The sequence below is a fragment of the Pollicipes pollicipes genome, unplaced genomic scaffold (assembly GCF_011947565.3).
Source record: "Pollicipes pollicipes isolate AB1234 unplaced genomic scaffold, Ppol_2.1 Scaffold_4295;HRSCAF=5057_pilon_pilon_pilon, whole genome shotgun sequence".
Classification (NCBI taxonomy): Eukaryota; Metazoa; Arthropoda; class Thecostraca; order Pollicipedomorpha; family Pollicipedidae; genus Pollicipes; species Pollicipes pollicipes.
Genome location: NW_023596461.1, coordinates 9,865,617 through 9,935,346, shown reverse-complemented (window position 1 = coordinate 9,935,346; position 69,730 = coordinate 9,865,617). Strand labels below are relative to the sequence as shown.

The 69,730-nt window shown below is 61.0% G+C and overlaps 1 protein-coding gene across 1 annotated transcript; it reads left to right on the top strand.

Moving 5' to 3' along the window:
- Positions 1–28,377: 28,377 nt before the first annotated feature.
- LOC119096684 (histone deacetylase 4) lies at positions 28,378–65,275 on the top strand. Its single transcript, XM_037219577.1, has 23 exons — positions 28,378–28,410; positions 32,260–32,361; positions 35,163–35,312; positions 36,210–36,271; positions 37,683–37,804; positions 39,160–39,291; positions 42,274–42,374; positions 42,866–42,984; positions 48,817–48,868; positions 48,925–49,024; positions 49,723–49,859; positions 50,631–50,813; positions 51,455–51,568; positions 52,961–53,036; positions 58,006–58,139; positions 58,729–58,948; positions 59,452–59,634; positions 60,821–61,104; positions 61,712–61,834; positions 62,185–62,325; positions 63,027–63,197; positions 63,622–63,824; positions 64,181–65,275. The coding sequence occupies exons 2-23, from the start codon at positions 32,350–32,352 to the stop codon at positions 64,251–64,253; spliced, it is 2,892 nt and encodes a 963-aa protein (XP_037075472.1). The 5' UTR covers positions 28,378–28,410; positions 32,260–32,349; the 3' UTR covers positions 64,254–65,275.
- The last annotated feature ends 4,455 nt before the right edge of the window (positions 65,276–69,730 follow it).

Below are 69,730 nucleotides of genomic sequence, written 5' to 3'. Positions count from 1 at the left end.
CCTATGTAAATGCCTATGCCTATGGTGTAAATTGCATGCGCATTCAGTGCCTTGCGAATGCATTTAAATGCAAGTGCAGAATGGAGTGCCCAGTGCCCGTTGCGTAATGAATTTCCTGTGTGGCAGTAATCTCACGCCGAGTTAGGCCATTTAATTACCGAGTTATTTGCCAGCAGTGATCAAATTTTGAGAGGTACACATGATCACGAGCTTGGTATGTAGCGCTGAGGATTGAAAACTCACAAACACGTTTCAATTTTACGCGCGCTCTATAGGTGCTCTCTTATGCTGGGTTAGTTCGGAACCGGATGGTGGGGAGTGGACGATTGGAGCACCGGGCGTTACAATCATCGGAGCCATCTGGCCCACACATTGCACACAATTCAAGCTGCTTCTCTGTCACTGTGTCATGGTATGCTGTCTAGGGTATTGGTCGGCACGTCCCGCTAGTTGCGCTGGCCCTCAATAACAACCTTGACGTCGGTTGACTTCCCGTGGCATTGAAAGTGAACAGGGAAGGGCTCATTTCGCTCCAAAATATACGGGTGGCGTTCAGTTTTCCAAGTCGCTTTGTTTCGCGGTGCGTCTTCACTTTAAATGGCCGTTCAAGTGGCCGAGCGGCAAGCAATGAAAACTTGGGGTTCCAAGTCTTTTAAATACCAGACTAGACCAAGTCTAGTATTAAGACTCCAGTAGCCAAGTATTTTACTTCGTCTAGTAAAATACGGTTTCCAGTCCGTGCCATCGGACGTCCACTCATGGGGTCCGTCTGGACGCCTTTTGTTTTTGACGGGTGTGGTGACGTGGTTAGACTCTAGCGTTTGGACACCGAACAGCTGAAATGTTCAATTGTGTTACTAGTTTTGGCGGCTGGTACGATTCTGACCACAATCATATTTTGCAATTAAAGTTCTGACCAATTCGTCACGAGTTGAAGAAGTTCCATGAAGTCGGGATTAAATTCTCAGGGCCACGTCACGCGCCCAGTGCCGTGGCGCACCACAATTAGTTCAAAATAGAACCGCTTCTTTAAGTTAGCTGGAGGACCGGTCCGGGCTCAGTCCTTTGTTCTGGACTGACTGTATGCTTATCTTAATGCCTTTAAGCATATGTAAGCTTGTGTATAAGGCGTATTGTGCCGCTCATCCGATGAGTCCATCGCTAACGGAATTCCAATGGCGAGGTGAAAATGATATGTTTCCGCCTTATACAACGAGGAGAGAACGAAGGCCCGTTAATGTTCACCAGCTTCGTCTGTTTCGCTGCATTCCATAGCTTGGACGCTGGTACGATCCTGCTGCTGACCGCACCCCCGTGCGATCCCGCCACTGATCGCACCCCATGCAATCCCGCTGCTGACCGCACCCCCGTGCAATCTCGCTGCTGATCGCATCCCGTACGATCCCGCCACTGATCGCACCCCGTACGATCCCGCTGCTGATCGCACGCCGTGCGATCCCGCTGCTGATCGCACGCCGTACGATCCCGCTGCTGATCGCACGCCGTGCGATCCTACTGCTGATCGCACGCCGTGCGATCCCGCTGCTGATCGCAGGCCGCACGCCGTACGATCCTACTGCTGATCGCACGCCGTACGATCCCCCGCTGCTGATCGCACGCCGTACGATCCCGTTGCTGACGCCGTACGATCCCGCTGCTGATCGCAGGCCGCACGCCGTACGATCCTACTGCTGATCGCACGCCGTACGATCCCGCTGCTGATCGCACGCCGTACGATCCCGTTGCTGACGCCGTACGATCCCGCTGCTGATCGCACCGCGTACGATCCTACTGCTGATCGCACGCCGTACGATCCCGCTGCTGATCGCACGCCGTACGATCCTACTGCTGATCGCAACGCCATTACGATCCCGCTGCTGATCGCAGGCCGCACGCTGTACGATCCCGCTGCTGATCGCACGCCGTGCGATCCCGCTGCTGATCGCACGCCGTACGATCCCGCTGCTGACCGCAGGCCGCACGCCGTACGATCCTACTGCTGATCGCACCCCGTACGATCCTACTGCTGATCGCACGCCGTACGATCCTGCCGCTGATCGCACGCCGGAGCCATTGAATCCGGATTGAAAAGCCGGTGTGATGTATGGACAGCCTTGATCAAGGCCATTTTTATTTGCGCTATGCAGATGACCTGCGCGATGAGGTCATGTTTGGTCAGATACAATTTTTGCCATCCCATTGATGCTTTTAGACTGTCTGCAGGGTGAAGCCGGTTGATGCCAAAGCGTGACACCGCGTACTAGCAGGAAGTAATCCAAGTTTTCGTGAGGTGTCATGACACGTTCCACTATCAAAGTTCTGCAAACACATACTTGGGCGGCTTAGAGGCCTAACCAGACGGGCCCTGGGCCTTGAATGAGCCTGATATCGTCAGTGACACGACAGGCATTTCGGTTCGCGTCGCAGCGGCTGGGTGGGATGGTTTAACGTTAAGTTCAAGGTTTTACCTGAGGTTATTGATGGTGAATGATCTGTGCGAAGATCACGGGCGTTGATGGCGCGCATCTTGTAGCCGTTCCATCATACGGCCATCGTGCAGCCCAAGATGTGTTTTATCTCTTTATAGAGCGCATGCTATATTGGAATGTGCTGCAACTTGAATGCATGCGTACCACGCCTTTGTTACAAGAAGATCCCAAGCATGGGCAGCTTCAATTGTTTCGCAGAATGACGATTTTCTGCAATGTCGCCTTCGAGAATATTTTTCGTCTTCGGGGACGAAGTCATAGCGAGCGACTTAACACTGACATGGAGGATTGAAGGGTCGGAAAGAGCTGCACCTACCCGTGCTATTGTATCGAAGCTAAGCCGTAAGGAAACTCAAGGTTTTCTTTCAAACGTGACCCCCGAGTTGGCGTTGTTTGGAACCTGACGATTCGCAGCATTTCTTGTAAAAGGGTCGCGGCTACCAGCTGCCTGTTGCCGGCCAACACCTGTTGCCTAACATGCCAGTGTTTACATAAGTGCTCGTGCTAAGGGCGGCTACAGGACGGTTTACTGTGCTACGGCCGGATCAGAGTGGGTTTGACGCACGCTGCAGCGTTGTTGTGGTGGGCGTTGGTACGTGTGGCGCGTGGGGATTCTGCTCTGCCTCCAATGCTTGCTTTTCTTCCCCCAATTTTTAGCACAAACCGGCTTGCTATCTACAACTGATTCGTTCGTATGTATCGTCGGCCGTGGGTGCCGTCCGTCAGACGGACGTGTCGTGCCGCACTGAACCAGGGCGGCTGCAGTCGGCCGCGCTCTGACGCGTAACGTGGCGGCGCTCTCGGCGGCGCCCTCGGCGGGGCCCTCGGCGGCGCCCCTGGGGCGTCACCGGCCGTGCCGTGAGCTGTCGGTGGACGCGCGCCGTGTACGGCCGGGCCACACGCGCCGACGTGGCGTGCTTCGCCAGCCTCGCCCCCCGTGTCTCGGGCTTCACCGCTGACCTTGCGTGCGGCCATGTGTGCGTGTGTGAGTTGCGGCTGTCTGTCCGCCGCACGGTGGCGAGAGGGGGAGTAACCTGGGAGCAGTACGCCAGGCCGTGACCCGTTCCTTACGCCTGTCCGGCAGCGGAGGCGGTGACCGGAGGTGGCCGCGGCCCGGCGCCCGCCGGCCAGCCATGGACTCCATGGACGGACAGGCCGAGCCGCCGGCCGCTGACGTCGGCATCGGACCAGCGCCCTCAGGTACGGCCCCACGACTGCACGCCCGAGCCCCGGCCCCAGCCCCGGCCCCGGCCTCGGCCCCGGCCCCGGCCCCGGCCCCGGCCCCGGCCCCTGCCCCTGCCCCGGCCCCGGCCCCGGCCCCGGGCCCCAGGCCCCGGACCCCGGACCCCCAGCCCCCAGCCCCCAGCCCAGTCCCGGCGAACGGGCGCCGCACCCGGCTCGCCGCGCCGCCTGTGAGCCGCTCCTGGCCCACACTGCGACATGGGTGCCGCCATAGACCTGCTCCACTAACTCCGCGGAATGATCCTCGAACAAGCCATCCGCCCCACTATGTCCACTCAAGTGAGACGAGCTCGGACACCAGCGCCGGGCGTCCCCGCAGGCGGCCGCCGGCGTGTTCGTCGGCGTCCGATTGCCGATTTGTCACAGCCAGGCCGCCCTCGAGGCCGGCTCTCATCTGACGGCGCTGGCCCCGGCCCGGACGGCCCGGGAGCTGTCGGCGGCCGCCGGGCCACCAGCTATTTATACCGGCGTGGCAAAAGCATCCAGCTGGCGCATCTATTTTTAGCCGGCGCTACAACGAAGTCCGGCTGCGTCGCTCGCCCGGCCATTGGCCGCCGCCGCGGTATTTGATCGGACAACGAGGGCGCTGATTGGCGGCGGCGGCGGCGTCGGCGGCTGCCTGTTTTTACCCGGGCGGACGGCGGCTGACCTTCGGCGCCGGCGGCAGTGGGCTCGGGTGCGCGGCGGGGGTCGGTGCGGCGCGACGCGACGCTCGGCGGCACGGGCCGGTCTGGACAGGGGCGTGCGCGGCGGCTGACTGCTGGCGCCCGCCAGGACACCGGGCAGGAGTCGGGGAATGCAGGGAGCGCGCGGCGGGCCAGTCAGCGCGTCTCAGAAGCGTCTCGCGGGCGGCGGCGGGCGGGCTGCGGGAGCGACGCGAGCCGCTGCAGTGTTTCGCCGGCCCTGTGCGGCCGGGCGGAACTACTGCCCTGTACGTCGTGCCTGAACGCTGGGGAGCATGGTACCAGTCGCTCGAATTTGCGAGGTGGTTTGCTGCCCGATAGTGGTCGTAAAATGCACGCTATCGCGTTTGCCACGTTCAACACACCGATCAGATCCGAGTGTTGCCCCCCACAAGTCCGGCTCCCTCCCCATCTCATGAAGTCGTGCGGCTGCTCAGGTGCGTGTTGTTGCCCGGTTTCTTGCCAGCAAGCTCACGCCGTTTTGCTGCAGCCCCTCAGTATCAAAGTGTTGCAGTTCCGCGGGATCGGGCTGCTTCTCGGGATGACCGGCCCCTCGTGACCCGCATGACCTCCCGCCAACCGGTGTGCCCGGGACCGGGCGTCGCCGGTTTTCCCCTCCCAGCGGCGGCCCGGGAGAGCACCACGGTCACATGTAACCTTCGGGTGCCAGAGCGGTCTTGAACAGCCATCTTTCATTGAATGCAGTCATCGATCTGGTAATGCGCATCAAGTTCAATTCATGTGATATGGATCAACGTTTCCTGCTGTGGAAATGCTGCCGAGATCTGGGGTTCAGTGTAAGGTGTTTGCTTAGAATAAGTTGCAACTATTTTGAAGCAGTTCGGACGGCAGTGACGGAGATACTTGTCGTTCCACCGAGGGCCACATTAGTGCACACATGCCTCCTCCATGAGTGCCCGTAGTGCGTTGGGAAGGCGACAACTCACCGGCGTCGTTGAATCGGGCACACCATCATCACCACGTCTTGAGGTTGGTCGGGGGGCGCGCAACACTGATGACGCATCATCGGGCTCGGCGAGGGCGGCCACACAGGCGCGTGAGCGTCGGCGCGCGTGCGAGTCGGCCAGGCCGGCCGCGAGGCCCTCGGCGCGCGTGCGAGTCGGCCAGGCCGGCCAGGCCACGTCGCGCGGGGCCCTCGGCGCGCGTGCGAGTCGGCAAGGCCGGCCAGGGCAACGTCGCGGGGGCCCTCGGCGCGCGTGAGAGTCGGCCAGGCCGGCCAGGGCACGTCGCGGAGGCGGGGCTCGGCGAGGTGCGAGTCGGCCAGGCCGGCCAGGGCACGTCGCGCGGGGCCTAGGCGCGCGTGCAGGTCGGCCAGGCCGGCCAGGGCCACGTCGCGCGGGGCCCTCGGCGGCGAGTGCGAGTCGGCCAGGCCGGCCAGGGCCACGTCGCGCGGGGCCTGATTCGAGCGGCCCGGCGCCGGGCTCAGCGCTCTCCACCTGCACTGGCCGGCGGCACCCAGTGCAGGTCTCCGACACGGTCTCGTGTGTGGTGATGGGCTGGATTTCTTAGGTTTTTGGCTCGTGTGGCTTATGTTTATTAAGTGCGGATGGTTTATTTCACGTCATGATTGGCATGGTGCCGCGCGCGGTTTTGTGCTGCGCTCCACCGGGGATTGGGAGGTGAGGCAGGCGGAAGAGCCCGCGCATGGATGCAGGAGTGTTGCTCAGCGTTACGCCTCGAGCGACGCGAGGAGACATCGTTAGAAGGCCTTCGATACGAGCACACGGGATCATGTAAAGCACTCGGATGGTTGGAAGTGTCAGTAGCGCTGGCGTGTTGCTGTGCCAGCACGTTTGAGCAGGGCTGGAGTGGTGTCGGCGTCTGCTGCTTCAGCCCCGGTCGAGCTGTGCTCGTTTATTAGCGGCCCTCGCTGTGTCGTGCAGCACTAACGGCTTTCGTTATGTGCTATCCCAACTGACCCGGCATCGCGGTCGAGCAACCCGTGATTATCTCGTGTCTCGATGTGCGATCGTCTGCGATGGCTGCTGACTCACGTGGCACATCCAGCAGCGCGGCCTCTAGAGGGCCGGCTGTGTCAGCTGGCGTCTCACCGACTGACCTTCCTCGGGGGAGAGCGGGGTGGTGCGAGGGGCGAGCCCGGACAGGACGCCGCGCCTCACCGACTGAGGGACGAGCCCGGACAGGACGCCGCGCCTCGCCGACTGACCTTCCTCGGGGAGAACGGGGTGGCGCGAAGGGCGAGCCCGGACAGGACGCCGCGCCTCACCGACTGACCTCCCACGAGGGAGAGCGGGGTGGCGCGAGGGGCGAGCCCGGACAGGGCGCCGCACCTCACTGACTGAGGGACGAGCCCGGACAGGACGCCGCGCCTCGCCGACTGACCTTCCTCGGGGGGAAGAGACGGGGTTGGCGCGAGGGGCGAGCCCGGACAGGAACGCCGCGCCTCACCGACTGACCTCCCACGAGGGAGAGCGGGGATGGCGCGAGGGGCGAGCCCGGACAGGGCGCCGCGCCTCACCAACTGACCCCCCCCCCCCCCCGAGGGAGAACGGGGTGGCGCGAGGGGCGAGCCCGGACAGGGCGCCGCGCCTCACCAACTGACCCCCCTCGAGGGAGAGCGGGGTGACGCGAGGGGCGAGCCCGGACAGGGCGCCGAGCAGCACCGGGGCGCCGGGGTTTGGGTTGTGCTGCAGATGTCCAGATACGAAAGGACACGGGATGACAAGGAGCAGGTCTGCGGTTCAGGCTGCAGGGATGGCACGAGCGCACGAGCACCTGAGCCACATACGGCAGAACTGGCTCGGATCAGGGGCCGTAACTGCCCAGTGTGCAGTGCCTTCAGTTTCCACGTGGGGACCCGGGTCCCAGCCCCGGTTGCGTTATGACCTCTCAATGTTGCTGTGATCGCTGCAGTCGCTGGCACTCCATAAAAGGCCTGCGCTCGCCGTTCTTTAGGTAAACGAAAAAAGCACGATAGATTATTGGTAATATCGCTATCATTTCACGACTCGTTGGCCGCAATGATCTCGCGCCCGCTCTTGTCTAGCTGATGGCAGGGAAGAAAGGCGGAGGTTGGCTGGCCTCCGTTTCGCCCCCTTGACCCTATGGGCGACCCTGTGCCACTGGGGTGCTGAGCCCCATCAGTCGCAATCGCCGCGGCAGATGTGGCGTGCAGCCGCAGCCGCACCCGGTCCGGCGTCATCTTCAGCGCACGCTGCTGGGCTTACCGAGAGGTCCGCAGTGTTTTTGGATGGCTCCCGCAAGTGAACTCTTTGACAGGTGAACACCTGAACAGCAAATATGCATGACACCACGGGTGCCACCTCAGCTGCTTGCATGCCACCGTGCCACCTCACCGGCGGAGTTGGCCGGGCCGCCCCGCGACCGGTCTGAGCGAGCCTCGGACTCTCGGCCCCCGGTCCGGGGCGCCGCCTCTGGCGTCCAGTGTCGGGCCGCCGGCTCGGCTGCGTCGCCTCAGGGCGGAGGAGCCGCGCCGACACGCTCCCGCCAGGCCGGCTCGGCTTTCTCGTTATGTCGCTAGGAGCCGGCAGCCGTCATCGGTTTGTCATCTGACCGTCACAGGCCGCCGGGCGTGGGCGGACTGCGATGGTGTCCCGTACCCCGTCGCCCACAGCCCGTCCATCGCTGTATTCCTCGGCCCTGATTGGCTGCTGCGGTGCGTCCTGGTGCGGCGTCCTGCTGCTGGCTACGGGACCTTGGCCACCAGGGGGCGCCCGACTGTTGGCTGCGGGACGGGGGCAACCAGGGGGCGCCCGACTGTTGGCTGCGGGACGGGGGCAACCAGGGATGTCCGACTGCTGGCTGCGGGACGGGGGCAACCAGGGGACGTCCGACTGCTGGCTGCGGGACGGGGGCAACCACGGGATAACCGGCTGCTGGCTGCGGGGCTGGGGTAGCTACGAATGTCTCGCTGCTAGTCGAGCCGGATGACCGAACTGATTTGATTGCACGGATCGAGGTTTGATCGAACTGTGTATTCATTTCAGTCGTCATTAGCGATAAAAACAACACACAAAAACACCTCCCATCATCAGCAGGAAAAAAAATTGTTCGACCAGAATGGACACTTTTTTTGGTTCTGGCATGGTCGTCTACGCAGTTGCCACCAAATGCAAATATAGCTTGTTCACCTCGTTACGTAACGTGTCGCGCCATGCCCGAGCGCTATGTCAGGCGCGGCGGGCGTCGTTCCTTGCCAGCGCAGTATAACTTAATTTGTTTCTTTCGTGACAGGCTGCGGATAAGGAGCTTGTCACCCCGGAAATGTATGGGCGGCATGCGTGGCGCGGGGCGCGGGGGTGGGATAGAGGGTGGGTGTTTATGACTGATACATTGTCGCACCACGCGGTGCTTTGCCGGCTGACAGCACTGGCAGCTATCTTAGTCACTCAGCTGAGGGCCGGGAGCCGACAGGTCAGAAGGCTGGCATCTAAAAACAGCAAGTTTTGCCTGCTGAGCGCACGCAGCCTGTAGCAGTTTTCGTATACCCATCCACACAGCCTATAGTAGTCCCCGTGTACCCACGCGACCGGTGGCTGTTGCCGTTTACCCGCGCAGCCTGTGGCAACCCCCGTATACCCGCGCAGCCGGTAGCATTCCCCGTATACCCGCGCAACCTGTAGCAGCTCCCGTTCACCCGCGCAGCCTGTAGTAGCTTCCGTATACCCGCGCAGCCCGTAGCAGCTCCCGTTTACCCGCCGCAGCCTGTGGCAACCCCCATATACCCGCGCAGCCGGTAGCATTCCCCGTATACCCGCGCAACCTGTAGCAGCTCCCGTTCACCCGCGCAGCCTGTAGTAGCTTCCGTATACCCGCGCAGCCTGTAGCAGCTCCCGTTTACCCGCGCAGCCTGTGGCAGCCCTGTATACCCGCGCAGCCTGTAACAGCTCCCGTATACCCTCGCAGCCTGTAACAGCCCCCGTATATCCGCGCAGCCTGTAACAGCCTCCGTATATCCGCGCAGCCTGTAACAGCCCCCGTATACCCTCGCAGCCTGTAACAGCCCCCGTATATCCGCGCAGCCTGTAACAGCCCCCGTATACCCGCGCAGCCTGTGGCAGCCCCCGTGTATGCGTGCAGCCTGTAGCAGCCCTCGTACACTAGTGTCCCAGCGGCTGGAGTGAGGCCTGTCCAACGCCGTTGGGCCATAGCCCAGCGATAGCAGTGGCGCCCATTGGTGCCGATTTTCACTCATAGTTAACGTGTCTTGTAGCCAAAACAGATTCGGCTGAATGTTTATGCTCGGGATGGCCTGACGTGAGTTTGGTCTGATTACAAACTCACATCTCGGCAATGATCGATTGCGTCAGTCGGACTTTTATATCGAGCTGGACTGTTTGTGGTCTGAATCGTGGCATTCCAGATGGCCACCCATCTTGGGAATTTGCTCGGATTTCGCCGCACGTGTCAACATACGAGGCCCGTCCGACCGTCCTCGGGGTCCCGCGCGGCTCTGGCGGGGATCTCGGTCGCCGCCCCCCGCCAGCCTGCCTCAGGGTCCCGCGCGGCTCTGGCGGGGATCTCGGTCGCCACCCCCCGCCAGCCTGCCTCGGGGTCTCACGTGGCTCGGGCGCGGACCCCGGCCGCGTGCAGGGGTGGCCGCGGGCCCTCGCGGCTGAGCCGTACTCTGCGGCGGCGCGGCTATTCCTGGCGCGGCCTCGGCCGGCGCCGCTCTTTGTGGCGCAGCCGCCGGCTCGAGACGGCGCGGCAGATCGACCGGAGCGCCCGGTCGACTATTAATAGCCCATGGAGCTGTAAAACGGGCGCCGCCGCCGGCCCGCGCCCGCGGCGGCCCGCCGCGGGGCGGGGGACACTCCTCTGGCCACCGTGTGGGGGCGGGCTGATTGGGCTCTGTAAGATGGGCAAGTCCACGCAGGCGACTCTCACTCCGTGGGTTTGCTGCTCTCGTTACTGCGTTTGGTCAGATTCAGGTCTGCTGGCTGCCCGTGGCTATTGGTGTAGTCCTATGGCCTCTGTTCCATGGCCTTGGTGAAGTCCAATGGATGCAGCGTGAGGGAGGAATGCGTGTGGCCCTGTGCGATTGGGCCTGAGTTGGCTGGGCCAGGGAAGCGGAGCGGGTGGTGTTCCGGGTCATCAGTACCCTCGCGAGATGAGGTGCGGGTGACGACCGGGGCCGCCCAGGAGCCCGGCGTCGCCAGGCAGCCGGCAGTCCCCCTGTGGCACGGCTCAGCGGTGCTGGCAGGACAGGGCGGGGGCGAACGATGACGGCGCCGCAAAACAATGCACAGCGTGGTCACTGAGGCTGCCGGTGTCGTAGTCCAACAGCTGAAGGCCAGGACCGGACAACGCGACGCGACCTTGACTGGAGGGCGCCATGATGCTGCCGCGCCTACGACCCATCAACAACGGCTGCGGCGTGGTCTCCGGTGACGCGCGGATTGAAATGGACAGACGCCCCACCCCTCCTGCCCATGCGCTCGGAAGGGGTACTGGGGCAGAACAGGCAGCAGCCACGCTGCTGGCCGGAACACCGAGCCCGGGGCATGTGGGGACGACTGGGACGACGCCAGACGCCGTTGGTGGTGGTCTGCTGTATGCAATGGCGCGATCGCCAAGCATCGCAAAGATTCCGCGATACTGCTGGCTGGCCTTGGCTCGCCATCGGCCGTACTTATGTCTAAACTACGCGTCGGCACGTGTTGTTACTTGATGAGCTTCATTCGATCAGAATGGTGCGGAGGCCCAGTGAAAACAAGAGGCATAAGTAAACTAATGCAGTCATCGTTGACGTGCATTTGCAGGACGTCGGGCACGAGCACATTGCCGGGTTTTCTTGCAGGGCCGTCAGTTCAAAGAAACAAACATCTGACATAAGTATCTGTAATTTCCCCGTCTGGCTGCCAAATGTCCGACGATCTAACTAGTCGTATCCAATCGTAAAGTTGCGGAAACGCAGCTGAAATTTTTGCTTGTCTAAGTACAAATAGTGCTATTCTAGACTTCTTGTTAACCTGAGCGCGCAGGATTGAAGGCGTGATGAGGGCTGGCATAGCCCTGAAAAAGTCCGAAGGCTAGTGACGGAAATTGCTCCTTGTGTTGCACTTGTCTGTTCGGGCTCGTTCTTTTTTTCTCATGTTCTTTGGAACGCTTTTTCCGTTTGCTTTTCCTTTTTGCGACGACCGGCCCCTGTCAGGACCGAGAAGTAACAGACTTGCGTGCCCCCCCCCCTCGCTTTCCTTCCCTTCCGCTCGCCTCCAGCCGTCTGAAAAAGAAAAAACAAGGCAGTGCTGGCGTGGAACCGTTACTAGCTAGAACGACTGATAAGCAACCTATGTAATACAGCTACACGCGGCTTGTCGTATTGAGCCATTATACGGGGCGAGCCAGGTCAGGACGTGCAGGTGAAACTGTGGTTTCTATTCGGTTCCAAGGATGAATATACTTTTCCAAGGTGATTGTATTGCTGACCACTGTCGTTTGATAATAAAATATTGGGCGCGTTTCACGGCCTGTCGCATAGCAAGTTCTGCTTCAGTTCGCGTAGTGCCTAAGCTCATGCCAATTTGACGGTATCTACGACCTTGTGTGACCTATTGCACATATAGCAATCAGGTGCGTGTGTTTTGGCTTCGGCATTATCCTGTCCGATGTCTCTCAGATTGCCAGTGGCCATGAATGCCGCATAAGATTGTTGACTTTTCCGGAGTTCAGGAAGGTCAATGATCTGTGTCCCCGACACCGTCCACCGGCACTTTATGCTTCACGTGGATGTGATTGGTGTGTTGGAACGGGTCGGGGTGTGACGTCAGTGCGATTATATGACTGTGCGTCTGGGAAACTAAATGTGCGCGGTGCCATTTCCTGCGGTGGCCGCCTTTCCTGCCAGGGTGAGAGGCGGGCGACGCCATGCAGCTTTAGCCGCGCAGTGCGTCGCAAGGCCGCGATCGCGACGGTGATAAGAGTTGGCGGATACGCATTGCATTGGCAGATACGCGTGGTATGCATCCTCGCGAGCCTTGCCAAACTACAGGCTACCTATCCAGGCTATACATACGTACAGACATACATACATACATGCATACATGCATGAATACATGCATACAAACATACATATATATATATATATATATATATATATATATATATATATATATATATATATATATATATATATATATATACATAAGGTTGGAATTGGTGCCAGCCTGTGTGGAACGAAATCATGTTCAGTCGCTGCAAATTTTCAGTTCCATCTTATTGTTCTTTGCTATATCTGAAGATTGTCCCCTTTCGTAGAACGTCATTTATTTGATAACTGTATGGAGCACTCACCGCTCTTGATAATCGGTCTGCTTCTGGTGAAGCCTCAGGGCCAGCTATGTCTAAAAATAACACTGGAGAGCGTTGCTGCAGCTCCAGCAAAGCACAATGACCAAACTAAATTTGATTGTGTTCAAGCCCACATCGCGCAGTAAACGTTTCGGCACCGCGCTCCGTTTCTTTCTTTGCAGCCCAAGGTTTAATTTCTGGAATGAGCGATGATGGCCCATACGAGGCGTTCAGTTGATGTATTGATGGTAGCCTCCGCGACTGTACGCTGGGAGTTTTGCTCAAAATGGGCATGAAAAGTGACAATAAAGATAAAAGTTACCTGCGAACACTAACGGCCCGGCCTTTGGCTCAACTGAAGTGGAGTGGTCACAATGACTTCCACCATTGGTGGGTATGAATGACGCCAGCAGAAATGAACTTCGTGATTGGCGTTGCGGACGGCGTAAACTATTCAGCGAGACGTGCATTGTTCGAAGGTTGAACTTGTGCCCCACGAGGCCTCGTGATGTGTCGCTGGTGTATACCTGCTTTGTTAACAGCCTTGCAACGAACCGAGCATCCAAACACGCCATGTTTCGCAAAGCCAAAGTGCGCTTCGAAAATGAGCGCCGCTTAACACCAAAGGGACGGATTATAGCCATAGTACGCAGTTTTTAATTCGCCCAACCTCGTATCTGTTTTTTTCTGAAATAGTGTTTCAAGCTCCCTTAGTATGTGTTGGGTAACCATTTTGGTCAGTTAGTGTATTGCAAACATTTCGTAACACGGCTATTATAAAAGCAAGCGAAAGAAAATTATTACTTCCGTAGTGGTGAGCGGGGACTTTAATGACATTTCTTATGTCGGGGGAGCTACTTCAAATAGAAATATTGAGCTTGTCAGTAAGATTTAGAGAAAACAGATATTCCGGATCGCATAGGGCTCGTCTGATTTGAATAAATGTGAAAAGTACGAAAAGGCGAGATGCTCCCTTTAGTACGTTCATATGTGACCACACCTTTTGGCGGGTCGTATTGTTAGCGTCCCGTTCTTGTTTTACCACGGCACTGATGCCTGTCCGGCGTATCGTTGACACGGGTGGGGACGGCGCGGCGGCGTAACAGACGCGCTGGGCCCGTGACGAGTCTAGCTTGGCGTCACGGCCGCCAGCTGTGTGGCGCTCCGGCCCGCCGCCCGCCGTCAGTCCTGCACCGCCAGTGCCCAGATGGTACGGACGTATAAGGCAGCCCTATGGCTAGCCATGAAACGGGCCTGCCGAGAGTTGTTCCTGAGGGAATCGTGCTTACCGTATGCGCCCACTCACTGGCTGCCAAAAAGTGTGATGTTGATAACGATGCATCTGCTACCTGAATGAATGCTCTGTTGCGGACGCATCGTCATCGATATAATGTATAAACAGCTAGACGTGGTCGTTTTTTAGACCTAGGCGGTTCTGTTCTGTCAGGGTTGTCCAGGTGCCTGGCTTGTGGAACTCGGCCGAAAGCTTGCCATTGGCCAATGGAATGGCTGCACCCGTGGCTAATCCGCCCCCCGTCCTGTTTTCAGATACTGCCGCGCACAAGTCACCAATGATGGAAATAAACTCCGCCTTCACGCATCTGCCTTCTAAACGTAGGTGTCGGTTATTGCGCCTGCCTCGGTTGTATGAGTGTGCTATGCATCGATCGGTGTACACTGTCGGCGCCGAGAGCACACTGCTCACCTGGGCTAATAACCCGGTCGAAGTTGTTATCTCCGGCTGTTGGCCCGACTCCCACGCGGCGCCGGTGCACCAGTGACGTCATCACCAGCTGACGCTCGCGGCCGTGTTGCAGCGGATGTGAACAGCGGCTCGCCGGTGCTGGTGCGCTCCACCGAGGCTAACAACGTGGCCAACTCGTGGCACGACGCGTCCCGCCACGACGCCTTTCAGCAGCAGCTCCTGCAGGTGAGAGCGCGGCTAGCGCTGACCCAGCGCGAGCCGGCCGCGGCGCGCTGCCGCTGGGGCTGGCGCTGCCTCTGACCCGCCGTCTCGCACCGGGGGGTCACGGCGAGTATTGAATCCCCCGTCGGCTGTGCCCCGCTGCCGAGCGAGGGACTAACTGGAGGGAAGGGTGGGAACTCGCCTTCTTCTTGCGCTTGCTCTCGGAAGTGGTGATTGCTCTCGAAGCGTCCTTTGGCATTTGGTATGACTATAACTTCTGTTTTGGCCGGATCCCTCTCTATGTTTGGTTGTCGTGGGTGGCGCCACAGGGGGAGGGGTGGGGGGGGGGGGGGAAGAGATGAGGGGACAGTTTGCCCACCTGCTCGTGGGCGGGTTTTGTGAAGCCTGATTTGTTCAAGCTGATGGTTTCGTAGCTACACTTATGTTAACGAAATTCATAGTAAGGAGGCCTCATAGTTAAGCTAGCGGTTACTAAGTGGGCCCAGAAGCCTTTTCTGCGAAGCCTTTTCTGCATTTCTGCCCGTTTTCCGGACCAGGAACCCCCATTACGGATCAGGCGGCCCATCCCCAGGGTCAGGAGAACCAGATTTTGTGTTATGGACGCCCCTGTGCTGGCCCGGTGGGTCCGCTATGAACCAGGATATAGTACATGAATACGCACATGCGCACAATACGCACATATATATATATATATATATATATATATATATATATATATATATATATATATATATAGTTAAGATGACCCTTATTCTTGATTTTTTAGTTTCGTACGTTTATTCACGTGGGTATTGTACACAGAGCTCTTTGATAAGGCAGACGTGTCCCCGGTGCCCCCGGGAATAGTTCACCGCCCAGAAGCAGAGGCGAAGGTTTCTCAGAAATGTTTGGGATGCAAATGACATGTTTTCGGCCCTTGTTTGTGTGCAACTGCATAGACCTAACGTCAATTATCTGAGATGGGGGGCTTGCAGCAATTAAGAGCTGAGTTACACCCATGCCCAGGAGGCCTCTCCCCCCCCCCCTCCCTGTGAGGTGGTGTCAATCTGTCCAGGAAGCCCCTGGAAAATGCTGCCTCCTTATCCAAAACCGGTGGCGCCCCCGTAGCTATTGTAATGCTATTGATATGTCTGGCTTTGTGGCCATTGTCAGATGTAACACTACAGGAAATAGGCCTCCCGCGAGAGGTCATGGTTGCATCTGTACTTAGCTGCGATGGCAGGGGAGGGGGGGGGGGGGGGAATGTGAGAGACGGCCGAACTATGGCGGATGACGCGGTGGCGACATAGGATGGTACCAGCGGTGATATGTCAACCGCATTAGGCCCTGAGCAGACGCGTCGGTAGTCCTGATGTTCTAACACACAGCACGCGTGGCCTGACTCGCAGCCCGCGCGTGGCTGGACTGGCAAGCAGCGAGTATGGCACAGGCTATGGTGTTTATACAAGGAGGGTGGGGGCCTCTCCCACGGGTGGCGAGGTACTGGCGACGCGTGGCGAAGCCGGGGCGGCCCACTGTCACATTGCCATTAGACTGGAACGAAATTACCCCGCAGTTCGGACCTTGCTGTGGCATTGGCTGGTGGGGAATATTGGCCAGTTGGGAAATTAGCACTTGGCTGGTGGGGAATGCCATCCTCACAATGCGTCATATGGAGTAGGTTTTGATCCCAAAGGCATTCGAACAAGTGGTCCTTGTAATATTTGTAGTAGAGAGTAATATACCCGGGAGGGAATATTGCGATCGTTGGATAATAAACGTACGGTCTTACAACTATCCTCATGGTAAGGACAGATCATTGTAGTGGCTCTTGAAAATTTTGCCAAATACATTGCAGCGATGTCTTTAAGATCGGGAGCCGGAAGCGGTAGGCCCAACCAACCCTAAAAAACCGCCCCAGATCAACGGGTAGTTTGACTAAAAGATTTCAAGGCGCCTCTGAATTTTGGAGGCGGACACCCCCGCTTCTGCAGTAGGGTTTTGATCGATGCCTGCTACGCATTGGGAGAATCCCGGACGCTCCGTCGTGTGATCGACTGCGACGACGGTCCCATGCATTATGCATACCAAACAGCACCCCTGAGAAGCGCCCACGTCAATGCCACGCCGACGCGCGAGTGCATGCGTACCCACACCTTGGCGTGCATGTCGAGGACGCGGCTGACACCGAGCGGCTCTGCCGCGCGTGTAGGGACTGTGACTCTGAACGTGTCAGGCACGCAGGAGCGTGGTCCTGTGAGGCCTCTGCGCGCTCACTGTGCTGCTCTCACTGCAGCGGCCAAGATCGGGAGCTGTCCGCCAGTGGCTATGATTGTGAGGCTGGTGCGGTGTGAGCGATGAGACGCCGTCGGTGATGTTGCGTCTGATTCGGGGGCAGCGTCGGGAGCCGTGAGAGGGCGACGGTCAGGAGCTGAGCTGTGACGGGAGGCTGTCACAAGGGCTGGGGTTCCGTCAAGATGATGTTGCTGGCAGTGAAAATGCCATTGGGATTCGTTCCATATTCATGTATGACGAAGAGTGTGAACAGACGGTCTCAGCTTCAGTAGATTGCCTTGGAAAGCTGACTGCATCTCACTATGAACTGCATCTCACAGACAAGCTAGGTTACCTTCCTGACGCATACTCACGGAGGTTGACGCGTGAAGAAACCCGACGAAAGAGGTCTGTCCGCGCACTTCGAGCTAATCTGTCACTTTGCCCGGCGTTGGCTCGCCGTTCAGATATCGAACGAGCCGCGTCCGTCCGGGCATGCAGCTTAAAACGCTAGGCGTGGGAGCACGTAGGGTGACCGCTACTGGCTGCAGTGTGGTAGCGTTCTGGGACTGCGGGGTTGGCGGCAGACCGTCCGCCACCAGACCGTCAGGTCCTGGATTCGACTCTCCTCGCGGGCTGTTTTTCGGCTCCCCCGCGACACGCGGCGCGAGTGATCAAGTCGCCAGCGCCACAGCAGCACTGTGCGTCAGCCGGCGGTGGCCGGTCGGGGTGTTGGGTTGCCTCGCGCTCCGGCCGTGTCATCGGGAGATCGCTGCCGCCGATCTCGCCGTGCCGAGGCGCCCAGCTGATGTCCGGGAACCGTTACGCCTATTCACAGCACGCGAGGATGGTACACGGCGGCCCGTTTTAACGCGGGGCACTCGGCGAAACGGCCGCCACTTTGCCAGGTGTTGTTGCACGGCCAGTTTCAGAGGCGGCGGCGGGTGGCGGGCGCGCTGGTATCGGCTCTGGGGACGCGGCCGCGGGGGCCCGCGCGTCGGGACGGGCCCCGGCCGCCGCCGCTGAGTCTGTGTGGTCGCCGGAGCTGTGGTCTCCGGCCGGCTGTCTGTCGGCGCCGCGCCGCTCGCGCCACTCGCGCCGTGGCGCGCCGCGCGCTCGCCCCTGTCAATGTGACGCCCTCGTGGGGCGCTGCGCCGCCACCGTTACAAGGCTGTCCTCTCCGCTCTCAGATGGGGTCGGTTAACAAGGCGATACCGGACGATGTGCTGCGGGTGAGTTGGTCCGTGTGTATGTGTGTGTGTGTGTGTGCGCGTGTGCGTGTGTGTGCGCGTGCTTGTACTGTGACGTCCGGCGCAGTCAGCTAGCCCGCATGCCCCGCTCACGCGTTCGGCACGGAGTTTGGTGTGCCCTCTGCCGGCTGCTGTCGACCGCATGCGCACTAAGGTGTGTCGACGAAAACAGATCATGGTGGACCCATGTTTCCCTGGCGCGCACAAAGAAGAGCGAACTTGACCGAGTTGGTGGAAGAAACATGAAAGCTCTAATGGGCGGTTGAAGTTCTACCACTGACATCTGGCACTGGCACGGGCACCTGGCGAGTGGTTTGGGAGCTGCTGGCCTCTCTCCTGCCTTCAGGGCCAGCATCATTGCGATCTGGCACGGACCTCTAGCCTCTGTCTGATGATGTCTTTATATTTCCCTGACTAGCTTGAATGGTTGCGCTTTAAAAAAAAAACAAAAACAACATCAATGAGTTTGCCCCGCTGTTAGACCTACGCCATTTCAGGGGCTTTCCCGTCTTCCGCTTCGTTGGAGCGCGGCTGGTGCGTCACGCCGTGCTGATTCCACGTTTGGTATGCTAGGCAAAGCGCAAAGTAGAGCGGTATCCGGTGTGTGGTTTACGTTGTTTTTTCTCTGGACATTTGAAGCCATCGCGTGTGGATGGCCGGTCAAGTCAGGGCAAACGAGGTTAGGCCTCAGTTTTATCGGTGATTTCAAACCCTAGGATGACCTCAGATGCCCATGGCGTGCCCCGCACTGCCCCCGCGGCGGTAATGGCTGAAAGTTTTGACCGGAACCAACTGTGCTGTGCGCCGGGCATCTGAAAAATCAAGCAGATCCAAAAATTCAGTATCCAATAGAATAGTTAACTAGTAAGTCAAGAATGTAGAATCTAGAATCAGGCCAATCTCTGAAATGGCAGTGCGTTCGGTGCAGTCAAGTCGCCAATGGTTGAACTGCAATTTCCTCCGCAAAAAAGTTTTCTTCTTCCCAGCAGCGTGTTCAAATTCGTGGTTCCATGTGCACCCCACACAAACATGGCTGGCCCAGCTAGACTGGTGGACGTCTCCTCAGTGTGCGGTGACACACCCTGCGTCCCATGCATGTGGCGGCTACGGCGCCAGTGGCGAACTGGCCCTGCAGAGGTCAAAGGCACCCGGTCAGATCCTGCAGAAGTCAGAGGCACCCGGTCAGATCCTACAGAGGCCAGAGGCACCCGGTCAGATCCTGCAGAAGTCAGAGGCACCCGGTCAGATCCTACAGAGGCCAGAGGCACCCGGTCAGATCCTGCAGAGGCCAGAGGCACCCGGTCAGATCCTGCGGAAGTCAGAGGCGCCCGGTCAGATCCTACAGAAGTCAGAGGCACCCGGTCAGATCCTACAGAGGCCAGAGACACCCGGTCAGATCCTGCAGAGGCCAGAGGCACCCGGTCAGATCCTGCAGAGGCCAGAGGCACCCGGTCAGATCCTGCAGAAGCCAAAGGCACCCGGTCAGATCCTGCAGAAGCCAGAGGCACCCGGTCAGATCCTGCAGAAGTCAGAGGCACCCGGTCAGATCCTACAGAGGCCAGAGACACCCGGTCAGAGCCGGCGCGCACGGCTCGGCTGCTTCCACCGCGTTTTCGCAGGCTGACTGGACTTGTACTACACGGCTTTGTTGCACTGTTTGTCGGCTTTTTGTGGTCTTCGTTTCGCTAACGCATCTGCCTGTGCCCTGGATTTAACGCTGAATGCTATTTGAGTTATTTATGTTGTTGGTGTGCATTGTCCGTTGAGTTGTCATGTTCATTACTCTGTCCTAGATGTGGTGTTGTTTCTCCTATCGGTATTTTATTTTTCTTGGTCAGCGTTGTAAGTGGGGGCTACATCTTACGCCACTTTTAGACCAAGCCGTGCACTTATACGAGCCTGGAACAGGTCAGTGTTACCTAGGATTGTGATGTTGACGTCCTCGATGAGTTGCGAGAATTCACTAAGCTGGTGGTCCGCACATCCCTGCTGGGTTAACTGATTATGAGGCGCCGTTCGAATATCGCCTTATGACACTGCACGCCATCTCGCCTGGTCCACTCAGCACAGGCAGCGACTCTTATCAGCTTCATGTCGGCTGAGCCGAACTGTGTGAAAATGTCTGAGCAAGACGATTGCATTCGAAGCGACGGTAATCCTGGGCAAAATTAACCGTTGCTTTGCCCACACACGGAGTATCTCGCACTTCTCTCACTGGCTTCGTTCGAGTTCTAAATGGCTGGACGTTCTGGTACCGTGAGGCCTCATTGAACAATGTTTTCCACGTGCGTTCGTAATACAGGCTGGGAACAAACCGCGGATGACCATTTGGTGAATACGTCATGCTTTTCGACAGCTTTTTATCATATCCGTGTCGCACACAGGATATTATGTATTCTTTATCCCGCTTGGTTGCGCCGGTCAGTCATCTAGAGAAGACAGAGATGATTTTAGTAGCTTGTGGGAATTCCCAGCACGTGTTCTATTTGTGCCACATTTGGAGACGCTCGCAGCGTTTTATGGGCTACAATTTCCTTGTTCATCTAAATATTTCAGATGATTTAAGCGGACATTTGAGCCCAAGGTATAACTTACATTGCAACGAGCAAGTCGTCTTGGATCCCAATTGGAGCACCTTCGAATATGTTTTACGTGTCACACCTCTTTTCATGACGTCACCGACTCTCGACGCGCGTCCGGCGGGCTTGAAAAAGACAACACAAACAAAATCGCCTGCGCGAACAGGCCGTTATATTGGGGTACGCAGCACACGCACTAAATGGGGCGCACTGCGTGCTAAGTGGGTTACGCAGCACACATCCACGCACGCCCCGCCCGGTTGTTCTCATGTGGCGGCTAACGGCAGCCGGTCAAGCAAGGTCAGCGTCGCTCGCCCGTGCGCCGGACGATCGGTGGGGGGCCCGCGAGTCGGATCAGACCGGCCCCCGGGACCGCGGGCGCGCGCCTGGCGCTCCGCCGGGTCTGACCGTTGGCGTTGTTTGCCATCGGTTGTCGGATGAGAGGTAAGGTGTCGCGGTGCCGGAGGGGACGGGGGAGGGGGAGGCTCTGTTCGGCAGGTGCGTCGCTAATGTGTGGGTCACCGGTGTAGGAGTGGGCCCAGTCCAGGCACAGTTGGGTCGATGTGCACAGTGAGGTGTAGGTACACTGTGGAAGGATTCCGTGGCACATGTTTGTTTAACCAGGAAGGGTTAACGTGTCCATTGCTGCTCTACTGAAACGTGTTTACGCAAAGTCTGTCCCTGAGGCTTATAAGCGGCATGTAATGGCGTTTATACAAATGTCGAAAATGATACCCTCGTCAACTCAAAGTGAGCAGCGTTCGACATCGGGCTGTAATGAGTATGTTCGTCGGACGAAGATCGAGAATCTGCCGAATGGCCCACGGCAGGCATCTCGGTAGACTCGGTCGAGGTCTCGGCAGACAAACGCCTCGGTGTGGGATGTCGTCATAGCGTGGCGATGGTTTCGGCCCGAGGTTGGTAGTATGCTACCAAATAGAGAGGCACGCTGGGAACTCCAGAGGCGGTCGAGCAGGATGTTGCCCACACAAGATCCAGCCCCATCCGTCATGCGACCCTTAGAAAGTTAGCCAAGAGTCGGAACGGATTATGCACAATTTGGCAGCGGCGTTGTCTGGCTCTGCCAGTAAGATGTCAGGGATCCGGAAACACCTGTGCTATCAGATGTGTTGCTGTGGAGGCCCCCGGGTCGCCCTCCTTGTTCGTTGCCTGCTGACTTTAGCTGACCCCTGACATTGAGGTCGGGCTCTTCTTGGCTCGATGCGGATGCCGGTGCACCGCTCTGTTCAAGTGTGATCTGATTCTGTGACACCAACTCCGGTGAGAAGTCGGGAGCACCGGGGTGCCGGCTAAACGCCCTCGTCATATGGACGCTGGGCGCTCGCCTCCACGTGCGGGCAGCGGTGCAACATCATACGCAAGGCACTGCTAGAAAGTGCCAGCTGCGTCCGGATGCGACGGACGCTGCTCAAGCATCCCCTGCCTGAAGGAGTCAGCGTGGTTGAAATTGTGCTGGAGCTTCACCGGGCGCATCACACACTAGTGGCTGGGGGTACACATTGAGACATTTCCACGTGCAGAGGGGGCCGATGCCAGCAAGAATCGCCTGTTCGGTGGTCTGAGGCAGCGGTGGTCCACGTAAGGTGTACAGGTAGAAAATGGGAGCCTACGGATGATGCTGGCGAGCTTCGGGGAGCGAGCCCACTAGGTAGACGCCAGCCATGTAACCTCGCTGGTATTCCGCCCCCCCCCCCCCCCCCCTGTCGTGTGAGGCAGTATTGCTGGGCTCTGACGTCACACGAACGTGCTTCCAGAAGCCGACCTTCGTCGGCCTGGCGGAGCGAACAAGCATCACACTCTGAGTGCATGTGGAACTCGCCGAGGTCTTGTGTGACCAGCTGTGTGCTCCACATGATTAAGCACCACAGCTATGGCTGGAGCGAAGTTTCATGAATGAAATGCTAAGTGTTTTTGCTCGTTTTTTTGTGGAGTGACCAGCTGCACGACTGAGTTCCATGTACCAGCTGACCGGGGACCAGTGACCGGCCGTGTGCTCCACATGGTTAAGGACCACAGCTATGGCTGGAACGAAGCTTCATGAATGAAATGATAGTTGTTTTTTTTGCGAAATGCTTATCACAAAACGCTCAGAGGGCTCTGATGTTCCGGACAGGATACCCCGAAGCATTTGTATCTTATCAAAGCCACACGGTGGCCGGGGAGGTGCAGAACTCTTATAACGGGTGCCTGACATCACATGAGCAGCACTCGCGCAGTATGGACATTTGCGCGAGGCGTTCCGTGGCGGGAGATGCACCGTAAGTGCTCCTCTGTCGCGTTCTCATCTCCATCAATGTTGGGGACGCGTCCTCAGTGCGCTGGCAGGCTCGATATCGGTAACATTGGATCTTCGTGCGATGTGGGCGGCTGCGATGGTCATTGCCATCACAGTCGGCCTCAAAACGGTGTAGGGAAGCCGAAGACAAAACAAAACGTCGAGTAGTGCGTCGCAGACCCACAACCTCTAGGCTGTGGTGAGACAAAAAGACGTAAGAACATGGGGACATCTGGCCAACAAAGAGCCATGATGTCCCATCGAAGTTGGCCTTCCTCAGGTTCCGCACACGTCCTCAAAGTTAATATTACCATCTGACCTGCCCGTGTTTAGCTATAAATGGGAGTTAAAGACCAATAGAACTTGTCCAAACAATTTTTGATCCTGCCAGGGAGGGGCTTGCTACAACTTCGTTTGACAGTCCATTCCAGTGGTTTGCTACTCTTTGGCCAATGATATCTGCCTCTTCATAGTTCTCCTCCTCTCTCGTGCTCAATGAAACTGGTTTCCTCTAAGTCTCCGCCTAATTTCCGGTGCTCCATGTAGATCTACCTCGTCGATCCCTCTCGTAATCTTGAATACCCCTATCAGATCCCCTCGAAGTCTATGCTAGTTCAGTGAATGCAATCCCAAACCTCTAAGCAAGGCATCCCAGGCCAAGCCATTCCCGATGCTGTAGGGAACGCCGTCTTACCAGTGGAACACGAGACAGTATTATCATCGCCCTATGGACATGAACCGAGGTTGGAATTATTCCTCGGACGGTAGGTCGTCTGAGTCAGCCGAAGTTCCAACAAGGATGTCCGCGATGAAAGTCCGCGGACTCCGCGCTGTTGCCAGGATCGTGGATTTCACAGGAACTGCACGGCATCACTTGGGTGCATTGCCGGGCAGATTACGTGGCGAATGGGAGGATCACGTCGGTGGACGTATAAAAATGATAGTGGTCGGCGGAGCGGATCTGGCCGGTGCATTCCCGGACAACGTGGGTGCAGGGCTGGAAGCGGACCTGTCTGGGGCGGGCTGCGTGACGCTGCGACGGGGTGATAACTGTGCTGTCACTCCGCGTCACCCGCCGTAGCGGTGAACGGGCGACTGCCGGCCTGAGTGGAGCGGTGGGCGCCTGTTGACTGCGTTGCTCCCGGGCTTCCTCTGGCCGGCGCGTTCTGTCCGGCCGCCGCGTGCTGTCGTCCGCGACAGCTGGTCTCGAGCGGGTCGTCACGGGGTCACACGGGGCCTGCGTGAAGACCCCGTGGTTGGCGCGCCGCCTCCTCGCCGCCGCTGTCTGAGCCCGGCTCTGGGCCGCCCGGGCGCGTGACGCGGCTGCGGTTGGGCCGCCGCCCACTGCCACCTGACGACGCTGATGTAACGCCGCCGTGGCGCGCCGACGGCACCGCGGGAGGCCGGCTGACCGCTGACCAGAGCTGGGCGGTACCGCGGGGAGGCCGGCTGACCGCTGACCAGAGCTGGGCGGCGCCGCCGGCGGTACCGCAGGGAGGTCGGCTGACCGCTGACCAGAGCTGGGCGGCACCGCGGGGAGGCCGGCTGACCGCTGACCAGAGCTGGGCGGTACCGCGGGGAGGCCGGCTGACCGCTGACCAGAGCTGGGCGGCACCGCGGGGAGGCCGGCTGACCGCTGACCAGAGCTCTGGGGTACCGGGGAGGGCTGACCGCTGACCAGAGCTGGACGGCACCGCGGGGAGGCCGGCTGACCGCTGACCAGAGCTGGGTGGCGGCGCCGGCGGTACCGCGGGGAGGTCGGCTGACCGCTGACCAGAGCTGGACGGCGCCGCCGACGGCACCGCGTGGAGGCCGGCTGACCGCTGACCAGAGCTGGGCGGCGGCGCCGCTGCTTCTGGACCTTCGTTGGCCGCCGCCGGCGAAGGCGTAGCGAGATGGCCCCGCGGTGATCGCCCGCCGCCGCCGCCGCCGCCGCCGCCGCCGCCGCCGCCGCCGCCGCCGCGAGGCGTCTCCGCTGTTGGTCAGTGTCCCGCTATCGGCGGCCAGTGGGAGCGAGTTCGAGCAGCGGCGACGCCGCCACAGCCCGCAGAGCGCCACCGGCTGCGGTCAAGGCGAGCACGCCTGCTGAGGGCGAGCTGGACCGGCGCCCGCTGTGGCTGGCGAGCAGAGCTGGAGCGGTGTGCCCTGTCCTGCCCTGCCCTGCCCTGCCCTGACCGTCTGTGTGTCTGGGACCCGATGCGGCCCGCGCTGCTCGGCTGGCAGCCGGCCCGTCCTGGCCCGGCCCGGCCCGACCCGGGCCGTTCGACAGCCGGCCGGCCGCCGCCGCCCCTGAATCAGTCATGGATATTTCCTGTTGTGAGGCGCGCGCGCCTGTTGGCCGGCCGCCCGTCGCCGCCGTTGGCGCCGCTGCTGACGCCACCTCCACATTGGTGCTCTGCCGGGTCTGATGACTTCAGCCGTCCCAGTCAAAGGCTTGGGAGCTCAAGTCCCCGATTGATGGGCCCGTAATTCCTGTTGTCCCTGACCCATTATGCGCGACGATGCGCACGTGATGTGTTTGCAGCGCGTTAGACCGGTGTGTGGCGGTGTGAACGCGCCTGCAGCGGTCTTTTATGGCCTGCTGTCTGGGGCGTGCACCGAGCTGGAATGCATGCTCCGCGAGCTAACAGTTCCACGTGTGCATTTGCCGTGCGTCCTCCTATTAAAGCCAGAGTCTGCGAAATGGCTGATTAATTACCGTGGTTGTTCCGTGTCACGACAGGGTTAGGTGGAGGTGGCGGGGAGGGGAGGACAGAATTACACCAACATCCGTGTAGTGGCATGACGGTTCGCCGTTCTCACCATCGCTTCCCTTCTGCCGGCAGTAATTTGTTTTGCTTCTGGATTATGGCTAGAGATCACACCTGCTCGCACGCTTTGAACTGCGACGCTGTCAGACCCGGACTGGCTTTCGCAGCCTGGTGGTGATGACCTGGACTGACGGCGGGTGCCCGGTGTTGGCGACCCGGGCTGACGGCGGGACCCGGTGGTGATGCCCCGGGCTGACGGCGGGACCCGGTGGTGATGACCCGGGCTGACGCGGGAACCCTGTGGAGATGACCCGGGCTGACGGCGGGCCCCCTGCGGAGATGACCCGGGCTGACGCGGGAGCCCTGTGGAGATGGCCCGGGCTGACGCGGGGGCCCCGTGGAGATGACGCGGGCTGCCGCGCGCGCCCTGTGTGAGGTGACCCGGGATGACGCGAGAGCCCTGTGGAGATGACCCGGGCTGACGCGGGAGCCCTGTGGAGATGACCCGGCTGACGCGGGAGCCCTGTGGAGATGACCCGGACTGACGCGGGAGCCTTGTTGAGATGACCCGGGCTGACGGCGGGAGCCCTGTGGAGATGACCCGAGCTGACGCGGGAGCCCTGTGGAGATCTTTGCCAGGGCGGCGGTCGGCCGGCCGGCTGTCCCGCGCCAGACTCGCGCCTATGTCGGACGACTGGGGCGCCGGAGACGCCCCTGCGTGTGCGTGTGGGACGTGCGCGCACCCCGCGGCCGGTCGGCCCCCGAGGTCGGCAGCGGAGAGTCCGCCGCATGGGTGAAGCCTGGGGCCTGTCTCGCTGTCCCCACCGCATTAACCGCTCTGGACCTCCGCGGCCCGGCTTCGGCAGCCGACGCTCTCCAGCGTCACTGAATGACTGTCGCTTTGCTGAGTCATAGGCGGTGTTCGTGTGCTTTTGATGGGGAGTACCTGTTCCGCCCTCGGCGACTGCCGTCGACAATGGAGGCTTCCTTTTTTATTTTGCTGAGATGCCCAACGCGTCCGGAGCTCTCTGGTTACATCGAGGCACGGCTTGCAGCACGACGACCATTGCTGCAGTAGGGATGGTGTGCGTGTTTCTGGCGACTGACCGTCGTCATCCGAGCGGACGTGACTGCCGCTAGGCTCGGGACCGACAGTGATGCGGGGGCTCCGAGTCTGGCGGAGAGTCGGCGAACTGCTGCTAGGTGTGGACCCAGCAGCAGTTCGGCAGTCATGCTGGGGCTCTGAGTCTGGCGAAGAGTCGACGAACTGCTGGTGTGTTCAAGCCCGGCAGTCATGCTGGGGCTCCGAGTCTGGCAAAGAATCGACGAACTGCTGCTGGGTCCAGGCCCGGCAGTCATGCTGGGGCTCCGAGTCTGGCGAAGAGTCGGCGAGCTGCTGCTGGTGTGTTCAAGCCCGGCAGTCATGCTGGGGCTCCGGGTCTGGCAAAGAATCGATGAACTGCTGCTGGGTCCGGGCCCGGCAGTCATGCTGGTGCTCCGAGTCTGGCGAAGAGTCGCCGAACTGCTGCTTGGTCCAGGCCCGGCAGTCGTGCTAGGGCTCCGAGCCTAGTGAAGAGTCAGCTGTCCCTGGGTAGCGGTGGTGGCGCTAGTCCACCTGGCGGCAGACACGCGAAGTGAAGTAAAGCACACCAGTAAAGCCGACGCGTCCTGAAACACTTCTTCGTAGTTAGTGCGTCCGTTCCAAAATGCTGCAAGCAAACTCGTCTGTCCCCGAGTCAAGTATCTTCGATCGCGGCTGGGTTTTTTTTTCGCGGACGCGTGTGGTTCACGGCAGAAGTATGGTGACCTTTGCCAGATGTTCGTTTAGGTGGAACGTGGTCGGAAGTCAACAGCAGACGAGCCCATGCGTGGGCGGGGTTGGACCTCTGAATCAGCTGAAAGCTGGCGCGAATGACGTTACCTCCTTCATCTTGTTTTTGCCCCCTCCGCAAAGGCTAAGGCTCATGTCATAGGACTTCGCTCTTAATGACTGGCATCAAAGAGATCAGTGCCAAGTGCACCTTTAACCCTAACTGCGTAAACAGCCGTATGATCTACCTGACCAAAATTTCAGGTGATTGGGCCGGCTAGAAATGTTACGGTAACACGGATTGGGCTGTCTCGCGAATTACCTTGTCCCAGCGAACACTCGCCGACCGGCGGTATCCGATGAACCCGGAGACGCCTCGTGCCCAGCCTCGTGCAATAGGTGGCCATGTCGAACGGTGGCATGCCTGTCTGATGCCTGAAAGCGTTTTTTGAAGACTGCAGTATCGCGCTCGCTTCTACGGCATTTAACCACGGCGTAACCGGTCCCATCAATGGGCTTGGGTTCTGCCGATCGCTGCACAGACACAATTGTGGGGTGTGACGCCTGCCAGTGTTGTCGAAAACCGTGCATCCGGCGGCGTGAAGACTTGTTGGTCGGTTCGCACATGTGGCAGAGGCTGCGCACCGCGTGGGGGACCCCCGCACCACCGCAGTCGGGACCCCGGCGGGAGCTCGCGCTGCTCCGCTGACGCTGCCCTGACCGCGTTGCAGTTACGCCAACAGCAGGAGCTGCAGCAGCAGTTTCTGGTGCAGCAGTTCCAGGCGCAGCAGCAGCAGCTGACGGAGCAGCATGAGAAGCAGCTGCAGCAACACATCAAGGTACGGTCACACACGCACACATTGTCTGAGTCCGTTTGACAAGTGTTGCGTGTTTAGGTGGCCGTCAGTGGTCCGCGTGTTGGTCCAGCAGCAGTGCCCGTCGCTGTGTGGAGTCCTGCCGTGTGTCGGACCGTCCGAGTGCTGTATCTCTTTGCTGTGCCTCTGGACGGACATGCGCTGGTCTGTGTCAGCCGTGCTCCTAGTTGCGTGCGTGTAGTTGAAGCTTTCCGCGTTGCCACCTCCTAAACAGGGCATGTTTCCGTGCGAGAGAGCCGCGAAGTCCGACACGGTGTTGCTGTGCTGTAAAATTACTATCACCGTGCCTCATCATCCTCATCATCCGTTCAGGTTTCGGTGGAACTGTGTGGGTTAAGTCCCGAGTCCCGTTAAGTGCTGTCCCGAGTGCAACAATGCAGTTTTGAGCTCGGTCGAGGTGGCGATGACCCCCCAGTCGTGGTCATTATATTAACTATGTGTTGAGAAGTTGCCTTCTAAGTTTCTCATTTCACATGTAATCAGTGTGCTCTTTCTTTTTTTGCGTTCAGCATTGCCTCGGCTCCAAACCTTTGTGTTTCGAGTTTGTGAGATTGCTGTACCAGTTTTAACCGGATGGCAGCAAAGCGGTTATGTTTCATCTCAGAATAGATACTCAAAATTTCCAACGACAAAAACGCTGAGGGCTCCTGTCAAAACATTCCACTTGAAGGTCACCTACCATAACTGCCAAGTTTGCAGCGGCAGGCGGGCAGGAGCTCAAAGCAGTTCACCGCCACGCTTCAAAATGATTTTGGCAGACTCCATCCTTGGTGTTGTGGTCACTGAATTATCAACGACAAGATATTCTAGGTTGGAAAAATTGCCCGGGCGTCTTGCCATGTCACGACTTGAAGTCACGTTGTCATCAGGCGCAAGTGTAACAGAAGCGACCTGTGGAAAAAGCCCTTCCTGTCAGGGTGAGGGGCGGGCGATGCCGTGTAGCCCCAGCAGCTGTGTACGTCGTAAAGCCCCAAAAACGACGTCAGCTGCGTGTGGAACTGAATAAATAGGTCATTGCGAGTTGAACAATGCGCGATTTTCGTATGCTTCGATTACCTTTGTTCAAGGAAGGGGCCGACAAGGACCCTTATCGGGTGTAAAATATTTCGAAATGTGCGAGGCTTGAACTCATCGGTCGTTACTTTGATCGAACTGAAAATGGTCCCGCTAGGTTCGGAGCGTGAGGCAATGGTGTACTTACGTTGGCATAGAAATCGGAGAGATTAATGTTGATGTGGCATTTAACTCATCGATGTGCAAAGAATCTTGCCAAAAATAAATCACGATCAGGTTTTGAAATCCTCAGTGGTGATTAAACGCCACACGTGTACTTGTTTTTTTTTTTAGCGAAACTTCGTTGCGAGTCTTTAGCGCTGGAAAGCGCCTCTTTGCTGTTCTCTCATATATGCTTAGGCCGTGCAGTCTGTGAATACGGGTCAAGCGGTCAAAGCATGACATACTAAGTAATCTGAAGAGTGGCAATGTTGCATTAGATTAACACGATCGTTCAAGCAATTTTCTTCTATTGTCATCGAATTATATTGTACCATTCCCATCGTTGCCGTTCTGGATATAGGCCAGTAAAGGCAACCACCTAGCGTAACCCTCCATGTACGTCCAAGGCTACGGCTCGGTTGCCGCGGCTCTGGTACTACAAAAAATTACAGTGCTAGATTCAGAGCACCAGATAACCCCATGGGCGCTGCATGGCTTTCAGCAGTCGATGCGCCCTAAAACCCCAAATCATCATCATCACCAGATAACCCCAACAGCACATTCTCACTTAATTCTAACGCGGGAGTGCTAGACCTCATCCCTCTGTCCTGGCATGATCTTAGATTTCCTGGTATCGCCGACTCGCGGGTCATTCATGCAAAATTTCTCCGTACGTGTCCTTTACGAGGGAAAATACGGCCGCCGACGTGTTTGCGAAAGGTGCTGGGCTGCGGCCGCCCGGACTTCAGTCCATGTTCTGCACGGCGGCCCGCGGCGGGCCGGGGCTTATTGGATCCCGAGCGCAGTGGCCTGTGGTGATCAAGGTCTCATTCAACTGCTGGGTTGATTGAGCCGTGAATGGTTGCAGCTAAGCGAATCGGCGGCTGGGCGGACTGTGATGGGCGGTGGAGAGCCGCGATGTTCCAGCGCTGAGCTGGTGCGGGCCTGATTGCACCGCGCCGTCGGCAAGCTAATCCCGTAAAGTTTCTGCACCGAGCATGGATGCATTGCTCCATTGCCGTGTATTGGAAACGGCCCTCGCCAGCCGGCGTCGGCTGGTGAGGGCCGAACATCGTTGGTGGGCCCGCCGGTCACGCGGACTCCTGCCCGGGTCTGCCGGTCACGCGGGGCGGTGGTCGTGGCCGGCCGGCTCAATGGCGCCGGCTCATCGGACTACCGACTGATGTGTTGACGCTGCCCGCTGATCAGACGCGCGTGCTGCGGCGGCGGCGGGCCCGCTGCCTGCAGACCAGCGCGGGGGGGGGGGGGCCGGCAGCCGCCTGGCCCAGCCAGCCGGCTAGGGAGCCAGCCCCACCTCACTGGCCGGCCGACTAGAGAGCCAGGCCCCAGTGACCGGCCAGCTGGCTGAGGAGCCAGGTCCTCCTCGCTGGCCGGCTGAGGAGCCAGGTCCTCCTCACTGGCCGGCTAGGGAGCCAGGTCCGCCTCACTGGCCGGCTGGGGAGCCAAGTCCGCCTCACCGGCCGGCTGGGGAGCCAGGTCCGCCTCGCCGGCTTGAAGTGCTCGCCTGGCGTGATCCCGTCTCACAACCGCACGCCTGACTCTCGCCATTTGGCGGCGCCGGCGTCCGGCGGCTCGCCTCCATCAGGCGCCGGCGCTCGGAGCGTCCATCGCAGCGAGCGGTGTTGAGCCGGCGCCCCCGCAGCCAGGGTTGACCGCGATTGACTCAAACCGCGATGTTGGAGACGGAAGGTGCGTCAGGCTTCGGGCTCTTGTCAGGCGGATGGGCGCCGGGCTCGTGGTTGTTTGAGTTGTAAACTCAGCGCTTCGGTGCCGACTCTGTCCGATCTTCAGGTCAGGGGCATCAGCGCCAATGCCGCCGGCGGCGAATGCACCGGTCCGGTACGCCGCCCATGGGCGGCCGGCGGGAGGCCGCGCCGCCCACACCATGCAACCACGCAAAAGCCAGCACACAATACTTTTGGGGGAGAGCTCAGACAGCCTGGCCCTGAATAAACGCTGCCGCCGCAGTAAGAGCGAATCGTGGCGGGTAGTTATCGCGAGGTGACTTTCCGTGGAGGCTTCGCATAACTGCGCCAGCGCAATAACAATGTGTCATGTTTATATGCCGTTGAGCATGTGCTACTCATTACGGTTGATTGTCGTATAGTGCGACGCTGCACAAGTCTTCTAGCTTTGACATTCAAAAGAGTGCAAGGGGGCGTGTTGAATGCTTACCTAACGCGTCCACTGAAATAGTTATCATGCGCATGCGATAAACTGGGAATCGCGGGCACTTTCTGTTCAGGGGTCTGGCTGTGTTGTGCTTGGTGGGACTGCCATGGCGAGTATAGGTAGTCACATCACGCTATTGGCCGCTGCTCTGTGTTTTGGGGCGCGCTGCTGCTTCTGCTGCTCTGTTCAGGCTGTTCCCATGTCCCCTCCTTGGCTTTGTTGCCCTTCCCACGTGCGATTTCCATCAGTGCCGCGCCCTGGTCCCGTCTGGAGTGAGCCATGTCTCTGTCCCGCTGCCGCCGCTGCCGCCGCCGCTGCCGCCGCCGTCCTGCGCCGGGCGCCGGCCGGCCGCGCCTGCCGGCGGCGGGCAAGTGGTGGCTCTAGCGGCGTATGTGTGTTCTCCAGCATGTTTGGTGGCAGCAGGTGCAGCTTCAGCAGCATCTGCTGGTCGCCCAGCACCAGGAGCGCTCCGACCACCAGGACCCCGACTCGCCCATGCATGACAAGGTCGGTCGCCGCCGCCGCCGCCGCTGCGAGCACCTCCCCGCTCCTCGCCTCGCCTTCCCTCCTGCCACTGCATGTGACGCGCCTGGCCGCCCCCACCTGCTTCAGGGCCGGGCTCGGCCTGCCACCAGCCGTGGTCAGCCCCGGCTGGCGGCCCGCTGACACTGCCGTGCCCCCCGCTCCCGGCTGGGTGTGTCGCGCACGCCGGGGCGCGCTGCGGCACCTCCTGGTGCGCGCCTCTCCACAAGCCGTCCAGGTCCTCGCTGAGGGCCTGCCGCCTCAGAGGCGGACCTGGCGCCGCACGGGGGCGCGTGCGGTGCGCATGTGGGGTGCGGTAGACACCTCCCTTCGCAATGACCCAGGCATGGATCTCAGTACTAAGCAGGCACGACTCCTGACCCGTTGGCTTCACTGAGGCAACTTTGTCTGCGAAGTGACGTTTTTGTGTGTATGAAGCCGCATGCGCATGTCTGTGTGTGTGTATGTGTGACTGTCTCTGTTGGTCTTCGTTTTTAGCTTTTGCTTCGCGTACTCCATCCGCTCCCATGTCTACCGGCAGACTCCGTTGTGCCAGGCCCATGGCTTTCGCCCTTCGCCTGGTTTGAAGCAGGCACGGCGCTCGAGTGTCGGGCAGTGACGCCACTCAAACCGTGTTTGACCGCGCTGGCCCCAGCCCCCATGCCTCTCCTCTGTCCGAAGATGGGCTAGACATTGTGGAATCGTTATTGAAGCAAATATGTGAATTCCTATGTTACTTGAGCGTTCTTCGGAGCGCTTTTGCAATTTGAATGCAATGCAAAATCAAAGCGTTCGCAATTGTCGGACATGACAGTGTACCTCTCTTCTCTAACACCATGTAGTGTGACGTAAAACTTGAGGATGTGTATAAAAAGGACAGCTTTTGCACTACAAGGCCGCGCTAAGACATTTTTGAACTGGGGTGTGAAACTTTGCCTTCAGTGCAAAATTAATCCAAATGCTCAGGCTTCAGTTCGGTCTACCCGGTATTAGTGTGATATGGGTATTGATATTGTTCTCGCTTGCCAAACGAATCAGTGGACACAAAAAGCGTCGTAACACGTGCTTGGTAACATGTTTTGGTGTGGCACATAAACAACGTGGATTGGCCGGTCTAAGCAAGGGGCGTCACTGCATGTGTAATTACATGAAATTGCTCGCCAATGTGCATGCCTTTCACTAGCATATGTGCTCAGCGCTCATTTGTTAGTCGCAGAGCATGTTTCTGTGCGCGTATTCCCAAGTTGCCTGCATGGAGCAGAACAGGGCAATGACGGCGCAGTTTTCGCACAAGTCTTCGAATACGCTGTTTGAAACGCATCGGGCAAGGTCTTTGTGTGGTCGCGGTCGGAGCGCCGGCGACGCGCTGGGGCTCGCAGACGTCACCTTCCAGCCACAACGGATGAGGGCTGAATACCGTCAGACATCTCTGTATACTGCTGGTTGATTATTTCGGCATAAGCACTGAATGCTGCAAAGCGAGAGCTGAATGCCTTTCTCGCTTATTTAGACCCGTGATTCAGGGGCGGCGCAGCAGGAAATATGAAAACTGCTCTTTTTCATCGTCCTCGACAATCACCGATTCCACGGCACCGACGTCACTCATCTCTACTGCTCTCGCCCACGCCTAGATGGCTAAGGCTTTACAACTCTTCGTGGACTCCACGCACGCCTCCACGCTGTCGCCCAACACCCGGCCGTATGCCGTCGTCGGGCTATCCTCAGCGTGGCTGCCTGACGCGGCCGTCCGCAGCCAGAGCGGCATGTCAGGCCAGGTCCACAGCGCGGCGTACGTGAAGATCACGACTCCCTCGGCTCCGGCCGGCCGGCTACGTGGTCACGAGGTCACGTAGCGTGACCCGCGCGAGCTGGCGGGGCGCGCGCCGGGCGCCAGACTGCGCCGGCGGGCGGCTGTCGTGTCGGCCGGCTGTTGGGGCGGCTGTCGTGTGGCTCAGCCCAGTCGGCGCAGGGCGGGCGGGCCGTGTCCGGTGTCCGGGGAGCGCCGCGCCGGCCGGCCTGCGCCGCTGGCCGGCCGGCGCGGGCCGATGGGGAGGTGCAGCGGCTCCTCAAACGTGACCGGGGTGTCCCCTTCCCTGCTGCCGTCGCCGGCTTACGCGCCGCCCCGAACCCCTCTCTTTAGACGTCCGTGCGGAGCGATCGGCGTCGGTCTGGCCAGGCGGGTCTGAACAGCCGTCTGGCTGACTGGCCGATACGCCTCTGCTCTGTCTGTGGTCCGATAACGAATAACCGCGAGTGTCGGCTGGCCGCCCGTCCCGCCGTCTGCCGCCGTGATGTTTTTCGCTGCCGTATTCCGCTCCGGTTTGTGGTCGGGGCGTCCGCCGGTGCCAGCTCCCACAATGCTGCACGTGCGCAGGCATGCATGCATGTACGTGTATGTGTGCATGTTGCACGGCGTGTCGCTCCTGCCGCACTTTCGGCTGTACCGCGGCCTCTGCGTCCGGCAGCGCGCCTTTGTGCTCGCGAGCTGGCCGCCTGCGCCGGACGCTCAACGCCTTTTGCACTTGTCACCATCCTCTGCTCCGTCGGCTGTAGCCTCCGCTGCCCTCTCGACCGCGGAAGAGAGACGCTGTCACGAACGGGCTGCGTCTGGCGGTCCGGCCGTTGGAGCCCGCCACCGTCCGGGTCGTAACGCGCAGGGGCACAGTGCCGGTCCCCTAGCCGGGTCATGGGACCGCCGCGCGGGCCGCCGGACGGCCGGCCGTGCGGCGCGCGCGGCCGCGGCTCGAGCCTGGCGCGCCTGTTGACTGCCGGACGATGCGCGGCAGGAGTACCAGGAGTCTCAGAAGAAGCGCGAGGAGCACCAGCTGGCGCTGGAGAAGGAGCGCCGCGAGCAGGACCGGCTGGAGCAGCTCAAGAAGAAGGACGTGCGCGAGCAGAGCGCCGTCGCTTCCACAGAGGTCAAGCAGCGTCTGCAGGTGAGTGTCGGCACGCTCTGTCCGCCCAGCCCCGGCCCCGGCCCTGGCCCTGGCCCTGGCCCGGCCTGGCCCTGACCTGGCCTGGCCCTGGCCCTGGCCCTGGCCCTGGCCCTGGCCCTGGCCCTGGCCCTGGCCCTGGCCCTGGCCTGACCCTGACCCTGACCCTGACCCTGGCCCTGGCCCTGGCTCTGGCCCTGGCCCTGGCCCTGGCCCTGCCCTGGCCCTGGCCTGGCCCTGGCCCTGGCCCTGGCCCTGGCCCTGGCCCTGGCCCTGGCCCTGACCCTGACCCTGACCCTGACCCTGGCCCTGGCCCTGGCTCTGGCCCTGGCCCTGGCCCTGGCCCTGGCCCTGGCCCTGGCCCTGGCCCTGGCCCTGGCCCCGTCCCAGTCCCAGGTCCAGGCACGATGTCACTTGGAGCCAGCGGGCGGCCCGCCATTACAAGCAAGATGGCATCCCGCTCACTTGTGCGCTACTTTGTGGAAGATTTGCAAATTGGCCCGTGTCTTTGCTGGTCCCGTTGACAGGTGCACTCGCGACACAGAGTACATGAAGGCGGAAGGGAGAGGGGGGGGGGGGGGACTGGTTCTCGGCATGGCTGGTGGGTTTGTGCTCAGCGCTGTGGCGGTAGTGTGACCTGCCATTTGACCAGGGCAGAGAGGCCGCGTGCTGGTGGGCCGGCAGAGCCCAGCCGTGCGGTGCCGGGCCGTGCTGCGCTGTGCCGCGCCGCGCGCCGCGCCGTGCCGTGCCGTGCCGTGCCGTGCCGTGCCCCGTGCCGTGCCGTGCTGCGCCGTGCCTCGCCGTGCCGTGCCGTGCCGTGCCGTACCGTGCCGTGCCGTGCCGTGCCGTGCCGTGCCGTGCCGTGCCGTGCCGTGCCGACAGTACTGCTGTGTCCGACAGGAGTTCGTGCTGCAGAAGAAGCAGCGTGAGGCGGCGGCGGCCAGCTCGCCGTATCGTAACTGGTGAGTCACGTTGACTTTATCGGCTCCCCCCCCCCCCCCCCTCCGAAAACAGCAGGCCACCCGGATACGCCTGAGGTGTTACGTTCACGCTGGAGCGCGCTGGAGGCCGCAGGCTTGGGCCCCGAAGCTGCGCTCGTCAGGCGACCGAAGAGTGGTGAAGGTCATGCCCGAGCCTAGCACCACCGAGGCGGCTTGTCAAATCTTAACGCGACGCGCAGGACCGGCTTTGGTCTGGAACGTGGAACAGAATGTCTCCTTCCCTGCTTGCTTTTGATGTCGATTTGATACTTGAATGGGGAACTTCGCGCACGGAAATGCCCGACTCCTGCGGCCGCTCAACCTCTTGTTGCTGACTCATGTCGAGGGCTGCTAGTAGGCTACACACGGCTAATTATACATGCTCTTTACCGTGTATAAGACTAGGGTTTTCGTGTTTCGCCACTCCCGCGGTGCAGTTGCGGGCTCTGACACGCGGCAGTGCCTTGTTAGTTCCTTGTAATGTTCATACACGAAGTTAAAAAAACGTCAAACGCACGCTCGGGAATTGAGTAAAAGTTGATTTTTTAAGGTATTACCCCGAGCTTGAGCAGCACGTTAGAGCCACCCCTTCCGCCGGCGTGCTGGCGGGATGGGTACATCATCATCGTTATCCATTATCGCGGCACCCTGCAACGTATCAGATGGTGGCATTGGCCACCTGGCTGCGAAGGCACCGTTCCAAAGCTGCCAGATGTTGTGAATAACAGACCTGCATTTCAATTAACAAAAACTGACAGGGGGTACTTCACATTTAACACACTAACAGATTGGTTGTGAAGCATGGAGTGTAGGGCCATTCAGGAAATTGCGCAACTGACGGGCGGTGACAAGTCTTTTTTAGTTGCGCGTGATCATTGTTTTTTTCGAGCTTTCGCGTCGGCATACGTGTGTTGACAACACCTTGTTCGATAGCCTCCATTGATGACCGACCACACAGATGGCCTGGGCGCATCGCAGTGATCGTACGATCTTCATCCAAAGTGCATGTAGACGACAGCCTGTGCAACCCCATACCCTTATGAAGGCTTGCGTGGTCCGTAATGGACGGCGGCACTCGAGCGTGTCCAATAGCATGTACCACACCTAGTGTAACGTTATCCCAGCGAGCAATCAGACGTGTTTCTAGAGTCGTAACGAACCTCCACGCGTCATTGTCATTAACGTCAGTGTAGATTGCCGTGCTCTTCCCACTGCCACTGCCGTGTTGGTACGGCGGCTGCCGTGTGTATGTGTGGCCGTGTGGCGGGGCGGCGCGCTCGTGCTGGAGCGTAGGCGCCTCCGCCGGCATGCCCGCCCGCCCGCCTGTCTGTGTCGCCGCCCGTCACCGTGCACGTGAACTAACGGCGTGCGTGTCGCGTCCGGCGCCGTCCAGCAGCAACCGGAGCGGGCCCGCCCACCAGCGCTCGGCCGAGAAAGTTAACGCGTCGCCCCACCCCTACAGGACGTCCGTCCTCTCCAAGTATGACGACGATTACTGCCCGCTCAGGAAGACCGGTACGTAGGGCCGCGCTCGCGCCCGCCGCCCCCGCCCGTCCCTGCCTGTGCGCGTGTGCGGGTGGGTGGGTGTGACCGCCGGTCGCGCCCTGCCCCGCGCTAACAGCTCGACGGCTGGCCGCGCCGCCCGGCCGCCGCCGTGTGCCCGGCAGCTTGGCGAATGCATTTTTAGCCTGTCTATTTTAAACCGCTGGCCGGCGCTGCGCCGCGGCCGCCCCGCCCCGTTAGTAATAGCCGGCCGCACCGGGCGGACCCGGCGCCCGGCGAGGGCGGTGGCGGGGCGGCTTCAGCGGCGCGCCGCGCCGACGTCCCCGGGCGCGCTCCGAGCAGAGCCGACCGCGCTGGGACCTGCCGCACGCGTAGGCCGTGGGGGGGGGCATCGTCCAGTCGAGTTGTTCCGCGCGGAAAGGTCATCAATCTCGCGAGGCGCGTCTTTGTGTTTGGAGAGCGTTCTGCAGGCGCTCTGTGCTTGTATGATGACTGCTGGCGGCACGCCGACGATGACTAATAGCAGCCGCTTTTTGTTCGAACCAAAAATTTGCTAGCGTTGAGCTTAGGTTCTTGCTTTATTGGGGAATTTCAGCCACGTGGACCAACAAGCTCTCCGTTATCAGTCGTGGGCCCCCGTCCGCTCCCTAACTCGTTCTTGTTGTTGGCCAGTGGCCATTTCGCCGCGACTCTGGACACGAAGGTTGTGGGCGGATGGCAGGGCGCGTGTCGCGCCTAAAAATAGTGTGATTGGTGGGCGGTGAGAGTGCTTCGCGCTGTCGTGTCCGCGAGGCGGGCCATCGGCGGCGGGCGCCGCCTATTTCCGGCTGGCCGCTGCGAGCGGCCGCCTATTTCTGCCGCCACGCCCGGCGAGCGTGGGCGCTGACTCAGCCCAGGTCGAGCCGGCGGCGCTGGGTCGACGCGCGGCACAGCCGGCGGGGTGGGGTCAGGGCGCGTCATGGGGACAGCACGGCCGGGGGCTCCCAGCGCCGCATCCCCGCCCCCCCCCCTCCCTCCAGAGAACGCGGGGCGGGACGACGTGGCCCAGACAGATGAGATCCCGCGGCTTTGTCGGGATGTCGTCCTTTTCGTGTAGCCTAGGCTTGTAGATTGGCCCTCATTATGGACGGTGGAAGGAGCACTAACCGCACGCGGACTGCCCGCTGGGCTGCTCTGGCCCTCAGCCGCCGTGGGCTTCTTCACATCATGTCCCGACGGGCGAGCGAGCGTGGCAGCTGGCTTGCCCGGAGCTCGGTGTCGTCTGTGTGAGATAACACGCCTGTCGTGTCGTGTGCCGTGCCGTGCCGTGCCTGTCCGGTGGGCGTGAGCGTGCGCAGCGACTAACGGCGCGCCGACGGCCGCCGCAGCGTCCGAGCCGAACATCAGCCTGAAGGCACGCATCAAGCAGCGTGTGCTGGACCGGTGCGCCGGCTCGCCTCTCGGCCGCCGCCTCCACGAGCACGCCGGCGGCCCCATCAAGCACAAGAGCAAGCTGACCCGTACGTACTGCCGCCGCCGCCGCCGCCGCCGCCGCCGAGAGCGGGGGCGGGGAGGACCCGAGAGGGGTCGGGACCCGGACCCGGCCCACCTCCGCTGCCCGGTGCCAGCCGGTCACGGGCTGTCACAGGTCAAGCCGCCCCGTCACCCGCGGTTAAGGGCATGGCGGCGGGCCGGCCAGTGTCCGGCTTCACTTCGCAGCCGATTGGACGGCGCAGGTATGACGAGTGAAATGTCGCGACAATTACGTCATCATCCCGAACGAATTCCGGCGCGGTTATGAGGCTGTGACAGTGGGTTTGTGTCACGGCGGTTTGTGGTACTTTATGGGAGGTAGGGATGATGGTGAGATCTGAGGAAAGGAATAAGTGAGGATAAGGTAGGATAGGATAGGTGAGGATATGAGAGGATAGGATAGTTGAGGATAGGATAGGATAGGTGATGATGGAATATGATGGGATATGATAGGATAGGATAGGATAGGATAGGATAGGATAGGATAGGATAGGTGAGGATATGAATAGGTGACTAGATGGCGAGATAGTGGGATGCATGGTAGCCCATGAGGTGGGAGCTGAGAGCTGAGACAGAAAGTGGCGTGTCACCGTATGAATTGTGACAATAACACCATGAATGGCCAGGTAGCGCCTTGGTTTCCCGACACCTAGACCCGTCGATACCCCAGAGCTGAATGTGTCCTGAGGCGCTGATTGCTCGGTGCCGAAACGTGTGGCCCTCCAGCTTGAGGGCAAACGTAGACGTTCTGTTTCACCGCGATTGAAAAACAAAGGCGAGGACCTTTAACCTTTTTTCGGATTGAGTTGCTCGCGTGTCCTGAGGCACTGGGAGTGCTTGTGAAGATTTAAGAATCCTGTTAAGGGCCTCGGTCGGCGACCAGTTTTATCAGCTTTATTGTTGCATTGATGATGTTGATAACCAGGTCTATTTTGGGAATTCCAAGAAATCAAGGTTCATGCTGTCCATTCGAGGAATGTTGTCAATCGACTGTCAGCATGAAGTACGCTAAGCAGGCCCTTACGATTTTTGGTTTGCCTGTAATCTCGATCTTTGGGCAGGTGGATGGTTTTCGGCGCGTACCGAATGAGCAGGATGTGTCCGCGCATTTTGCGGTAGCGTGTAGGCGATTGACAGTGATTTATCAGCAAAAACAAAAAGCAAAACAAAATAAAACAAAACAGGACTGTCAGCTCAACTAAACACCATTGATCCGCCAGCCGTTCACGCCGTAGCCTCGTACATCCGGAGGACATCCGTGTGTGGCCTGTGTGTGCTTGTGAATTGGTTGAGGATGGGGGACGGGGTGGGGGAGGACCAGCGGTACCGTCGTCACTCCCGCCGGACTGGCGCTGACACCCCGCCGTTCCCGGCCCGCTCTGGGTTACGGCCTCTGCCGCGGCCGCCCCGCAGGACCCGACGTAAGAGCGGCGCCGCCCTGGCCCGGCCGGCGGCTCGCGGCCGGCTGCTCTGGCGCTCGGTGCGGTCGTCTGTCTGTGTGACGTCGTGGTGGGCTGGGCCGGACCGGTCGGCCGCGCTCAGGCCGGTCGGCCCGGCCCGGCCCGGCTCGGTGAGGGCGGGCGCCCGCCGGCCGGGTGCCTCGGCGGCCGGCGCGCTAGCCTGCTCGGGCATAGACGGGCCCCTGTCGAGACGCAGCCGGAAGGGTCCCGAGAGCGGCGGCAGCGCCTCGCGGGCGCCGGGCGTCGTCAGCGGACGGCCGGGCCGTCACCAGGCCTGCCCGGTCCCCGGGGCGGCCGGCCCGGTCTCCCAGTCGGCCCCGTCCGGCCCGGCCACTGGCGGCCGTGCGCTGGCCGCTGTCCGGCCGCCGTCTGAGCCCGGCCGACTGGAAGACCTTGAGCCGGGACGCCGCGGCGCCGCTCGGACCGGCCATGTGCGGCACAGTGCCGAGCGGCGCGCATCTGCCGCCGACGGGCCGGTCGGTGACGTCACGGCGGACGCTGCAGCGCCGGCCAGCGCTCGCGCCGGCGCGTCCGGGACTGGCGCGGCGAGGCAACACTTTTGGCGGGCTGAAAATTAAGGCGGTGTTCGCGTGCGTGAAATCGAACCCGTGCAGACCGACGTGGGGTTTGTTTTCTGGGTGAACGGTGCAGGATTACATTTGGATAAATGTTTCAATTTGTCATGCGTCTCAACTTTTGAAGAATTAAAGGGTGAGCAGATGTGATTCAACACGCAATATTGCCGCATTTCTCAGAATTTGGGGCTAGGCTCTCTACCTCTTCCCGCCCCCCCCCCCCCCTTCCTTCTGATCTGCCGCCCGTGCGTGAGGCAAGGCCGCTGAGTTAGAGACCACACGCGGCGCGTGTCGGACGCGCGGCGGAGGTGTGGCGCAGCCGGCAGAGCACGCCCCGCCGTCCGCTCGAGCCGTGTGAGGTCATCCCGTGCCGTTGGGTGCCAGTCTGTCGGTGACCGGCCGTGTCGGACCGCCGCGGCGCGCCCCGCCCCGCCCCGGCGGCGGCGTCTCGGCGCTCGCGGCCGGACGCGGTCGGCGGCGGCGGCGGTGGCGGCGGCGGGCGGCTCGGCGCACGCGGCCAGCTCTGGACGCGGCGCGGCTCTCAGCGGCGGCCTGCCGGCAGCGGTGGGAACGACCTCCAGGCTGGGAACGGCCGCCGGCCGGCAGTCTGGCGTGTATGGCCTGTTGTCGTGACGGGTGACCGGTTCGGAATCCAGGCTCACCGGTAGCGGGGCGGCGGGGGGCAGAACTCGCGCGGTCTTCGAGCTGCCGGGTCACTGGGTATGGGGCTCAGCCGTTTGACTGTCGCAAACGCTGCGGCAGCTGGCGTCGGACAACGCCGTCTGTTGCGCTCTTCGCCTTTGTTGACGAGCCGGGATGGCACACTCGGCCGCCGCTCAAGCGAGACGTCCGCCGGCCAGACGGGTCGGCGTCCTGCCACGCCGCGCGATGCTGCGGCCGGGGCCTCCCTGACGGGGGCTCCTTGTGTCGGCAGTGGAGTCCAGCACCAGCACGCCCGACTCGGACCCGAGCTCGCCCCCCAGCGCGTCCTTCCTGATGGCCAGCGGCCGGCTGGGCGGCACCGCCATCCAGGAGGTGAGGTGGCGCACCGCGCCGCGCCGGATCTGTGCGTGCGCACCGGAGCGTGGGCACAGGACAGCCACCGCCCTCCGTGCGATGTAGCGTAATGCGGATGCGTAATGTAGCGTACACATGGGCAAGGCGCTTCTGTGGTGTGATGAAGTCAGCGCGTGACGTATCTGTCTATGGACGTTTGTAATGTCCGGTGTGCATATTGTGCTGACATACTGTTTGGTGGGAATCGCCGGGGATTGGAATCGCCGGGCTTAGGTCGAGAGTTTCAACATTGCTCCCCCGCCCGCACAGATCCCACGGAGGCGACACTCAAACCGGTTACGTGGGCCCCTGGTGTTGGATGAAACGTGCTACCGCCCGGTCCTCGACACGGCCCGCGACGTGGGGCTGTGCGGCGCCGTGGTCGGTTGGCGCGGTTGTCGGTCGCTGTGGCGGCCCGCGTGCCCCGTGCTGCCTCACACGCCCCTGACGCGCGCTCCCGTCCGTCGCAGGAGGGCGGCGGCTTGCCGTTCCACCTGGCCGGCCTGGGCGGCCGCGGCGCGCCGGAGATGTCGCTCTACAGCAGCCCGTCCATGCCCAACATCTCGCTGGCAGGCCGCCCGTCCACACGGTAAGCCGGCCGGTCGGCGGTGCCGCTCCCAGCGGCGTCGGCCGCGCCCCCGCAGCCGCCGTGCTGTTAGGAGTGCCCGCGCCGCGGCTGGCGGCACCCCAGGCCCGTGTCTGGACAGCGCCGGCGTTTGGGAGCGGCATTCTGCTGTGTTCAGATCTGTTTTGAGTTGCTTGGATTGAGTGTCTGGAATTTTCCCGCGCTGTGTGTAGCCGTGATTAAAAGAAGAGACGTGGTAGATGTGATGTACACAGATGGTTTGGCAGTCGTTTAATGTCGCGCCTCGTAGCGATCCTTGCTCCCGGCCTTGGCAAGCAATGGTGCTTACACCCTCAGAAAAGCCCGCTTCCTTGCCTCGAACGTTTTTTTCTTTACTCGTTCACAGCGATTTGCATATTGCAACGGTGCTTGTCGGCGAAATGTGGTGACCTATTCAACAACAGTTTCAGCGGAAGAATGCATCGTCATCGATATCGAGTGAGCGCGATATATGCATTCGCTGATCAACCACTGACATTTCGAAAGGTTCTTTACCCGTCGCTGTTTGTGTGGTCCATATATATATGGCCAGAGGAACCAATAACCACAAACGGTTCGTGGAATCGACTGCGGTCATTTTCCAGCGAGACCTTTGAGCTTCCGGGAGCCAGCGTCCTTACGGAAATAGAGTTAATAATTCAGGAGCGTGCTTGTTTGATGATGTTAGCTCCTCGCATCGACCCGTCCAGATTTAGCTCGTACTTCGTTTCACTTTTACAGCTAGAAGTTTAGTGCGGCTTCCGTTAATGCTGTCAGTTGGATGGCGTTTGTGGAGGCTCGCCGTCTGTGGTATACCCGGAAGGTGTATTCGCAGTGCACCAGGAATGTGCTTCTCTACGTGATGTCGCGTGAAATAAGTCGGACGTGTTCGCAGTGCGGCACGATTTCTGTTTGCGTTTTCGTAACTGTCGCGGCAATAACTGCGCATGTGAAGACACGAAGATTCTCGTTTGCAGATACTATGATGCTCCTAAAAATGGCAGCTGCAAATTACGGGCTTGTAACGTAAGACACCTTTGTTTCACTCGTGGTCGGTCCTGGGCACACAAATTGACCTCTTCGTAATTGAATCTTGAAAAATTGCGCCATGTCTGGCTTAGTTGGATCGAGTCTCGGGAGAACATTCCGCCCGTCCTGCTAACATCCTGCGTGACATCACGTAGCATCTTTGTCGTCCGGGTCCCGGCGAACAAACAAAAGGCACAATCTATGGGATATAGCATCATGAATAACGTCAACGGCATCGATTCGTTGTCGTCCGGGTCGCTGGAAATGCACCTTAAGTGGGGCTTTTCCGGGCCGTGTTCACAGAGCTCCAATACGGTCCCATTCGGCGCATGAAACATCGGCACACCAGATTACCAGAACACCATATCACGCACCACGCAGTGCGTGGTGCGTGAATGAGCCTGATATGGTGAATGCGCCGTATGTTTTTGCGGTATTTCGGGAGCAGGCTCGAAGCGCCCCCTTTAGTCCGCATTCATCAACGGCGGCCGCGCGCTGACGTCGCCGACGACGCACGCTGGGGACTGATGAGCCTGCTTGGGCTTCCTGCTGACCCGGCCCGCGTCAGCGTCAGCGGCTGCGGCCCGGACCGGGCCGGGGTCACCACCACGCCTGCTGCGTCGCCCGGCGGCGGCGGCGGCAGGTCGGCCGGCCGAGCGCCGTGGCCGACCGACCTCGCCGGCCGCCCGCCCGGCTGTATAAATACCGACGTACTGCGCCAGCGCTGGGCCGCCTATTCGCGGCGGCGTCGCGTATTTCTAGCCGTCCCGGGGAGAGCAGCGCCCGACAACCGATCGACCGCCGCCGCCGCGCGCGCGCTCCGAAATAACCCCTGCGGGCGGGCGCCCGGCCGGCCCCCGGGCCGCCGCTCCGGCCGTGGTGAGGAGACGAGGCGGTGACGAGCTGCCGCAGGAGGCGCGCGGCCAGAGCGGCTGGCCGGCGCTCGGGCCGCCGCCTGGCGGCCGGCGGCGGGACGGCCGCGGCGGCGCCGCCGCGCCGCCGAGGTCCGCTCCTGGACCGTCGACAGGGTCAGTGCCGGCCGCCGTCGGCCCGCCGGGGCCGTCGACGGCTGCGGCGCCGCCGGTCGGCGGGGCGTCAGCGGGGCGTTCGGCGGCGTCCGGCAGTGTGTGCGGAGCACTGCGCGCCGGCCGGCCGCGGCGAACGGCGGCCAGCCTGTGCGTCTGGCGTCGGGCTGACAGCGGCGCCGGCAGCCGGGGCTCTGTCGCCGGGCGGAACCGGCGCCCGTCGCCACGCCGGACCGCGCCCGGTCGTTGCAGCTCTGCACCAGCTCCGGCTGCGACGGCGGCCTCTGGGCCGCGCGGCGGGAGGTCGGGCCGCGCCCGGCCACGAGAGCTAACACTGGCGCTGGGGGCGCGCTATGCTGCAGGCGCGCCGGTCGGTCGAGCAAGACACCCGCAGAGGCGCATCCAGGCAGCATGAGCTCATGGGCGCGGAGACTGGCAATGTCACACAGAGATATTGTCCGTCTCCGAGCCGCAGGCGCCGCTGTCTCCGAGAATGTAGGTTGACAATGTCTCGGAGAGACTTACAGCGGGCCTTTTCGCTTCTGTATGTATGGATACATCTTGATTTCACCACGTGGCTTCGAGCGAGAGGAACAGAGAAGTCCTATATCATTCACGGGACGGACCGTGAAGGCTGCGGTGTTCACGGTCTATTGACCAACGTACTTGTACCCTATCGACGCTGCGCCCGTCCGACTGAACGGGCCGTGCGCCGGTCGTCCTTCGGCTACTCCTGGCTGTGCGTCGTCCGTCCTTCGGTAGCCGGCTACTCCTGGCTGTGCATCGTCCGTCCTTCGGTAGCTGCCGGCCGTCCTTCGACAGTTGCCGGCCGCCCCTCGGCTGCTGCTGGCCGTGCACCGGCCTTCCTTCGGTAGCTGGCGGCCGTCCTTCGGTACCTTGCGACCGTCCCTCGGCTGCTGCCGGCCTTGCGCCGGCCGTCCTTCGGTAGCTGGCGGTCGTCCTTCGGCAGCTGGCGGCCATCCTTCGGTACCTTGCGGCCGTCCCTCGGCTGCTGCCGGCCTTGCGCCGGCCGTCCTTCGGTAGCTGGCGGTCGTCCTTCGGTACCTTGCGGCCGTCCCTCGGCTGCTGCCGGCCTTGCGCCGGCCGTCCTTCGGTAGCTGGCGGTCGTCCTTCGGCAGCTGGCGGCCATCCTTCGGTACCTTGCGGCCGTCCCTCGGCTGCTGCCGGCCTTGCGCCGGCCGTCCTTCGGTAGCTGGCGGTCGTCCTTCGGTAGCTGGCGGCCGTCCTCCGGCTGCTGCTGGCTGTGCGCCCGCCGGCCGTCCTTTGGTAACTGGCGGCCGTCTTTCGGCAGCCTGCTGCCGTCCTTCGGCTGCTGCCGACCGTGCACCGGCCGTCCTTCGGTTGCTGGCGGCCTTCCTTTGGCAACTGCCGGCCGGCTTTCTGTAGCTGGCGGCCGTCCCTCGGCTGCTGCTGGCCGCGCGCCGGCCGTCGTGCGGCAGCTGGCGGCCGTCCCTCGGCAGCTGGCGGCCGGTGCGCCGCCTCCTCCGGCCATCAGTCTCCGTCGGCGGCGGCGATCAATGCTCATCAGGCGACCTTTCACCTGACCGCGGGTCGCCGCCAGCCGGGAGCGGCCGGCCCACTCGTCGAGGATTGATCCGAGCCCCCACCGCGCCGGCCGGGTCGTGGGCTGGCCGTGGCGGCGTTCGCGGCCAGTTGCCCAGGTTTGGCTGGGCCAGGCGGTGGGGCTTTGACGCGAACCAAGGTCGTCATACGATAAAACATTAAGTAGCCAAACATCAAAGCACTGTACGGCCCCTGCGAGTGCCTTTAGCTTCCGGCACCGTGATGCTTGGCCGGTGGCCAGGGGTTTAGTGGCCAACTATTGCAACTTGTCTCAAAAAGGCGCAGTAGAATCTCGCCCATCAGCCAATCCGCGCGAGCGATTGCATCTCAACGTTGAATGTCAAACCCGTGTGTCTGTTATCTCCTCGCCGGCCGGGCTCGGCGTACCCTGGACCGGCATCAGCGGCACCCGGACATGGCGTCGACGGCCGCGGCCGTTGGCGGGCCTGCAGGCGCCGTGGGCGACGCCGGCCGGTCAGCGGCGCCGTCGGCGGTGCGTGAGAGCGGTTGGCGGCGGCGGCGGCGGCGGCGGCGGCGGCGGCGGCCCGGCTGGCGTGGCCCGTGACCCTGTGTGTGAGCTCCATCGATCAGCCGGGCCGACGGCGCGCGACGATCGATGGCTCCTGACCCGACGCCGTCGCCCCAGCGCCGTCTTCAGACGCGGAAGTGGCCCCGACCGCCGTTCGGCCGCCCCTGCCCGGTGTGCGCCGCGTCGATACGGGGCGCGCTCGCCGTGGCGGCGCCGGCTGTGCCGCGCGCCCGTTGCGTGTCCTACGCGCGTCCGGCATCCACCAGCGCGCCAGCCGAGGCCGCTGGAGTACGCGAGCCATCAGCAGACGCCGGAGGGCCGCGCTGTGTCGGCGGCAACGAACCGCGGTGCGCCGACCCCGCCGCCAGGTCCATGCGCGGCTAGCGTCAGCCCGGCGCCGGCGGTCCGCCGTCTTAGCTTCAGCTCCAGCCCCAGCCTTAGACTCAGCCCAGCTCCAGCTCCAGCTCCAGCTCCAGTCCCAGCCTCAGGCTCAGCTCCAGCACCAGTCTCAGGCTCAGGCTCCAGCTCCAGTCCAAGCTCCAGGCGCAGCCCAGCTCCAGCCCCAGCCCAGGCTCAGTCCCAGTCCCAGCCCCAGGCTTAGTACCAGCCCCAGCCCCCGGCTTAGCACCAGCCCCAGTCCCCGACTTAGTACCAGCCCCAGCCCCAGGCTTAGCACCAGCCCCAGTCCCAGGCTTAGTACCAGCCCCAGCCCCAGGCTTAGCACCAGCCCCAGTCCCAGGCTTAGTACCAGCCCCAGCCCCAGGCTTAGCACCAGCCCCAGTCCCAGGCTTAGTACCAGCCTCAGTCCCAGGCTTAGTACCAGCCCCAGTCCCAGGCTCAGCACCAGCCCTAGTCCCAGGCTTAGCACCAGCCCCAGTCCCAGGCTTAGTACCAGCCCCAGCCTCCGGCTTAGTACCAGCCCCAGCCCCAGGCTTAGCACCAGCCCCAGCCGCAACTCCAATCCCAGCTCCAGTCCCAGCTCCAGGCTCAGCCCAGCCCCAGACCCAGCGGCTGTTGGACCGAGCTTGGCACTGGCTGGGGGTGGTGGTGGGGGGACAGGCAGGCGTGCCGGTCGTGGGCGAGGTGGGCGGGGCGTGTCGGCCCGGCTACAAATTGCCGGTAGAAGGTCAGGTCGGCTAGAGCGGGGGCGCGCCGGGACCATCGCTCAGCCGGCTGGCGCGGCCGGCCGCGCCGCGTAGGCCGCCGGCCGCCTCACGCGAGGGGCTTAACGGCGCTCGGGGCCGGCGACTAATGACCGGCCGCGCCGAACAGACGGAACCGACGTACCGGCGCGCCGGCACTGAGAGTGCGGAGCGCACCAGGCGACTGGCCTGGCGGGGCCGTCTGCCGAGTCCGCGGTCTCCCGGCACCGGCCGCGCCGGCCGGAACCTCCCTCCGGGGCTGACCTGGCCGGACTGGTGTGTGCTCAGCGGCCAGGGCGGCGTGGGCAGCGAGACGGAGCCGTCCCGGCCCGGGGCCGCCCCTGGTACTGACTGATCTGACCGTGATGGGTGTGTGTGTCCGGCAGGCCGTCGGCTCCGGCAGCGAGACGGAGCTGCCCCGGTCCGGGGCCACCCCTGGTACTGACTGACCTGACCGTGATGTGTGTGTGTGTGTGTGTGTGTGTGTGCGTGTGTGTGTGTCCGGCAGGCCGTCAGCTCCGGCAGCGAGACGGAGCCGCCCCGGTCCGGGGCCGTCCCTGGTACTGACTGACCTGACCGTGATGTGTGCGTGTGTGTGTGTGTCCGGCAGGCCGTCAGCTCCGGCAGCGAGACGGAGCCGTCCCGGCCCGGCCCGTACCCGCCGCTGATTCCGATCGGGGCGCCCATCATGGCGCCCTTCTTCCCCATGCTACCCGGTGAGTAGGCACTGCTCGCGCTGGCCTGGTTATGGCCACTCTGAATCGATATTGCAAGTGAACCTCGACTCTGAGCGGTGGTCATTGGCGCGTGCACACAGTTGTGCGTATAAAGGTGCGTTGTGCGCCTTTGACGAGTGTCGGTTGTCGTCATGCGTGACGTCAGTTAGGCGGGTGTGATGGCACGCTGGGCGGCTGGTTAGCGGCTAATCACTGTAGAACACTCCTCTGCGTGCAGCGTGGCGTGAGAGTGCTGATGATGGCGCCGCCTTGGCAGCCTGTTCACTGAGGTCACTGAGCCGGGGTCCCCAGACCGAAACGGGCCTCAAGCCCGGTTCCTCTGCCCGAAGCGTGTCTCGAGCCGGGGTCACCAGCTTGAGGCGTGTCTCGAGTCGTTGTCACCAGCCCGAGGCGTGTCTCGAGCCGGAGTCACCAGCCCGAGGCGTGTCTCGAGCCGGGGTCCCCAGCCCGAGGCGTGTCTTGAGCCGGGGTCCCCAGCCCGAGGCTTGTCTCGAGCCGGGGTCCCCAGCCCGAGGCGTGGCTCGAGCCGGGATCCCAAGCCCGAGGTGTGCCTCGAGCCGGAGTCACCAGTCCGAGGCGTGTCTCGAGCTGGGGCCACCAGCTTGAGGCCGGTCTCGAGCCGGGGTCTGCCGGTTGCGCCGCCTGCACGCTCTGAGGCTGGACCTCCGCTGTTGCAGTGATAGACAGCGAGTGCGCGCCGCCCACGTCCCCCGCCTACATCCGCAAGCAGATGGAGACGCTGGAGCAGGTATCGCGCACCTCCAACCCGCTCATCAGCGGCTTTTACCCGTCGCACGGTGTCACGTGCGCCCAGGTGAGGGTCGGTCCCTGCCCGGCGTTGCGGGGCGGGGGGGGGGGGGGGCGGGACCTCTGGAGGATCAGTGTTTATTATGGGGCGAGACGAGGGTACCCAGGTGAGAGGTGATCCCCGCCCGGCGGGAGGGGGGGGGGGGGGTGGCGGGACCTCTGGAGGATCAGTGTGAGGGGGGGGGGCAGACGGGGTGCCCAGGTGAGGGGCGGTCCCCACCCGGCGATACAGGGGGTGGTTCTCGGAAGGATCAGTGTGGGGGGGGGGCAGACGAGGATGCCCAGGTGTGGAGCGATCTTCGCCCGGCGGTGTAGGGAGGCGGGACCTCTGGAGGATCACCGGGGGGGGGGGGGGGGGTCAGACGAGGGTGCCCAGGTGAGGGCGGTCCCCGCCGGCGATGAAGAGAAGCGGGACTTCCCGAGGATCAGTGTGGGGAGGGGGTCAGACGGGGTGCCCAGGTGAGAGCGGTCCCCGCCCGGCGATGAAGAGAAGCGGGACTTCCCGAGGATCAGTGTGGGGAGCGGGGGGGGGGGGGGGTAGACGGGGGTGCCCTGGTGAGGGACGATCCCCGCCGGGTGTTGCGGGGTGACCTTTGGGGGATCGGACGCGGCAGCGTAGGCGGCCCTCCACACGGCCTCTGGGGCGGTACGTGCGTTCGTGTGTGGCGCCGTGGCGGCTGGCGCTGTCTGTTTGCTCTTGGCCGACGGTCTGTCGGGCGCGTGTGCTCGCACGCGGTGCTGATGCGGTGCTTGACCGACGTGGCCCTGTGTGCGTCAGGCGGCGCAGGCGCGACTGGGCCGCACCATCCAGGGCCGGCCGCTGAGCCGCACCCAGTCGGCGCCGCTGCCGCTCGGCCACCCGCTGCTCCAGCAGGCCAGCCTCACCCAGCAGCAGTACGACCAGCTGGTCAAGGAGCGCCGGCTATACGAGCAGCAGCACCAGCACAACCTGCTGAAGCAGGTGCGACAGGCCACGGGGCGGTGGGCACCAGAGCTCCAAGCTTCAGCGGTGCTGTTGGGTGGTTATGTCTCCACATTAGTCAGTGGCTTCCATTGTCATTGGCTTTTGACGCCCTGTTGCAAACCGGGACCTGCAAAAGTTTCGCACGACGGGGAACTGAACCCCAGACCTCTCGATTTGGAGCCAACTGCCGTAACCACTCGGCCAGGTTGTGACCTTGCTTGACCGTAAAGCGGCTACAGGCTCATGCTCGTCTCAAGATTGCAGCGGCCCACAAGTTGCATCAGCGATCCTCGATCGCTGATTGGTCTGTGCACACGTCATGCTGTGTGCCCTTCCGGCATCAGGCCGCTTATAAGGCGTCCACTCCCCACTACCCGCACACGATCGCTGAAGCTCTGCCCGCTCGGGACGGCGGAGCGCTGTCCGACCGACCGTCACTGCGCCAGACCTCTAGGCTGTCATGGGGCGTCGCCGGGGGGCGACCTCCACGGGCGGGAGGAGCAGCCTCGCCTCGGCAGGACTGGCGGTGAGCAGCCAGGCGGCCGCACTGTCGGAGTCGGCCCTTCGCAGTCTGGACAGCCGGTGTGTGTCGCCTGCGCCCGGCGCGCCGCGCCTGACCCGCGCCCCGTCTGTTGCAGCATATCCGCCAGACTGTGCTGACCCGGGCCGGCAGCAAGAACCACGTGGAGAACGTGGAGGAGGAGACGGAGGCGGCCGTGGCGCGCGAGATGCAGGAGTCCAAGGACGCGGAGGTGAGCCACTCCCGCTGCCCCCGCGTCGAGCTCTCGTCGAAGCGGGCTATAGACCCTGCGGTGGTGGTGGGCCGGCGGCTGGCCATCGGTGGTCACAGCTGGCGGTACACCAGCTGAGGTGAGCCGCTCCCGCTGCCCCCGCGTCGAGCTCTCGTCGAAGCGGGCTGTAGACCCTGCGGTGGTGATGGGCCGACGGCCGGCCATCGGTGGTCACAGCTGGCGGTACACCAGCTGAGGTGAGCCGCTCCCGCTGCCCCCGCGTCGAGCTCTCGTCGAAGCGGGCTGTAGACCCTGCGGTGGTGATGGGCCGGCGGCTGGCCATCGGTGGTGACAGCTGGCGGTACACCAGTTGAGGTGAGCCGCTCCCGCTGCCCCCGCGTCTAGCTCTCGTCGAAGCGGGCTGTAGACCCTGCGGTGGTGATGGGCCGGCGGCTGGCCATCGGTGGTGACAGCCGATGGTGCAGCAGCTGCTGACCGGCGGTCACAGCTGGTGGTGCAGCAGCTGCTTACCGGCTGCCGGGCGCGAGCTGTGGCGGCAGAGGTGTGCGGCGCCCACGGCCCCGTCACCCGGCCTGACTCGTATGCACACCCTGCCCGGCGCTGCCCGACAAGCGGGGACGGTCGCCAGCGGAGCGCGAGGACGATCGCGGCGACTCGGGCAGCGGCGGCCTGTGCAGCGACCCGTCTTGCTGCCATCGTGATTACATGTTGTCACATACACATGCCACACAGCCTGGTACAACCAGGCACATTAATGATGCAATGGGCTCAGTGTCCCTTCAGAATAACGCTATTTTTAACCTGGCCAAGCTGATGTAACCAGTGTGTAAACAAGAGAACCGGGATATTTTAAATTTATGATTACGACCGTGATTACGACGCCGTTCGCTTTAAATGCTCTGGAACAACTTACATTGCAAACAACCGGAGCTCAGTTAACGACAAGCAGGCAGGCTTCAGCGGGTTGTGGTGATGGCTGCGGACGCGGACGTATGGTGCGTTTCCGCCTCTGGAGTATCTGCACAGCAGGCACTGGAACGAGTTGACGGCGCTGTTTCATGTGTGTAATGTAACCGTATGTCTTTGCGACAACGCACATATATCCTTACACGTGGTCGCCCGTAATGTGCATTGTGGCGGTATTGAGCGCCTGCACCTTGCGTCTTGCCCGCCCGTTGTAATTTCGCTCCATATGTATTGCAGTCCTGCGTTCCCACAAGGGAACTCCAGACATCCCGACCGCCCGTTCCGTATCGTGTCTGCATGCATGCTCTGTCGCACCGGTACAGCGCGAAGTGACGCTGTCGCGCTGTACCACGTTAGGGCATGGCGTTCTGCGCCGCGCGCGCCCGCGCCCCGACCGTGCGTCCTGACGCTGTGACGCTTCGCCAGGTGATCGATCTGACCGAGGTGCGGGAGGAGCTGCAGCCCCAGCTGAACTTCAGCTCCCGGTCAGCCTACAAGGACGGTACGTGTGGGCGCCGCCGGGCGCTGGGAGGTGCACTGACGCGCGGCGCGGTGCCACCGGCGCGCTCAGCCGTCGCCCAGCTGTGAGCGGGTGTCGGCTCGCCGCCTGTGTCCGCGTGCCGAGCGACGGCGCCGCCGCTATCGACGGCTCCGCCCCTTCACCAGCGGATGTCGTTGCGGGGACGTCAGCGCCTCGCTGGCGGCGTTGGTGGAGACCCGGAAGCGCCTTGTTCGTGCGCTCGGGGCGTCTTCGCGGCCAACAGCATGTGGCTGTTGATTGGCAGGAGCGCCCGGCAGCCAATGGCCGTTTCTGTGAATGAGGCGCGCCCGCGAGTGCTGCCTTGGTCGTGTGCCACCAGGGCTGTCGAAGTCGCCCCTCAGCGGGCCTCGGCGCACGTGGCGAGCAGGGCCGGCTGTCAGGCGGGATCTTAGCCGCGGGAGGGGTCCCTGGCTCCGGTTCTCGGATATGTCGGGCTTCTCGGAATCTGCCCCGCCGCTAGCATTGGTCATGATCTCTGGAACCAGGCCGGCCACGTTTTCCAGGTAGGCCTCCCGCCAAACATTGGGATATTCCCGGCGTCCGCGGGTCCAGCCGTCCGACGCCCTGGCCGCGCCTGGGAGACCTCGGCTCGGCCCCGGCCGCCGCGGCAGTGACCGTGGCCTGACGGCAGGCTCGTCGCTCATGCCATGTTATGTCGTCAGTTTCAGTTTGCTTGCCATGCTTTGTCAGTTTTAAAACTGTCAGTCTCAACGTGATTGTGTCAGTTTCGCTGTCGTCTGGGCGGCCCTTGGAAGTCGCTTGTCCGCTGGGCCGGATCGCACGTCCGTTCCGGTCTCGCTGGCTCGGTTGCCGGGCGTGCAGCGGGCCGTCCCCGCGCCGCTGTCTCAACGCTCACTAGGCGCTCGATCCGCTCCGTGTGTGATGGACCCCGTCGATTGCTCGGTTTCCGCTCCTGGCTGTGCGAGATTGCCGCCTCCATTCGTAGCAGTCGTGATGACGTCCCGCAAAGGCCGTCTGGCTCCCAGAGACAAGGCTGGGCCGGCTAATAACGACAGAGACACGGCCTCGCACCTCCGGCGGCGTGTGTCGGTCGAGTGACGTGACCGGCCGCTGGCGAGCGTTCGCACGTACCTTATTGATTGGCGCCCGGGCTGTAGCGTCGCTTCGACCCGCCGCCGTCGACATGTGTGGCGCGCCTTCCGTATTGATCCCGGGGAATCGATGTCCGGATTAATTAATCCAAGGTACCGGCCGAGCGGAGATTGATGCCTGCGCCCGGCCGTGCGATGGCGGGAGGCTTAAGGTCGGGGCCGTCCTTCGATGGTGACGGCTGGGTGGGTGGGGGTGAGGGGGGGAGGGGAGTAGCACACGCCAGCCGGGCACCCTGAACGGTCTCAATGTCGCGGCGGCACGAGTGTCGGTCCCCCCGGCTGTGTGTATGGGTTAGGTGGACGGTCATGAGGGCCTGTGTCATGGCTGGGCGGATGTGGCTTACGCGATACCATAACACGTGCCTGGGGCGCGGGCGCATTCTTCTGTTCGCGTTGTTGTTTGCGTTGGCTGGGTCGGACCGGAAGTGCTCCGGGGTCGATACCGGGTCAAGTGAGGCGCATAAATGATTCGGGGGAGTCTGAGCAGACTGCATTGAAGGCAGGCGTTATTGTATTCCAGGAAGGGAGTTACATCATGTTGTTGCATCCGATAATGCTAGAGGCTGCTATTGCATACGTCCATTCCACGAATGCTGGTCGATAGCGCTGCGTGCTTCATCACGGTGGATAAGCTTTCGGAGGTAAATGTGTCGAAACTGTGGGAGGGTGGGGCGGCGATGGGATACGTTTCCAAGGCGTGCGCCAATGCTGGATTTGATTGGCCGAAAGGTTTCTCCATGTTGGGGTTCATGTCGCGACAAGTAAATAGTGTGACCGGAAAGCCTTAAATCGCAAGCTTTAAGATCTCAACTTAGCCGAGCTTGTATTTTACGAGGGGAGAGAAGTGTGACGAAAATTGTTTTAGGCCACTTTCCGGACCGAGCTCACCTTCATTTCTAGGGGAAAAGGGTGGGTTGAGTGGGTTGAAGGGGGGGGGGGGGGGGGGGGAGGCCTCAACGAGCGAGCGGGCCCATTGTCAGCAGTGACCCGACTGCATCGCGTTAAACTTTCGACGCTTGTCGTGCTGGAACCTCGGTCGTCTGGTCAGTGACTGCCAGACCTCCCATGCGAATGACCTGACACGCTGAAGATCGTGGTAAGCTTGGAACTGAAACCTTCACTCTGCCCAGCCGGTGGCAAGGCTTGCATAATGTGCTAGACTGGTCTACAGCCCTGCTGAACCACGGAGAAAATGGTTTACCAGGTCACATGATAAGTGCGGTGAGGCAGCGGAGAAACAAGGCGTTTCGTCAGCACGGTTCCAACGAACATATTTGGTGGGCTAACAACAACAGTCCACGTGCACCCGAGCTGGACCGCGTTCGCCGAGACCAGCGGGACAAGCTGACCCTGATTTTGACGTGCCAGCTCCGGGCATATGGGCGCACGGCGCTGGCCACAGTATGCCTGTGCCTCTTCCGGTCAAAACACAGCACCCAGAGGCTAGCACCCAGGCTGACAGAGGCCAGCACCCAAGCCGACAGATCGGCACCCAAGCCTACAGGCCAGCACCCAAGCCGACAGACCAGCACCAAAGCCGACAGACCAGCACCCAAGCCAGACCAGCACGCAAGCCGGTAGAGACCAGCACCCAAGCTGACAGACCAGCACGCAAGCCGGCAGAGATCAGCACGCAAGCCGGCAGAGACCAGCACCCAAGCTGACAAACCAGCATGCAAGCCGGCAGAGACCAGCACGCAAGCCGGCAGAGATCAGCACCCAAGTTAACATACCAGCACGCAAGCCGGCAGAGACCAGCACCCAAGCCGGCAGAGATCAGCCGCTAAGCCGACAGCGAGCGGAACGTCAGTGCCTCACAGTTTTTGTCGAATGGTCCTGGCATGCGGGAATGGGCGTTGCATGACCTACAGCAGTCGATGCGCCCTAAAACCCCAAATCATCACCATCATCATCACCTGGCATGCCGGCTGCGGCCCGCGGTTTTGGCCACCACCTGGCGGCCGCCCTCTCAAACAGCAGGGCCTCCACGTGCCCCGGCCGGGGCAGTGCTGACACCAGACCCACGTGTTTATAATGCAATACGTTTTCATCTTAACTTGTGCGCGGTACGTTTGATGGGCACAATGTTTACTCACGTGAACGAATGCCCTTCAAGCACGGGTGTTGCAGACTTCCTGGTAGGCTGTTCACCAGGCTAACTTTGTTCAACAGGTTGGCTGCCTGATGTGAGGACTGTTTGACGTTCCTAATCTGATGATGCCTTTATTTTTCCGCGCCGTGTAACTTGCTTAATAAGCCCATCGGGTTTTTCATTCAGCTGGTTTCCGGCGGCTTTTTGTGACACTGCGTAGAATGATGTCACGGTGGCGCCTGCGCTTGGAAGGATCGGCCGGCCCAGCAGGTGTTCCGGTTCGCACGCAGTAGGACGAGTTAGAGTCGTGGTTCCAGGCGGGATCCAACCGCTGTGGGATCACGTGTACCGGTCAGACCTTGCATCGATTTTGCTGCTGGTCTTCCGCGGTAATGGGCATAAGCGCTATAAGAATGAATGATGGGTTTTAGCCGTCTTCCATCGGGCCAGATTACAGCCAAGACTTTGCAATAGCACCCCAGCGTAAGAACAAAAGCAAAAACATGCCACAAGAAATGTGCTGAATGCGTTAGGAGCGCGGGCCGCAGCTCGCCTCAGTTTTCATAAAAGACGCCATTTTTTGGCGTGAATCGTATGTAACAGGAAATTATAGTTGTACCACGTCGCACCTACGATACTTGGGTATTGTATGTTCGATGAGAATAGTCCAGTTTGTCGATAATTGTTCGATCACTTGCGAGATCCATAGACGAAAATGCAGTGTTGTGTCACTAAACGTGTTCGGTTTTGTAAGCATATTTTTGTGCGTGAACCTATAATTTTGTCATCCGAAGGCAAACGAAGAATGGAATATTTTAGTTGCGGGGATACAATGACGGTTTTTTATTCATTCTCTTTCGTTTTCTTAATCGTTGTCTCGCTATACATTTTACTATTCCACCAGACGTGCCACCAACAAGTATAGCACGTGCCGAACAGATGATTGGGTGATGAACTCCTGAAGTGGTGCATAAAGCTGGCCGAAATAGTAGTTATCTTTTTTGTTTGTTCTCCTTTCTAGCAAATTGTGTGTTCCTTTGTGTTACCGCGCCGCGAACAACGCCACAAATCTGCCGTCCTTTAGCACCGAGACGTTCGTGCCGTAGCCGGGCCCGGCCCGTGATCTCAGTGGGAGCACAGAGCTCGGGGGCATGGCCGTCCCCGCCTGTGACGAGCGGCCGGAGCCGCTGTCCGGCTGGCTGGCGGCGGCCGCCGGCCGGCCGGCGCTGTTCCACTCGGCCGCCGCGCTGCTCGAGGGCCTGCTGCGGCTGCTGGTCGGTGCGCCGCTGGAGTTGCTGCGCGCCGCGCTGCCCGGCCCCAGCGCCAGACCGCGCCGGTGCCGGGCGACCCACTACCGCTGCGGCCCGCGACGCGGCCGGGCGCGCGCCCGCCGCCGCCACCTGGCAGCGCCCGCCGCCTGCCACCTGGTGGCGTACGTCACCAACGTTACCAACGTGGGGCGCGCCGACGCGACGCGGCGGCGTGAGTGCGGTGCGCTCTGCGGAGAGGCGCCGGCTGTCCATCGCGCGACGCGGCAGGGCCGTGTCGGGCGCCGTCCGCTCGTGTGGGACATTAGGCTGGCCGTTCACTTCGCCTTGTGACTGAGTGTTTCCATCTCTCGCCGGCGCCGCTTCCGCGCTCTCCTGTCAGCGCCGTGGCCAGCGCTGTGTGGATCAGGCCGCCCACGCTGGCCGCTTGGCCGTGACGGGCACGCCTCTGCCGCCAGGTCCGCCGCCGTGCGCGCGTTCTCACCATTCCATTCGGCCGCTGGCGCGCGCCTTCTCCTCGCCCCTGGTGACGCTGAACCCGAGCGCCGCCAGCGCCTCCCGCGACCCGCACATCACCTACGTCAGCAAACAGGTATGCCTCGTGCAGCGCAGTGCTGCCGCGCCGCCAGCTGTGGTGCGGCACGCACATGATGCTTCGGTGTTGTCGATCGTGCTACTATTTTTTTTATTCAGATGCATTTCATCTAACTGGGTTTAGGGTAAGACAAATCTTGCACTGCACTTAGGATAGTGCGGGAGGTACAAATTTTACGTGGGTCTGTTATGGTGAGTGAGAGTCACCGCGTTTTATGCGACAAAACTTAGATTGAGGCTCCTCGGATATTTTGTATTTCCATGGCAGCTTTCGCGGTGCTCCAGTTTTGGCAGCGCTATGTTCTCGTAACCTGCAAGGTCACCTTCTGATCCATCTGGTATGGTACCCAATAATGTGGTGTTGGCCCTTGTGAGGAGGTGTAGGGGCTGTGTCGTCTCGGTGCCGACCTGTGTGCTATTTGTGACACGAACCCCGTCCGTCCTGACCCCATGATGCCTTGCTGGCGCTTGCTGAGAACAGACGGCCGACCCCGACAGATGGCCGCGCCGGCCCCCACCGGGCCGCGTCCGGTGTCCGCTGCTCCTCTAGGTCTGCGGCGTCTGACGGTGCCGTTTGCTGCCGGCAGGGCTGCGGCACCGGCCTGGTCTACGACCCGCTCATGCTGAAGCACCAGTGCGTGTGCGGCGACAGCTCCAACCACCCGGAGCACAGCGCGCGCCTGCAGTTCATCTGGAGTCGGCTGCAGGAGACGGGCCTCACGCAGCGCTGCGACCGCATCCGCTCGCGCAAGGCCACGCTGGAGGAGATCCAGACCTGCCACAGCGAGGCGCACACCATCTTCTTCGGTACGGACCGGCTGCCCGACCGTCTGCGCCAGAGGCCGCCGGCGAAATGGTGTAGTGTGGAGCGGAGACAGAGCTACGTCCACTGGACCACGGCGTCTGCTTGCTCGCCGGTGAACCGTTGCCAGCTGATAATTACTAGCAAATTGTGATGCAGGTGTTCAACAATGATTTTTAGGCAGTAATAGCCTACCGTGTACTTTTCGTGGCAAAGCTTACGTAAGCGTGAATGTCAATTGCAGTACGGCGCTCAAGTTAGCAATCTAAGCCCCCTGGACAATATCATTTTCGTGAGATTCTCCTTCTACTCCCAACATTTGTTCGCGGTGGGAGCTTCTGAGAATATGGTCTCAAATGTTCTTTATCGACCCGTGCCGCGCACGCTATTTTAAAACAGCGTTCCATCTGCTGAAATCCCACATAACCTGCACGCAAAGTGAACCGCGGCTGGGAGAAGAAACGACGCTTCCGAAGCGTGACCCGTACCGCGCCCGCGCGCCCGCCAGGCACGAACCCGCTGAACCGGCAGAAGCTGGACCTGGGCAAGCTGGGCGAGCTGCCGATCCGCTCGTTCGTCAAGATGCCGTGCGGCGGCATCGGCGTCGACCTGGACACCACCTGGAACGAGCTGCACACGAGCAGCGCGGCGTGCATGGCCGCCGGCTGCGTCAGCGAGCTGGCGTTCAAGGGTCAGTGCCCTGTGACCCGGCGAGACGAGGCCGCGGCCCCGGCGGCGCCGTCTCGCCGACGGTCCCCGGTCGCCAGCGGCGTTTGCTGAGCGGCGCCCGCCATCGCTGCCTCAGCCGTGCTGGTGTCAGCCGGGGAAGGCGCAGCAGCGGCCTTGCTGTCGTCGCCTGTGTGAACGTTTCTTGTGTGCAGTTCGTCCCAGCTGAGTCACAGGGCTGGGCTCGGTCGTATTGTTTGGCAGCTGAATGCGGAGCTCATTATGTTCGGACACAAAACGGGCAATAGGCGAGTGGACGTATAGAAACAGGAAGGGCCGTATGGAAGACGTTCTCTTCTGTCGGCTCGTTCTCTGCCACACGCTGCAGACGTCATCATCCGACACAGGCGGATGCGGCACACATTCATTATTTTTTACCAAAACCACAGAGCTATATAGGCCGGCATCACCTAGGACCAAAGGTTATGCCGGCGTGGCGCTGAGCAGCCATAATGGCTGACGCAGTCCAGCATGGGGTGGTACATACGACCCGTCTATTGTCGTGCGATGCTGTGTGTTATAGTTTTGTGCTTCATCCTCCGCACTCTTAGCTTCCGCTCTCTATGACATTCCCAAGGCGTGGAGTGTGTCTGCGGAGCATGAGCCTCACACTGAACAGACTCTGCTCCATGACTGGGGAGCGGGCCGATCGGAGTGTGTCTGCGGAGCGCGAGCCTCATGCTAGACAGGCTCCGCTCCATGACTGGGGAGCGGGCCGATCGGAGCGTGTCTGCGGAACGCGAGCCTCATGCTAGACAGGCTCCGCTCCATGACTGGGGAGCGGGCCGATCGGGGTGTGTCTGCGGAGCGCGAGCCTCATGCTAGACAGGCCCTGCTCCATGACTGGGAGCGGGCCGATCGGAGTGTGTCTGCGGAGCGCGAGCCTCATGCTAGGCAGGCTCTGCTCCATGACTGGGGGGCGGGCCGATCGGAGTGTGTCTGCGGAGCGCGAGCCTCATGCTAGACAGGCTCTGCTCCATGACTGGGGGGCGGGCTGATTGGAGTGTGTCTGCGGAGCGCGAGCCTCACGCTAGACAGGCTCCGCTCCATGACTGGGGAACGGGCCGATCGGAGTGAGGGTGCTCTGCTCGCCGCTGAGGATGTGCGTGGTCGGGAGCGGTGCCCTGACGTGACCGCTTGTGCGCCGCCAGTGGCGACCGGCGCCGTGAAGAACGGCCTGGCCCTGGTGCGACCGCCGGGCCACCACGCCGAGCGCCAGCAGGCCATGGGCTTCTGCTTCTTCAACTCGGTGGCCATCGCCGCCCGGCTGCTGCGTCTGCGGCTCAGCGTCGAGAAGATCATGATCGTCGACTGGGACGTGCACCACGGCAACGGCACGCAGCAGCTCTTCTACGACAGCTCGCACGTGCTCTACCTCTCGCTGCACCGCCACGACGACGGCAACTTTTTCCCGGGCACCGGCGCTCCTGTAGAGGTGAGCCCGCCGCCGCGCCGGCCGCTGCCCGCACGGGGTCGGCACTCGGCTCGCCGACACGGCTGACGGCCGGCCGGCCGGCTGACCGGTGCCGCGCCGTGGCTGGCGCCCCCTGTGGCCCGCTGGGTTGCCAGGAGGTGTGCCGGGTGTTGGCCAGCGTAGATAGAGGGCTCGTCATCCCGGTGCTTGCCCGCCGGAGCGGCCACGCGCCGTGCCGTCTCGAGCCGGCAGCCAGCGCTCGTGGCCGTCGTGTGTGGTGTCGCCGCGGTCCGTCACCTGACCCTGCGCTGGCCGCGGCCTGACCGTGCCCCTGTTGTGACCTGGCCGCGGCCCCGCCGTGACCTGGCAGTGCCTCCGCCTGGACCTGGCAGTGTCCCGCCGTGACCTGACCGTGCCCCTGTTGTGACCTGGCCGCGCTCCCGCCGTGACCTGACAGTGACTCCGCCTTGACCTGGCAGTGCCTCCGTCTCGACCTGGCAGTGCCCCCGTCGTGACCTGGCCGCGCTCCCGCCGTGACCTAGCAGTGCCTCCGCCTCGACCTGGCAGTGTTCCGCCGTGACCTGGCCGCGGCCCCGCCGTGACCTGACAGCACCCTCGTGTCGGACAGTGTGGCGTCGAGGACGGCATGGGCTTCAACGTGAACGTGGCCTGGTCGGGCGGCTGCAACCCGCCCATGGGCGACGCCGAGTACCTGGCCGCTTTCCGCACCGTTGTGATGCCTATCGCCAGGGTGAGTACGCCACCACGCCGCCCGGTGGCCCTCCTGAGAATGTGGTCGGATGGCCGCCGCTAGGCAACGGCGTCGCCGCCGAGTCCACGTCCAGCGGTGGACTCCCCTTGCCGTGAGATAGCGACGCGCCGTCCCCTCGGCCTGGCTGTGGTGGTCGCCGTCGCTGTCGGCCTGTGCGGACGCGCCGCCGCCGTGCGCCGGTCGGCGGCGGTGCAGCCGGCCCGCCGCGCTGCTCTGGCCGGTGCCGCGTCGCTGCCACCGCCAGTACCGGGCCGCCGCGCTGCTCCGTCTGGTGCCGCGTCGCTGCCGCCGCCAGTACACAGTACTCAGGGCCGCGTCCTCTGCCGCAGGACTTCCAGCCGGACCTGCTGCTCGTGTCGAGCGGGTTTGACGCGGCGCGCGGGCACCCCTCGCCGCTCGGCGGCTACCAGGTGTCGGCCGCCTGCTTCGCCTGGATGACACGCCAGCTGATGACGCTGGCCAACGGCAAGGTCAGCAGGGGACGGGGGTGACCGGCCCGCCCCGCCGCGCCCCGCCCCGCCCCGCCGCGCCCCGCCCCGCCCCGCCTGGCGCCATGTAGAATGTCAGGGAGGTTCCCTGGACATCTCGTTGATATGCAGATTGGATGACAAAGTTGTTGGGATAGGGGTAGATAAATCGGTCAGTAGGATAAGGATGTTAGCCATGTCTCAGCCGTTGAACATTGTCTGTTGACGGAAAAAGCGTTGCATACTTTGGAAATGTGCAGTGTTGTTACCACGGCAAGACGTGTGCTGGGAAGGCTGGAGACTTCGAGCATTAAGTTCGGAAGAACCTAACTGTGGAGATGTGGGAATCAATTGGACAACAGTGCACCGCCCTCCTGAGTTTATTAGGCCGCCGCGGCACGACCAGCCTGCTTAGATTATAGTCGTGCCGTTATAACCTGCTATAACCCGTTGACCCGCTCATGAGTGTGCGGCTGTCGGGTAGATAGCGTTGGACTGGGGCTGGCATTCGGCTGCCAGACAACTCCGTGTTTGCCAGGTGGCGCTGGAGATTGAGAACTTGTGGCTCTGTGTTAGCCAGGTGGCGCTGGAGCTGGAGGACTTACGGCTCAGTATTGGCCAGATGGCGCTGGCGTTGGAGGCCTGACGGCTCTGTTGGCCAGGTGGCGCTGGAGCTGGACGGCTGATGGGTCTGTGTTTGCCAGGTGGCGCTGGCGCTGGAGGGCGGGTACGAGATCAGCGCCATCTGTGACGCCACGGAGCAGACGATGCGCGCCCTCCTCTCTGATGAGGTGCAGCCCATCAGCGACGAGGAGCTCAGCAGAAAGCCGTGCCAGGCGGCCATCGCCACACTCCAGAAGACCATCGCCATACAGGTGAGCGAGCGCGGTCGCTTCCCGCCGCCTCCCCTCCCTCCCCATCCCCATCCCTGGGCGCCAGGGTCATCCAGACATCCATTCCTCAGTCCTAGGGTCTTCTGGGTAGTTTGGCGGGCGTGGCCGCTTCCCGCCGCCCTTTCCTCCTTCCCTGCCCAACCTCATCCCTCGACGCGGGGCTCATCCTTAGCCGCGCAGTGACTGGCCGTGTTTCCCGACTTGTCGTTGACATCACTATTCTGGTACCACCACCAGTCTCGCGCCTTCCATACATCTTCAGCCGTCATATCTGCCGCGGCTCGGACGCTGTGCGCTCGGCTCGGCGCCTTCTCGCCGTCTGCGATGCCGGGCTGTGCATGCGGCCGTGCGCGTGGGTCGGCGCCGGCGCTGACCGTGTGAGCTGACCTGCTGCCGGCGTGTCCAGGTGCCGCACTGGCCGTGCGTGAAGCGGACGGCTCACCTGGTGGCGCTCTCGCACGCCGAGGCGCTCAACGACCGCGACGCCGAGACGCTGTCGGCCATGGCCGGTCTGTCCGTCCACCACCAGCACCAGCACCAGCAGCAGCACCCGCAGCATCAGCAGCAGGCGGACGAGGCGGCCGTCGCCGGACAGCCGCCGCCCTGCAGGTTCGCCGCCCGCCGCGCCTCGTCTGCCAGTCGGGGGTTACGGCGGGCCAGCTGCGGACGCTGTGTAGCGTCGCCTGCCGCTCACCCTGGCAGGAAGGGCGGGCACCCCAAGAAATGGGACCCCCGTGCCTCTGCTGACCCAGACGTGTGGTGGTTAACTCGGACGCGTTCACTGCTTCACTATCGGCACCTCGCCGTCGTCCCATGCTCTGATGCCTGTTCAGACGCCCTTGGTGTCCCCCGCAAGGTGCACGTGTTGGTATCTGTCTCCGGACCGTGGCACGGTCGTCCGCGCTGGCTCGAGCTCTGCGTCACTGGCCGAGGCGATGACCGACTCCGTGTGTGCCTGTCCCCAGGTCATCCCCGGCCCGTCCCGTCTCGCCCACACAGGAGGAGCCCATGGACCAGGACGAGGCGGAGGCCAAGTAAGCCCGGTCCGGACACCTGGCGGCAAGCGGTACAACTGGAACATTGTTTTGTGGTCGGTGCGCGGCGCTCCACGGTACCTGTGCCCTGTCTGTTGGAGCGCGTGTGTCGACGCGCCGGAGTGTGTGTAAGTGCGCGAGCGCGCGCGCGCGCCGCGCGATGCTGGTGAGGGCGGCGTCGGGGTCGTCCAAATTGGCCGTGATAGCGGGCTAGCGCGCGCCGAGTGCGGGTGGGCACAGGTGGCTGTCGCGCTGTGCAATGTTCAACAGAGGCCGCGGCCGCGGGCGCCGGCCGGCCGCACGCTGCCACGGCCGTGCGCGGCTGGCGCTCGCAAAATTGCGGCGCGGTGTTTTGAGATGAACTATTTTACGGTATGCATGTGGCTTCATTATTTGTATACATTCCACGTAGATGTACGTTCTAGTCAGCCGGCGGTGTCACGAGCCCCGGCTACAGACGGCGCCGCGCGCGCGCCCGCGAGCTGCGCCGACCGCCCGTCGCCACGTTATCTGTAGTTTGTTGGAACTCTTCTGATATTTGTTGTGGATGATTAATGTTTAGCTGTGCGTTTTCCGTTGGCCGCGCGCGCCGCCGGGCGGCACTGGCCGCCGAGTCGGTGCGTGTATTGGCGGAGCGCTGGCGCACGGACCGCGAGGGCGGCTGCTCCCCTGGCTCATCTCCAGCTGCCGGCCCCGGCCCCGACGCCTGGTCCGGCCCGGTCCGGTCTGGTCCGGTCTGGTCTGGTCTGGTCTGGTCTCCATATCTGTCCGTCCGCCCGTCAGCACTCACGGCTGTCATGGTCTGCATCTCGTGTGCATCTCCTGTGCGCACTCTTCCTTGTCCCTTGTTTATGGATCAGTTATGTTGCCTCGTATTTCTCCTGCTTCCTGGCCGTCGTCCCCTGGTTCTTATTCACTTCCTTTGTTTATGATCTGTGTCCCCTTCATCTCCTCACACCTCTTCCTGTCCTGTTCTGTCCTGTTCTGGCCCGTCCTGTTCTGTCCTGTTCTGTCCTGACCCGTCCTGTTCTGGACCCGTCCTGCCGTGTCCTGCCTCACACCTGGCCGGGTGGCCGAGCGCGGCCGCCGCCTCCGGTCCGGTCCCGGCAGCCGCACAGCTCCGGGTGCCGCCCGCCGCCCGCCCGCCGCCCACACGACACCGGGCCCGCACCCGACGGCCGAAGCTTATTTTTGTATGCACGGCCCACTCGCAGTGTCTGAGGTGTTGTGATCAATACACATGGACTGCTTATAGTACCGGCTTTGGTGGGGCGGTCGCTGAGTCGGGGCGGTGCTGCGGCAAGCGCCGGCTGCGGTCAGGCCTTCTCCCGTGTGGCCGCCCCTCGGTATGGAGGGCTCCCTCGCTGCCGTGTGAAGTTAGGCAAAACGATGCACGTGACAGCGTTGCTATTGTTCGAGTGCATTTATTTATTGACAGTCCCGGAACGGGTCCGAGTTACCCAGCTGCCATTCAGTTTTGCATAACGCTCCAGAGCAATGGTGGAACGGGAAGTTATCGAATGACGGGTAATGCAGGGATGAATAGGCTGCATTTGATCCGCATTCATCCCTGGGAGTGGGCATGCCTTACAGCATGCAAACCTGCCTTCAGTGTGAATGGTAAGCTGTAGGTGATATATAGGTTTCGAGTTGTATTTTGTGAGGGCTCTGCCCCCCCCCCCCCCCTCCCCCAATGTTTCACATGCGCCCGAGTGGCCGGCTGAATACCCTACGCGAGGGTGAGCGGGGTCCATTTGACATCTCCTGAGGTCTCGAAATCTAAGATAGGTGGAGATACCGAATTCACAGGCTGGATTAACCTGAACGTGATTCCCAGTTATCCTAATTTGGGTTCCTAGATCACCACCATGGGGTCAGATAAGGTCAAACAAGGTCAACCTCCGGATTGGTGTATCATGTGCCCTCAGACCCTCCTCACGCAACTGCCATGAAGCTGTTTTAAGCAAAATGTCACGAATCCCAGTGACCTTGTTTGACCTTAAGAAGGCTCGAGTAACAGCATTTCTACGAGATTGCTCCTGAAGTGCCATTCAAATGAGCGTCAGGGGTTACGTTAGGCGGTTTGGTCCTAGAAACGAAGTGTTGACACAGATCATTTGAGGTCAACAGTTTACGCTAACCTTAACACGTGCCCGGGTAACCGGCTGGATACCCCTCGCTCGGGTGGGGGGTCAACTGGACCTCCCCCTGAGATCTCGGGAACTAAGAAAGCTAGAGATACCAAATTTGCAGCGTGCATTGACCTGTATGTGAACTCACTTGGGTCAAAGTTTGAGGTTTCCAAGTCGTGATCTTCGGGTCACTTAAGGTCAAACAAGGTCAAATTCCAGGTTGGTCTCCAAAGTGCCTCCGGAACTTAGATAACTGCTTCTAAGCAAAATGTGGCATACTCATGGAAGGTCAGTGACCTTGTTTGACCTTTTCGAGATCATGCTGACCAAAATCGTACAAGACCGCTCTGAGTTTTGCACTTGAATAAGCGAGAATGATTGCGCAGGGCAGTATGTTCCCCAAAACAAAATATTAACATGGGTCATTCCAGGTCAATGACCTATTCTGACCTCGAAAGAGTCCATGGCAGACTATGATGCGGTTCCTGCTGTCAATAAATTCGAGATGGGCACCAGAAACTATCCCATACAGCAAGACCTAGAGTAATAAAACAGATTGGTTTTGCCGTTGGTCTGACGTTCATACTTGACCTTTGGTCAACGTGATTTGTTCATTCAATATCTGTGTTGTCTAAGAAAGCCTCCCAGAGATGTGTGGTGTCGCCTGACGCTCCGTTGTTGCATCAGATTGAACGATTCACTAGAGATTGACTTCGCTGAAACCGTAGCCTGACTTTGACCTGCCATGGGTCAGCGACCTTAGAAGATACATCTAGATTTTTGGTACCAAACGATTCGCTATCCAACTGTCGACAGCTGACAGCTATGCAAAATTGGGCGCGGCTACGCTACGCCGTTCGGAAACGGTCCTGGAAAAACCTTTGGGGGAGTCAATTTGACCCCCGCCGAGTGCGTGTTAAAAGTCCATGGAACGTGTCTGTTGCGTTCCCTTTCACTAATAAATTTTAAATGCGTGCTAGGAACTACCATGAGAAACCAAGCCCTGGAGTAAAAAAAGAAGATAATTTTGACCTCGTTCTCACCTTCATACCTAACCCTAGGTCAATGGAAGTGGCTGCAATTTTAAATTTAATTGGTTTAGTGCCTAAGAAACTATCTCGGATATGCATGGCTTCGTCAAACATTCCGCTGTTGTATTACATTGAACGATTCCTTAAAATTGCGCTTCACTGCCAGCCGCGGCCTGATTTTGGCCTGGCACAGTGAGCGACTTTACAGTGTACAACTAATTTTTACATCAAAACATTTTCTATTCAATTATCTACACATATGCAAAGTGTAGCGCCGCTACGCCGCGCCGTTCGGAAATGATTCTGGAAAAACCTTTGCAGGGGGGGGGGGGGCAATTTAACACCCGCTCATCCGAGCGCGTGTGAAATGAGTGCGCTCTCAGTGTTAGCTTGGCTCATCATGCAATATTTTAGCGTGAATATTTCGAAAGTTAAGCAACAGGCTCATGAACACACCAAGGCTCTCTTTTTTGGTCCTTCGTAGTGGCGTGGCCATGGGGGTGCAGCAGGGTAGCTTGACCCTACAACCTCAAAATTATTTCTTTAAATGGGTGGTAACGTGAGACAACGGTCGTAAACTATGTTAAATTTTACTTTTGTTGTGTCCGTCAATCGTAATCCAAGACGCTTTCCCCTGGAACCTTACCGTGATATTGACCTGGTCTTGTGACACATTTACGGCAAGCCACACTTGGCATTCTATGGTGGGCCACGAACCTCATGTTGTTTTACTAGAAGTTGAGGCCCGCATTGTTTTGATGGAATATCTTGTGAGAAAACCAAATCGGGTGGCATTGCGTTTTTGGCGCAGTATCGTTAGTTGAGATTATATTTTCAGTACGCCCAAAACATGAAAAACAATACGGAAAATGAAAATTTGCTGAGACAGATTTTTAATCTGGTTTCGTGCTGGACAAATTTATTACCAGCACTCCGAACTACAATACCATGTTGGCAATGCCTGATCAAAGGATCCATTTTGCCTTAGTCGCAGGTCATGTGGCACCTCCACCGTGCCATGCGACTGCACGACCACCGGCCGACACTGTCAGGCCAACGGCTGAATGGCCCTCTTTGGCGATCCTTATACAAACACTTATTCGGGACGGTCAACCTATTAGCACGCCATTCGCCACACCACGAATGTGGTCAGTGTAACTTCAGCGCTCTACTCGAGTCGGGCTTCTACAGCAACGATTGGTGTGTTCGCGCGGCAATCAACTTTTTTGTGAGCGTTTTATACACCGCAGCCATCGGGTTGGGAGGAAGGCAGTGTCTGTAAACCGCACCTTCGCTATGCATTTTTGTTTGAAGGTATGACCTGTGACCTGGAAAGCAGTCACGCGTAGAAACTCGGGTAAATGCAGGATATCATCAATTAGAACAGTGCCATTTATCCCTTAAACTTTACCCTAATGTTGCCCCGAAAGGGATGACTCATCTGAAGTCCTATGGCCAATGTGCTTTTGGATTGTGCAGTTGCGTTCTTTTACGATTGCAGAGAATTCAACGATCCTCGATGAAATCAAACTTTCGGATTGCAAGGGATCGCCACGCTGTGTGCGACGACGAATGATGCTATTTGAAATGCACGACACTACGCATTTAAGTCCAACTTTTTCTGTGCGCTGGTCATTTGCCGCTTTATCATGTTGACGAAGAACCAGACCACATGGAATTCAGATGACTTACATAATATGTCATAGATCCATTCAACGGAAACCTGCTCGCACCTCAGGCGCAAAACGACAATTTTGTTATAAGCATGCATGTGGCGGTCCCACGAGAAAAAACTTAGGCATTTTCTACAGCATGCAGCAGTTGCAACGTGCTCCCTTCCGTTGTTGGTGAGGTCGGAAAGTCTTTTGTCATAGATATTGGGCTAAGCTCGCTGAATTGTGTACACTGGTGATCTGTGGCTCGGAGAAGCTGTCTAGGTTAACACGCGCCCGGGGTGGCCGGCTAGATACCCTTCGCTCGAGTGGGGGGTCAATTTGACCCCACTGAGATCTCGGGAACTAAGAAAGCCAGAAATACCAAATTTACAAGATGTGATATTTACGTGAACTCACTTAAATCAAAGTTTCAGGTTCCTAGGTTATGACCTTCGGGTCACAAAAGGTCAGACAAGGTCAAGTTCCAGGTTGGTCTCCAAAGTGCCCCCAGGGCCTAGATAGCCGTCTCTAAGGAAAAGGTCACATGCTCATTCAAGGTCAGTGACCTTGTTTGACCTTTCGAAGGTCAAGGTGCCCAAAATAATGCCAGGTTGCTTTGAGTTTTGCATTTGACTAAGAGACAAAGATTACGCTAGGCAGTAT

Coding starts and splice junctions, on each gene's coding strand:
- LOC119096684 (XM_037219577.1), top strand. Junction 58,949..59,451: donor GGCGCACACCATCTTCTTCG/GTACGGACCGGC, acceptor CGCGCCCGCCAG/GCACGAACCCGCTGAACCGG. Junction 63,198..63,621: donor AGAAGACCATCGCCATACAG/GTGAGCGAGCGC, acceptor CGGCGTGTCCAG/GTGCCGCACTGGCCGTGCGT.